At 32.7% G+C, this 72089-nt stretch overlaps 2 protein-coding genes across 4 annotated transcripts; one reads left to right on the forward strand and one right to left on the reverse strand.

Moving 5' to 3' along the window:
• The first annotated feature begins 1711 nt into the window (after positions 1-1711).
• Positions 1712-13489, forward strand: LOC124895727 (putative lipase ROG1). 3 transcript variants are annotated; one of them, XR_007051863.1, is made up of 13 exons: positions 1712-2074; positions 3466-3533; positions 4419-4489; positions 4611-4856; positions 7694-7857; positions 7972-8027; positions 8122-8174; positions 8250-8370; positions 9064-9161; positions 11392-11491; positions 11617-11663; positions 11769-11811; positions 13133-13489. XR_007051863.1 is itself a non-coding variant. In XM_047406158.1 (11 exons), exons 1-10 carry the CDS (start codon positions 1929-1931, stop codon positions 11461-11463), a joined length of 1095 nt encoding a protein of 364 aa, XP_047262114.1. In that variant the 5' UTR covers positions 1722-1928; the 3' UTR covers positions 11464-11491; positions 11617-11934. The 3 variants fall into 3 exon arrangements, 1 of the variants encoding a protein (XP_047262114.1); XR_007051864.1 differs by lacking the exon at positions 13133-13489 and having other exon boundaries at positions 1726-2074; positions 11769-11934; XM_047406158.1 differs by lacking the exon at positions 13133-13489 and having other exon boundaries at positions 1722-2074; positions 11617-11934.
• A 20894-nt stretch (positions 13490-34383) lies between these two features.
• LOC124895728 (ethylene-responsive transcription factor 5-like) lies at positions 34384-35585 on the reverse strand. Its single transcript, XM_047406159.1, has one exon. It carries the CDS (start codon positions 35320-35322, stop codon positions 34492-34494), a length of 831 nt encoding a protein of 276 aa, XP_047262115.1. The 5' UTR covers positions 35323-35585; the 3' UTR covers positions 34384-34491.
• Positions 35586-72089: the final 36504 nt, after the last annotated feature.

A 72089-nucleotide genomic window follows, 5' to 3' on the forward strand; every position in this document is an offset into this window, starting at 1 on the left:
ATCCATCCAGTGACAAGTAACGGTTAAATAATCATTTTTATTTACAGCTCGACCAAGATCAGAAGTTAAGGACAATCTACATTGAATATTTTTTAACAATGTTGATAAATAAAAATAATATTGTGAATGAAATCTAAAAATATCAGACCGACAAGTACTTCTAGGAATACCGTTAAACATAGGATTATAAATTATTTGTATATAATGAATAAAGACATCAGAAGAAGGAAAACTAAAAGGCAAACAACCTACAACCATTTTAGCCATTTCTTTCCGGTTCCTTAATTTATTATACTTCTTCGTTACCTGACCGGTTGCTGGGTCCATTCTAGTTTGTATTGGCCCACCAACATCCCCACCACCTCGTGCAATATTTAACTCTCTTTCGTGAGCTTCACCTAGATGTCTCATTAACGTACCCGTACTCCTTGTTTGCCTCCGCTTTTATGCTTATATATTTGTTGACAAATATTGCATTACACTTCAGTATCTGATATACATTCAAAAAATTGTCATGCAACACTAGTTGTTTTACGAGGCCTTGCGGCACGAGGAGGACGGAGAGGGAGATTAACCGATTCAGATCTAACGTTAGCATTTTCTACTGTGGGTGTCTCACTAATATTTTCATTTCTTCGTCTAAATTAACCGCATCTACTTCATTTTCTTCTTTTATACCATAATTTTCCTGACCTTCTACATAATCCATATCGTGAGCACCTCCACCTATTTCTTCCTCAAAAGGTGTACCAAACGGTACCGGAGGCGAAGGCACACGGGTATATCTACTACTTGAACTACCTCTACCACTAGTAATTCGTTTTTTACTACCACTATCACTTCTAGGACAAAAATGTTTAACACCTTTAGTAGCGATGTTTCTTAATTTATCCATAGTATAAATTAAATTAAACTAAAAAAAATCAAAATACACAAATATAATAAAATTAAATATTAAACAATTAATACAATAAATAAAAATTAAACGTAAGAGATGGAACGACAATATCAAATTTTTGAAGTATCTGAAGGTTGCGACTTTAGAAACTTCCGTTCGTACTTTGTAAACGCAAAATTAAAAAACTAAAGTGCACACTTTAAGAAATTAAATAAATTGAATATTTGAAAATTGAGAATTGAGATTTGAGAGAGAATTAGATTTGAGAGAGTGAAAAATTGTGTGAAAATTGATTTAAAGGTGTAGGGTATTTATAGAATTTTTTTGGGATTAAAAAATAATTTTTAAAAGTAAAAAAAAATTTTTTAAAGAAATGGGCCCAAATTGGGCCAACGGCTAGTTTGATCCAAAACTCAAAAAAAAAAATTGAATCCGGGCCGGATCGGATCGATTAACCGACGAGCTTGGATCGAGCTAGGTCCAAACCGGATTAACTGGACCCAAACTAAAAAAATAATCGACCCGGGATCTGAAATCCTAAAGCCCCAGGGCTTATCTGACCGGGTCAAACCGGGCCGAGTCCTTTAAATGGGCTGAGTAGGGGGGTCAGTCCGACCCACTTGACGGACTTACTCTTTTTATGGGTTAAAAAAGGAATTTATTTTCGAGATAATTGGAGTAAGCTAGTCAATAATCAAAAAAATAAAAAAATCAAATCAAACTGAACCAAACCAATGACTATTTTCTTTTTATAATTTAGTTTGATTTTAAAAATTTAAAAACCAACTAAATTAATTTTGATTATTTTAACAACTAACTAATTCAAACCGACCATGAACACCGTCCGTGAAAGTATGAAAAGGGTGAGTTAAGAAGTTAGCAGTCCCCGCCACGTCGTGTTCTTCCTTAATTCACCACCTCACTCTGACTCTGGCTTTTCCTCCCTCCCTTTCTTTCTTCAAAGCGGTTTACCTAACTCCCCCCTAATTTGATAACCCTGTTGTGTTGTTCGGATCAGCTGAAGAACGGAATGGATGAAGGAGAAGTAGAGAAGAACGGAGGAGGAGTTTGCTCATCGGAAACTGTCAACGGCGGAGAAGATGTTTTCAGTTGCGATGAATCGGATGCTTCGTCAGTTGATCATCTTGTAATTATGGTCCACGGTATTCTCGGAAGGTATGTGTGTGGCTTTCGTGTTTCGTTCATTTTGTGGAATATTGAACTTGAAGTTATGTGTTTTTGTTGATGATGGAATTGAAGTATTATGATGTAATTAGAAGGTGGAAATGGAGAATTTTGATGTTAGTTCATAATGTTTGATAGTGATTTTTTATATTTGTTATTAGTCCCTGATATTTTTAGTTTCTCCGAAGGTTTTTTTTTTGTGTGTGCAAGGTTTATATTCCTATTTCATTCATTTTGCGGGGTATTGAAGTTGAAGTAATATATTTTTTGTTTTTGTTGATGGAATTGAAGTTTTATGATCTAATCAAAAGGGGAGAATGGAGAATTTTGATCTTAGTTACAACTGTTTGATAGTGATTTTTGAGATAGCATAATACATAGAATGACACTTTGACTTGGCCGCAAGCGGTAAGTCGGTAACTCAACACTTCAACTTTGAGTATTGCGTATTTAGACATCTAAACTCACCTTTCATTGTATGAGTTGAACACTCCAGCTTACAAAATGAGCGTCTAGACACATTCAAAATTTATGTGTCACGTCAGTATTGGATGTCTATGAGACATAGTGGAGACGAGTTGGAGTGTTTAGTTGTCGGTTGAGGAGTTGAGGTGTCTAAATCAGCACTCTCAAAGTTGGAGTGCTCACTTGCCAAGTTTGATTTGACAGTGCACATCTAAATACCTCAACTTGATCTCAATTGACAACTAGATGCTCCAACGCTCCAACTCGTCCTCGTTGGCTCTCGTTAACACACGACACTCATGCGACACATAAAATTTGGAGGTGTTTAGATGATCATTTTGTAACCTGGAGTATTCAACCGGAAAATTGAAGACGAGTTGAGTTGTCCATATGTATATATACAAAGTGTGAGTGTTTATTTGCTAGTTGATGACAAGTTTAAATGTTTGTTTATGTATTATGCCTTTTCGTTATTAGTCCCGTGATATTTTAGTTTCTCTAGTCCTTATATAGTTCCTCTGGATATTGAGGATATTTGTTTACATTTGTTATTTTGGATATTTTCCTATACACATTTTGGAGTTGTTTTCATTGCTTCATTATCTAGGAATTTTCAGAACCTTTTATGCATAATTGATTGACTACATAATATGCATCTATGCTATTTTCACGACCATACGGAATGTTTATTTCAGTATGTAGATCACGAAAATTTCCATGCCAATTAAAAAAAAACTGCTTTTAGACTGTGTTCTGTGTTCATTAGTTCTTTTGGGTGGGTTATCTTCATTTTGAATGCTTATGTGCTAGCTGTTTGAATTCATGCTGTGTAGAACAATTTTCTAATGGTTCTCTGGCTCTCCCTGAAAGCAAAGGTACTTGTTATACCTTGATTTATAATCCATATATTTCAACAGCGCCACAGACTGGAAGTTTGGTGCTGAGCAATTTGTTCGGAGGCTTCCTGACAAAGTTTTTGTTCATTGTAAGTGCATCTATCTGGAGTGGCATTTCTAGTTTCACATGCTTGTGTTTCTTTGCAGTTCCTCTACCCTTCATCCCCCCTACACTTACCATTTTGCTGCTTTGTCAATAATACTCTTTTTACTGTTCTCTGCCTTTTACATTGATAGATTTTGATAAAGTAATTGCACTCTGTGTCCTTATGGTATATCATCTGTTACGAGTCCAAGTAAAATGCATGAAAATGAGAACAAGGTTGAATTGTATGAGCTGTTGCACTTTGAAGTATAAGTTATAAGTAGAAACTTCCTTTTGAGTAAAGCAAGTCAATGTGATACCTCAACAAGTCATGCTTAGGGCATACTTTCATTTATATTCTGCATTATGTAGAAACTTCCTTTTGAGTAAAGCAAGTCAATGTGATACCACAATAAATCATGCTTGTTAAAATTTACTAAGTTCGCAGGTGTATAATAGCTGGTAAATGGTGTTTATTTTTGCTCAATATCTGTGCTCTTCCACCGTTCCACGTGATGTTGGATTCAAAAGCCTTTTCACTTCTTCCATACAAGTATATTTTCTTCATGAGATGGAGAAAATCATTGTCTACGAGGATGGGGTGCTTTATTTATTTACACCCCCCTCCCCCTCTCCTTTTTCTTATTAAGAGTGGGAAACTGCGTTCACTGAACTCTTCTAATGAAATTGCCACTCTTTCTCATTTTGCGTAGTTTCATTTGAGCTGACTGCCAGTGAGTGATTCACATGATTGTATGGACATTTGCACTTTTGTAACATATCTTGCTTCAGTTTCCACATGTGTCCAATATCCGATTGGTATTCGGTGTAAGTGCATGAAAAAATGGAATACCAAAAGGAGGACTAAAGAAAATTATTTGCTCTGCAGGTAGCGAACGTAATATGGCAAAACTAACATTGGATGGTGTTGATGTAATGGGTGAGAGATTGTCTGAGGAGGTTAATTTCTTCTAATTCTATTCATTCTTCTCTGATGCTTCATCCATTCTATCTTTTCTAATATATGCTCCAGAGCTTGGTACGTCTACCAAATTGACTAACATTGTGGAGATGAATTTAGGTTCTTGAAGTGATCAAGAGAAAGCCAGGTCTGAAGAAAATTTCTTTTGTGTCACACTCTGTGGGAGGGTTGGTGGCAAGATATGCCATTGGAAGGTTATATAGACCTCCTAGAATGGAAAATATTGAGGATTTATCAGCCAATGCATGTATAGAACGGTTGAAAGGTTGCACGATAGCTGGTTTGGAACCAATAAATTTTATCACCGTCGCCACACCTCATCTTGCTTCTAGGGGTAACAAGCAGGTATCAGTGTAATTATTCAAATCTTATCAAATACTTAAGTGCAATAATTGTAATTGAGGAAAATGGATTCTTATCCTTATTCAATATGTACTTGGTCTCATTATTGGGTAAATGATGCTTAGGAGCAGAAGAAATAGATTCACACCTCCATATTTTGATACTTTGAAACCAGATTTAGTTGGTTTTAAGGCTCATCTGGCATGCCTATGTAACTTATCTGTCAGATTGGATTGGATTGCTATCCATTTCCTCTTGATCAGTATCTTGGATTATTGATGTGTTATCCTCCTATTTATCAGGTCTAGTTAGGAATAGTATTTATCACCCAAATACCCCTGACACAAGTTTAAATTTTTTGTTTTCTTTTGTCATTTTGCCTGTACTGATTTCTGAAAGAAAACAAAGTGTTAGTTTTAATTTCAAAATTATGACAAGCTTTTCTAGACTATCTAATTTCATCTCCGATGCGATTTTCATGCAAGAGCATTGATATCTGGATAAGCTACTGCAAAATATAAGAATTTTGTTTTATAGAAACAAAGACCAGATAAAATACAGCAAAATAGAAAAAATGGACGGGCAAGATGAGCTTCTGATATGTGGAGTTGATGCAAGGTTTAGGGGAGACCCATTTGTGCCTGGTAGAGGGAGTTCCATATTTTTAGGGTGCCCGGGGGGTTTTCCAAGAGAGAGGGTAGGGGAGACCTATTTGTGCCTGGTAGAGGGATTTCCATATTTTTAGGGTGCCCCGGGGGGTTGGGATGTCCAAGAGAGAGGGTAGGGGAGACCCATTTGTGCCTGGTAGAGGGAGTTCCATATTTTTAGGGTGCCCCATGGGGGGCAGAACATATGGACATGAGAGAAGAAAGCAGAAGAGTAGCTATGAATGCTATGAATTAGTAACAGTAACAACAACAAACCCAGTATACTCCCACAAAGTCCGGTACAGGTGGTAAGTGTATGCAGTCCATACCACTACCTCAGAGGAGAGGTGAGATATAGAGGTTGTTTCTAATAGACCTCGGCTCAAGCGAAAACAGTCCTGAAAAGAAATAGTAAAAGAACACAGAACAATTGGTAATAACACATCAGGTAATAACAAAAACAAGACTAGCACCAAGTAATACGACAAATGATGACTTACTTCGAAACAAGACTAGCACTATGACTACTCACTTACTTCGAAACAAGACTAGCACTATGACTACTAGCACGGGTACCATTATCAAGTCCTCCTACCTACTAGCAAGGATGCACTACTCTCTACTATCCTTCTATCCTAATTCGCATCCTCCATACCTTTCTATCTAGGGTCATGTCCTCGGTAAACTGAAGTTGTTTCATGTCATGTCTAATCACCTCCCTTCAATATTTCTTCGGTCTACCTCTACCTCTACCTCTACCTCGCCTGAATCCATCCCTAGACAATCTCTCACACCACCTCACTGGGGCATCTGTGCCCCTCCTCATCACATGCCTGAACCATCTCAACCCGCTTTTGCATCATGACTTCCACAAAAATCACTCTCACCTTATCCTGAATAACCCCAATTCTAATCCTATCTTTCTTAGTAAACCCATACATCCATCGTAACATTCTCATCTCCGCCACCTTCATCGTTTGGATGTGAAAGTTTTTGATTGGCCAACACTCCGCTCCATACAACATAGCTGGTTTAACCACTTCTCCGTAGAACTTGCCTTTGAGTTTAAGAGGCAGCTTCTTATCACAATAGATTTCGGAAGCGAGCCTCCATTTCATCCACCCTTGCCCAATACGGTGAGTGACATCCTCGTCAATCTCTCCAATCCCTTGGATCATAAATCCAAGATACTTGAAACTATCTCGCTTTTGAAAGGCCTGAGTATCAAGCTTTACAACCACATCATCTTCATGTGTCACCTCACTGAACCTGCACTCCAAATATTCCATCTTGAACCTACTCAACCTAAACCTTTTAGACTCTGGTGTTGCCTCTAAACCTCCAACATAACATTAACTCCACCACCGGTCTCGTTAATCAGGACTACATCATCCGCAAATAGCATACACCAAGGCACCTCACCTTGAATTTTTCACGTCAATACATCCATCACTAAGGCAAATAGAAACGGGCTAAGAGTCGTACCTTGATGGTAACCCATCAAGATGTAAGTGTTGCCGTCTTGATTTTCATTAGACCTTTATTTAAACTCCATCGCTGGACAGTTATATTTACTCTCAAGTTAAACTAGTAAAAGTGTGCTAAATGCTACCCCAGTGTGGAAAGCTTTTTAATCCAACCACATTTTATCTCATCATATATCTGCATACTGAAGAACCTCTTAGGTCTCCATAACTGTCTCTCTGTGTATGTCGTGAGCTTGATTTCTGTTTTCTGAGTTTCTAAAAGCATAAAAGATCTGTACTCTTTAACCCTGGAACTTTCTGGTAATTGACATTGTTCTTCTACAGTTCAACTTCCTCAAGAACTGCAAGATGGTGATGGCTCTGCATCTACTTATTCTGTTTGATTTACTTGCCTGTAGCTTAGGATTAGTTATTTGGACATGACAGTGTTTAGCCTTGCATAGATTTTGGTCCCAGATTAATTCTGGATGACCATAAAAACAGGAATGCTCTCTTATCTGACTATTTGGAAGTATCCAGGCGATTGCTAATCTGTAACATATTTTATTTGTTGCTATATCTTGACAAATGTCAAAGTGCATTGTTCCTGTTTTCCCAAGTGTGTTCATGTTTGTAAGATTTTGAGGTTTCTTCCTTGTCTAGAATATAAAATTTGATGTCAGCTGTTGAACCTTTTGGTAATATTAATGTTTTAAGGTATTGTCAGGTGCCATTTCTTTTTGGTTTGACTGCCTTAGAGAAAGCTGCTTTCCATGTAATCCATTGGATATTTAAAAGAACAGGGCGGCACCTTTTTCTTTGTGATAATGATGAAGGGAGGCCTCCATTACTTAAACGCATGGTGGAAGACGATGGTGAACTACACTTCATGTATGTTAGAGAGACTAATAAAGTCCATATACGATTAATTGGTCCATTTATTGGGAGCTGTAGTAAATATTACTGTATATTCATGCTGATTAGTTGAAAAATCCACGTATGTAGGTCTGCATTGCGTTCATTCAAGCGCCGGGTTGCATATTCAAATGTTGGCTATGACCGTATCCTGATTGCATTGTTGAATCGGGCATTCAGCAATTATATGATTCCCTAACTTCTGAAATAGACCATTTTTCCTTCACATTAAATTTTTAGATATTGTTGGTTGGAGAACATCATCTATTAGACGTAATAATGAACTACCCAAGGTACAATCTTTCCGTGGTATGTGTTTAGCTGTGACCTATCATATCTTATGTGAAAAATCTCTTTGGTGTTTATAGTGGGAAGAATCCTTGAATGAAAAGTATCCTCACATTGTCTACGAAGAACATTGCAAGGCATATGACGGTGAGCAGGGTGAGTCTGTTGTGAAGGAAGATGATTCTTTGGACAAGGTGGAAGGTTTGTAGCTCTTTCCTTACAAAAAAAGGTTACCTTTGGATTTTGTGGTCTTAAACTAAAGGTGTGTAAACATACCAAAATTATCCTTTGAATTTTGTGGTTGTAAACATGCCTCCTCACTCCTATAAGGGAGTGTCATTAAGGTAAAATGGGAATGCTAGAACTGTAGACTTACTAAATTTAGACAAGTGGCCTTCGTTCTTAAACAAACTAAATAAATTGAAATGGAGGGAGCATTTAGTTTGTACAACAGAGATGGTAATTGGCCCTCCTCTGTATCACATGGATCCTTCATTTTCCTTTGTCGAAGCTGTGTCGATCAGAAACAGCTGTACAGTGGATATGAGTATTCCATTAAAATTCTTCAAAATACACTCAAAATTATGAAAAAAAAAAACATTATGCATCCATACAGATACTTACATCATGTGTATTTGAACATGTAGACCCTAAACAAATACATGTAACATAGGCCCTTGTCCTTTTTAGACATAGCAAGTTTTTCAAACTTGCCCTACACTCTTAGGTTCGAGAATGTTATATTTGCGAATTGCGATGACATTTTGTTTTGTTCCACTGGAACGCTGATTTTTCCCTCTGTATTGTGTGCATGTGTGTATGTTGTATGTATGTGTATATATGCCTTTCTTGGCTTCTGAATATTGCAGTACTCATGTTTGGACTTTTATGCAGAAGAACTGTTGACTGGTTTAAGTAAAGTATCATGGGATAAAGTGGATGTTAGCTTTCACATGAGCAGGCGTAAATTTGCTGCTCACAGTGTTATTCAGGTCTCTCTCTCTCTCTCTCTCTCCAGTATACTGGTAATTAACAACGCGATTTCCCAGAGCATTTATAGATATTTTATTGGTTATCCTGGAACCACAGTCAAGTCACATTTAAGTACGTTGATGAAAGTATGAACTGTACACAGTTTTGTTTAATACGTAGAAGATAACTTTTGTTCATCTACCTCGCAGATTTAAGACTGTAAAAGTGCTTACGAGACTTTTGTCTTTTTCCTATGTGTTCATGTGTTGTATCCTGGTGCTTGCATGTTTTATAGGCTCAAGAACTTGTAAGCAAAGTATTAACTAGCTATGCAGTTTGAACAAGGTTTAAGGTTGGCGATTAACTGCATTGAACCAGCAATTTGTGTATTTGAAACAGGGTTATTACTATTCCATTTCCTTCTGTCGAAACCCCCTTGCTTACATGTTGTGTATTGCACTATTTGACCTTGCATTACTAGAAAAGATGAGATAGATTTTGGTTTGAACCATGTCTCTTTCTGGACCACTTTGCCACTTTAGACATGTAGTTGGCATAGTGGAGGAGTGCCTGGTGCTAAAAAATGAGAACATCATTACTGCCCAAGTGGTTGTGGTGGTGGTAGTAATGGTGGGAGCTAGTCTAAAATTTAATCACTTTAGATATGTAGATAACATAGTGGAGGAGTGTGTGGTGCTAAAATGAGAACATTATTATAGCCCAAGTGGTGGTGGTGGTGGTAGTAGCAATTAGGGTAAGACATAGACACCCTTGTAGCTGCACCCAAGGGTGTGGCGTAGTGATTCAATGTAGTGGGTTGAGCACCATTAGGTTTTAGGTTAGATTCCCAATTTAGACAAACATTAGGTGATTTATTCCCATCTAGCCTTGGTTTACAAACCCATGGAATTAGTTGAGGTGCCTGCAAGCTGGCCTGGACACCGCGGTTATCCAAAAAAAAAAAAAGAAAAAAAAAGAGTTGACACCCTTGTAGCATGTGATATATTTTATACTACTATGTCGTTCATTTACTCCACTTTGTAAGCCAGCTGGGAGGAGGGCATTGTGTATATTTATAAACTTTTTAACTTTAAACTTATTATTTTTACCTTAATGAGATTGACTTATAGCCATAAAATCTCATAGCCATAAAATTTCGATGACTTCTTTTAGACTAAGTTTCAAAAGCCTTTCTTTCGTTGTTAAACTACACTGTCAAAAACCATCAAATAAAATGGATCTGAGGGAGAGTACAATATCAAGCATTAAATAAAAGTAGTTCTTGTAGGTGTTGAAATGCAATGTGGCATAGGCGGCGACTGGTGATTGGACTTTGAAGCTCTGTATTGTTGGTCTTATGTATTGTTAGAAATATGATGATGGATATGATGGAATAGAGTTTATTTCATGTCCATTTCGGTACGTAAAAGTTAAAAAGATAAAAAAGGTAAAAAGGAGTAGTATACTATCCCCGGGCTTACAATTTGTCTTCCCAAAACAAGGACAAATCTAATGTATCCTTCCGTATTTCCTTTTATCCTGACCAACTGAAATTGCAAACTTTTCTCACTCTCTTCGATTTCCTCTGTATTTTCTCATCCTGAATCTTTCACTCACTTTATACACCTTGTGACTAGATGCAGTCTCTCATTCACTTAATAAACCCTTGTAACTTGATGCAGTTTCTCATTCACTTCATAAACCCTGCAACTACATGTAATTTGTCACACTCAATAAACCTGTATCTAAATTCCATTAAAAGTATATAGAGTAAACGAAGATTTTGCTGCATGACTATGGTGTTGATGGACTGGAAGGGAAGCTCAGTATCTGATATGTCGCTATCACTCAAAATTACAATCTTCAAATTTCCAAGGGGACTGTTGGGTTTTCATATTCCCTTCTTGCAGTTTTTAATATGGAGCTTGTGATTTTTAATTATTGGCACAGTAATCATATTTCCTGAACTTGTTTTAAAGTTGAAATTATGGGTGATCTCACAATTTCACATACTTTAAGGAGCATATTTAGCCCCTTTTTGCTTATTAATCAGCTAATTTGGTTAATCGGGCGCTCCAATTGAATTAAGGATATATTTGGATAAGGACATATCTAAGCTACTAATGAAGGGTGCATATGCTCAATTTCGAATATTTTTTAAACGGCATATTTGAACCTTTTCCGGAGCTTTTTTCACGTATCTTACTTACATGTACTGTGGGCTTAAAACTTCAATACTTCTGTTTACAGGTGAAGGATCCAAATATGGATGCTGAAGGTGCTGATGTTATACAACATATGATTGATAACTTTATTGTGTAGAGGCCAAGTCAAGTCTGAAATTTTCAAGGTGATCAATGATTTGCATCTATAGTATTTTTTATTCCTTGCTTGTCCTAGACTTCTAAAATTTTTTGCATTGGAGGCCTGCTGTAAAATGCTGGAAAAGTAATTTGAGTTTTTCTATGGTTGCAGGGAGGGGCAGAAATCTAGAGGGTTTATTATGAGTTCACACAAACTTAGTAATTTTTGCCCAAACTCTGTATATGTGTATTAAAAAAATGTGTTATCGATAAAATGATTATGAATCCAATTGTTATTATGGTATTAACTTGAGCTTATTATAGGAACTCTTAAATTCAAATCTTGGATCCGCCTCTGGGCTCGCAGGTAAGGTTCTCCTTGTCCTTGTATGACCACTCTATGAATTGTAAAACAATAAGCCATTATGAGGAACATTATTAACTCATTGTGGCCTAGTGTACATGGTCACAGTTCCATTCATCAACGATACATAGTAATCTCTTTCTCTTTCAATTTGCTTGGCTTGATTTGTAGTACGAGGGTCAAACTAACTAATGTTCTGTGTGAATACAGACATACAATCTTCAGTTTTTTTGTGTAGTTAAAGTTTGAGTCTTATCTCTAAATCACTGGTCAGATATCACCCCTCCGCACCATGACAATGACTTGATAAATACTGCTAAAGTGGAAAGACAGGATGAATATCACCATAAGTTTTGGAAATAACATTAGCAATCAGATAGTTTTTTGGAAGTAATAACAGTAGGTAGTTTCTCAGATGGTGTCTTTACGAGCACTTGATTTGTGGGAGGCAGAGCAAAGCGAATTTAGAATCTGCTATGGATTTCCAGCCTATACAAAGTGAATTTAGAAAAGGGAAACGTAACAACTAATTTGGGACGGAGTGAGTATTATACTTCCATTTCTGCGCCTAGGGTTAGGATGCTGTGCATCCATTTCAAATTACAGAGAAGATTCTTCAGATTTAACTTAAAAGAGTCCTGGATCTAAACTGCATGGAGCACTAATACTTGAGAAATTGTTTACTATGAGTTTCCACAATGAAGTTATCAGCAGCACTATAAGCTAAATTCTTGTTTGAACGTGTGCTAGTAATCTGAAAAATTTGGATGCTAATGTATTTGTTTCTTGCAAGATCTTTATATGAATGATTTATTATTTTTCATTAGAAGAAGGCGGAACCGGTGTACAACCCCTTAAAAAGTTGTCATCCATTCTTACTTATACACCTCAAGTAGGTCTGGTTCCTTTTAAACGCCCGAAGTATGGTTATGTTGCGTCACTTTGACACCTTTGTTGGCATGGCATAGTGAGTGTGATACACTCATTGAGGGCACATGAAAGACTTATATTTAACCAATTTTTATTTGGTGCCAACTTTAAGGGCGCATGAAAGTGACAATAGAACCCTTCTTCGGGTGTTTAAAATGTCGGCAAAAAGTGTCCAAGTGAAAGTTGGTGTCAACTTTAAGGGATTGCTGGAGGTTCTGCCTTAGAACAAAGAGACTTGGCATGTGGTATGCTGAGACAAATCTAGAACAAGTTTTGTTGTGGATTCAACTAAACTCATTATTTTCAGTTCTAACCATGTATGCACATATTAAAAAAAAAACAAATGTATACGTCTAAAAAGGTTGTACATTCATTTTTAACGTACTGTTTTCAGATCTCTGTAGCAACCAAATGCGAATTCAGGATTTTCTTCATGGATTCATGATTTTCCGAGCATATGGTTCATTTGATTGTCTGTTCAGAACAGATGGTATATTCAGAATTTTTAATATATGGGTTCGGGATTATAATTATTTTTGTTTACTTGGTTTTGAATAGATTATTCATGCATATTAGATGAAATTCTTTGATACAAGTTTGAGCAAAAGCTATTGAGTTTTGTTGAACCCATAATAGTAATAGCCTTAGTTCAATTTGTACTTATTTAGCGTGTTTTTGACATAATTAATGTTTGAATCAACACTACTGATGAATTCAATTGAACGTACATACATGAACGGTTTTTGTATCATTTGTTGATAGGACTGGGGAGAATTAATTTCGTAGGCCATTTATATATATATATTTTTTTTAGTTTTAGTGGGAAAATTAACTATATAAACTTATTAGATTAGTTATTATAAGTTATAGCCAAACTTTTAAGTTTTCACGTTATAGCAACTTTCATTTAAATTAATATATATAAAAAAGGTTTTTTTGTTTTGTTGAAAATACAAAAAAGTAATTAACGAAAAAGGAAAATTAAGATTTAATATAATTAATATACAATTTATCTTTCTTAAAAATAGTTAACCTTAATTACTGATATTTATCCACCCCAAATCCCTCTAACCGTTTTTCCTCCTATTTTAATGTTTCCATCTTCATACACTACCTTCTTCTTTGTACACGATTTAAACAAAAAACGTCTTTCTAACAAAGTGTTGTTGATTATATTTTGAAAGAAAAGCAAGAACGAGTATTTCTTTAGACAATCAGTGAGATTACGGACAATTTCATTAATAGTAATTCAAAAAATGCTTAAATTGTCATTTCCTACTTTGTTCAAATGTCTGTGATACAGTTACTAATATTTTGTGCCTTTTTTTGGCCTCATTTGTGTTTCTGCCAAAGATGATCTGGTTGATGTTGTTGTTCCTTATATGGGTGAATCCATAAGCGATGGCATAGTGGCTAAATTGCTGAAGAGTATGTCTTTTGTTATTGTGTCCATCATGATTTTTTTTAATACTTGGTTCTTATTATCTCTCATTTGTTTTATTCAGATCCTGGTGATAAAGTAGAAGTTGATGAGCCAATTGCTCAAATTGAAAGAAAAGCAAAAACAAGTATTTCTTTAGATAACAAATATGAATTCAGTTAATTTGCAATCAATCATGATACGTCATGGAGAGAGATGGGATACGTAGGGAGATGGTTCGTCATGGAGAGAGTCATGTTGTTGCAAAGTCATGCATATCTATGTTCCGATGATTCTAATTATGTTTTCTGGTCTAACTTTCTTCTTACAGAAAAAGCATACAGACTTTTAGTTCATCAAATTCTTGTACACCATTTAAGTAGCTTCTTCTAATAAATTCACATATCAACATGCATATCAATGAATTCTTAGTACTTGTTGCCGAATGATTGATCATTTATATGTTATTTTCTCACTTAGTGTTCATGTTTGTCATCCCTGATCTTTATTTCTTTTTATTTTTTCTAGTAAGCGTGTACATGATGCGGTAGTAACAAAGTTGTATTCATGGACTATAACAGTACATACAAACTTGCAAATATTTAAAAAAGTTTCTGTATTAAATTGGTATAAAATTGATATTGAATCATTTTTTCTATTTACTGTTTGTTTTCTAATATAGTTAATAATTTGAATTAACTTTTTGATGCTCGATTATTACTGTTTGTTTTTCTAAGATTGTGGGTATGAACAAAGTTTATTTTTTGTATTTATATAGTATTTATATAATATTATGCTACTTTAACGTTTGTTTTGTATTTTACATCGTTGAATGAAATCGATATGAACTAAGTCGCATCAGATGGTATTAAATTTGATATCAACTATATCAAACTATACATTTTTCGATTTTGCGATTAGTAACATTTGACATGAATATTGTATCTTGATTTTTATTGGTGCACATTACTCTTTTTATAAGATTGTTGGTATGAACAAAATTTAGTTTTTATATTTAACATAGTATTTATATAATGTTCTTCATCTTGCCAGAAAGCAAACACCAATATCAATCATGATTAATACTGATTATTTTTTTATTGCAAAGAAAAATTATTTGACATCAAACAACTATCAGTTAATTTATTTTCAACATTTACGTTGATAATTTTTCATGTAATATCCATTACATACACTAAAAAGGTTATGTAACATAAAACAAAAATTTTCTCATCGATTGTCACATTCATAAAACTCATTCAATACAAATGTGAATGTAACATCCCAAATCGTCCATGCGCTAGTCTCATTTATTTTGACTTCCTAAGTGAGTAAAGTTTAAAACATATAGAATTTCTTTAATTTTGACTCTCTATCAAGTGGAAAATTGAATGAGCTTTCCGTCGATAGAAGATTTGCCCAAATTCGATACCCGGGCAAGAAGTTATAGCTAAATTTAAGTCCTAGTCGTAAAACACCGTCATTTTGGTGCTTGGCACATCGCGGAGGGGGTCTATTTAACAATTGTCAAATTTCAGTAGCCTAGTGCTATTTTGGCACGTCGCACTGAAGTTTCAGGTCCCAACCAGTGGGAAAACGCGATGGCTCCGCGTCGCGGATCCTCAGAATCCCATTCGTCAATTTTCAGTGAGCCACCGCGATTGTGGCGCGTCGCAGTGGCCCATAAAATCGGGCTCCCCATTATATTTTTATTTCGTCTCATTAAGGGTATGTTAGGTATTTTCCACCCTCTTATCAACTTAAACACGGGATTATACTCCCAAGTGACCTCATTATTCATACTTTCTTCAAAAATTCACAAGAACACTCTCTAGGTTTCAAACTAAAGACCCAATTAACTCAAGATTCCACCGTGGATTTTTAAAACTGAGTGAAGATTTGAAATTCCCAAACCGTAGGCTTCAAGAATCATCCATCAAATTTCTAAATTGAGGTACGTGGGGTTTATCCTAAAAACTACATGGGCTTGTAAATGCTAGAACATGATTTAAAGATTATCAAGCATGAATTTTAGAAAGGGGTTTTGGAATATATGATTTTATTATGCATTATGAACGTTTAATTGTATTGTTGATTTGGTCTTTAGGCCTTTTAACTTAAATTGATTTAAACCTATATGAATATGTATGATGTTGAAGATTTGATAGAGAGTATTTTTATTGAAATCCCTCTCTTTGATGATTTAGAGTTGATGAACTTGTTAGGAATGATTTAAGATGCTTGTTTAATGTTTTGAAGAGAATCTTTTCAATATTTAAGTATTTAACATGATTTTGATGATGATGAGAGGGAGTTTCTTGATATGATTTCGTTCTTGTGTTAAAAAGAAAGAGTCGCATGTGATGGATATCTTTGACATGACCACCTTGTGTATTTGAAATGTTGAAAAAGAGAGTTTCTTTCATATGTTACATGAGCTTTAAGAAAGAGTTTCTTTGAAGTGATTTATTGATACGGTGGTGGTCCCAAATTTATGTTTTGAAACAGAGACTATTAATACTAATAATGGCTCAGAGAATGTGACTTTCAAGTCAATGGTATGACGATACCATAAGTATGTATGCCATAACAGAGTATTTTTCAGAGTTTGATTTCAGAGAATGCATATTTTAAAGAGTTAAAATTGGGCTTAAAGAAGGTTAGGTGGTTACCCGAAGAAGGTTTGAGTTCAAGTAACTCTTAACCTAAAACCGTGATTTATCGATCAGGGTTTATTATTTTACGCTGGCGAGGCCGTGTGGCGTAGCAGAGTTAGAGACTCCAACCCTTGCGGCACACTTGGGTTGGGGGCTTTTCCGCCGAGTCAATGGCAGATTCCATATAGCCTGTAGAATTTCAGAGTTGTAGTGTATACCACCTAGCACAGAAGTAAAATAAAGAGTGTCACAGAGTTCAGATGATTTTACAGTCTTTCAGAAATGCCCATGAGATTTCTTACTATATGATATTTTTATGAAATGTTTTAAATTGCTCTCATATATGTTGAATATAAATTATTATTTTGGATTTGCTCTGTGTACCAGTACAATTGTATCGACCCCCTACCTCCCAGGTTCGGAGGCTCAGTCTAGGGGTTCGGCTAATCAGTAGAGTATCCCGGGAGAAGTGATCCATGCAGTGGTGAGCCTTCTTTGTTTCAGAAGGCCTGTCATTTCAGATTATGTTATTCCTTTGTTTTTATCTACTGGGGGTCTTGTCCCAATTTTTCAGACAGTTATCCTTAGATCATGTAGTAGAGATTTCGCAGTCTGTTCCAGAAGTTGTTTAGTTGATTTTAGATTTCATTCTGTATGGTTAAACTAAATCCAAAGTATGACCATATTTTCGTATTAGATTAAAATTTCATATTTTCTTTTATTATATGAATGTTGTGCATGATTGCCAGATCAGATAGAGTAGGACGTCTAGGCCTTCATAGTTCGGGATGTCCGTCACGGCCAGGCCCTTGTTCGGATAGTGACAAACTCGGTGTCAGAGCACGGTTCATGATCCCAGGGTGTCTACAAAATCACGTCGGGTAGAATCTAGCGCGCCACACTTATAAGGAGGAGGCTACTAAGAGTTTAGGAATGTTTCTCTTCTTTGTGGTTTAGTTCGTGCTTAAGAGTCGAAATTGTCCCCTAATTAGTGATCTTTTGTGTTTCAGAAAAACAATCATGCCTCTCCGTCGTACCATCGATCAGAATGCACAGACAAATGAGGTCCGTCCCACTCATGGGATGAGGACCCGAAATAGAGCTCAGACTTCGAATATTGATTCTGCTTCGGGAGTCCCACCTACTCAGACCAGCCCACCTAGGGCATCCAGAGCTTCCCGAACGGGGACTAACCGCACCCAGCCTCGCGAGAGAGAGGTATCTAATGCAGAATTCAGACAGTCCATACATATGCTTGCACATTTGGTAGCCACATAGACTCAATGGTCAGAATATATTAGGTCTGTATCTGTTATGTCTGAGGCTACAAGAGTGTTCCAGTTCATGAGAATGAACCCGCCTAACTTTACTGGTACCGCGGTAGAAGAGGATCCACAGGAGTTTGTGGAGGAGATGGAGAATATCTTTAAGGTGATGCATGTAGGTGAGGTAGAGAGGGTTGAATTAGAAGCTTACCAGCTTAAGGATGTAGCGAACCAATGGTATAACGAGTGGGAAGATTCAAAGGGTAAGAGTGCTGAGCCCATAGTTTGGGCCAAGTTCATGGAAGCCTTCCTCGATCGGTTCTTTTCTCTCGAACTGAGAGAGGCCAAAGCTGAAGAGTTTATGAATCTAAAGCAGTGAAAGATGAGTCTCCAGGAGTACACTCTGAGGTTCAACCAACTAGCCCGTTATGCTCCAGATATGACTAGTAATATGAGAGCCCGAATGAGGAAATTTGCATCCGGCCTTTCGAATGACTTAGTGCTTAAATGTCAGGGAACAATGTTGAATCGGGACATGGATTTTGCCAGACTATCATTCCACATGCAGCAAGTTGAGGAAAAGAAAAAAAATCGCTGAATTTAGAGAGAAGAGCCAGTGCTCCGGTGTCCATACCCCAGCCGGACAACGCCCCCAGTATTTTTAGTCCAGTCAAGGGCCGAGGATACAGGGTTCGCAGTCTCAGGGGAGTGTAGCTCAGACCTCTCAGACATACCCGTGTGTCACACCCCTCCTTTTTCACCGCATCCGACCCCCGCTAGGGAGTTGGTTTTGGAGAAAAATGGGTCTTTCCAATTAAAGTGACGTTTTGAAAAGGGATTATTTTATTTACAGAGTCGCCACTTGGAATTGAGTTTGGGTGTTCCAAGTCACCTTATTGAATCCCTATTCAAAAAGAAAATGACTCTTTAATTTTTATTTTTCGATCTGCGAACTAGAAATCTGGATAAGGAATTCTGTTGACCGAGGGGAAGGTGTTAGGCACCCCTCGAGTCCCGTGGTTCTAGCACGGTCGCTTTAATGACTTACGTCCGGCTTAAATTAAAACCCTTTTTTTTTAGGATTTACAATATTTGTCAACCTAAAAGTTGTTTGCCTCCCGCTTTTAATTTATTTTGAAATTATTTACTGACGTGTGGCTTACCGATAGTAGTACTTTTCGGCCTCACCACAAATTTAGGCACATTTCTCGCGCCTTTACGGCATTTATAAGTCGTCCCTATTTTCCCAATCCAAATACGCACCTAATGGGTTTTAAAACTCCCCAACCCAATTCGATTGGCTTCAAAAGGTAAATTAATTTAATTATAACGAATGGTCGGTAGCAGGGCTTTCCGACTTCATCGTCAATTTTTGCTCTCGTACAAATGATTGTGATGAGTAAACATGTAGACTAGATTGATTCGAACTGGATTCGTAATGACCCCATAATCATATATTCTTATGATAAAGATATAAAAGCTTGAGATGAATTAAAGTAGTAACACATCAATTTCTCAACTTTGACAAACCATGATATTTGAAAACAAAGAAAGTTAATAATTTCGATACATGGTTCAACTTAAAACTTATTTGGCACCAAACCGGACTAAGTAGAACCATAAATCTAGATTATTTTGTGGGATGTGAAACATCTTATTTTAAAGACTCTAACAGACTAATAAGAGCAAAGCTTCAACTCATGAGAAAAAAAAATGAAATTTACATCTAGAAATATTGGCTTGTAGATGTGTTGCAGTGCATGTTGTGGACACAATAAAATTATTTATATATAGAAACTAAACCTAAACCTGAACCTAAACTAATTGATAAAAGGATGAAGCAAAAAAAAAAAAAATCTAAACCCAACGAGCACCGGACTTTTTTTTCTTTTTAATTGATTTTTCTTTTTACTTAACTGGTAATCTTTGTCACGCTAGAGCATGGTAAGTGAGATGACAAGGTAAAACAGAATGACATATTAAGATATGACCTAATCATAATTTCCTTTTTTCTAAAAAAAAAAATCTTAGATCATGCAACCCTTTAGGATATTATCCTGATGAATATACAAATACAGACACAGGAAACACAAACAATCATAGTATACAAGCCTACACGTCACACATTCATGAAGCTTATACCTATTAATAAGAAATATATTTACTTAAACATGCAATAAAATATAGAACGTGATAATAGTTTATGCTAAATCTAGCGATAGTAATTATGACATGCTTTATATATTACCTTAAAACTAATAATAAGTTAGATAGATACGAAAAAAAACTTCATAAAACATTGAAACCGAGTCTTGAATAATTGCAATATAGAATTGTACAAGGATGATTGAGATATACCTTTGAGAAGACCAATTCCCAACGATAAAATTATTACAATCTACGGATTCTAGGAGTCACGAACTTGCAACCGTGGACGATAAACTCGAAGTTTAGCTTGTTTGCCCCCTTTTTTTTTCCGTTGTTTTCCTCCTTAGCCGTGTATGTGTTTGTGTTTTATATGTAGTGGTGTAGTATATATTTTTGTGTGTGTTTTGTGCATAGATATCATATATAATAGTAGTAGTGGTAGTGTGTAGTAATGTAGTAGTAGTGTTTTTGGTTTCCGTGTGTGTGTATATGTAGTATGTTTGTGTAGTATGTAGTGGTGGTGTGTCGTAGTCAGATATATTAGTAGTAGTAGTGTGCATGCCTGTCTATTCTGTAGTAGTAGTGTGCATATGTATATATAGGTAGTAGTAGTGTGGCATGCATATGTAGTAGTAGTGTGGCATGCATATGTAGTAGTAGTGGTGCATATCCGTAGTAGTGGTAGTGTCGTGTGTGGGGGGGATAGTGGGGGAGGTTGATTAGGAGTGGGGGATTGTGGGTGGTTTGGGTAGATTTAGGATTTGACTTTATCTTATTATTATTATTATATTATTATTATTATTATTATTATTATTTTTAAATAAATAAATAAGTAATAAAAATAAATAAATAAATAAAAAACTTATTTTAATATGACTTTATTTTTTGTAGTTTTCCAAACTTTAAAAGTAATCTTGTAAAATAAGATACTAAATAACGTAAAACATTCAGTTTGGTCAAAAATTAGGTGTTTACACCGTGTTGTGAGAGATGTGGGAGGAACCATCTAGGGAGATGTCAGTTTGGCGATATGGTGTGTTATTCGTGCGGCTAGCCAGGCCATATCCAGAGAAACTGTCCAGAAGCAAAGGGTAATATTGGTGGAGCCAAGTCACAGGATAATTCTTCTGCACCACCACTGCCTCAGAAGGGTGCCACTTCAGCCTTCAAAAGCGGTCGCAACCGGCTGTACGCCTTGACCAACCGCCAGGAGGTAGTGGCCTCATCGGATGTAGTTACTGGTACATTGCGAATCTTTTCCTATGATGTATATGTTTTACTTAATCCCGAGTCTATCTTGTCTTACGTGACACCTTATGTGGCTGTTAGTTTTGGGTTTGAGCCCGATGTGGTTACCGAACCTTTTTCTGTTTCTACTTTGGTGGAAGATTCTGTTGTGGTTAGGAGGGTGTGTAGAAATTGTGTGGTGACTGTTTGTGGGTGGGACACTGTGGAAGACCTCGTAGACTTAGACATGGTTGATTTTGATGTTATCCTAGGGATAGACTGGCTCCATTCGTGTTATGCCATGTTAGATTGTAGAACCCGAAAGGTCACTTTTTCCTTCCCGAATGAACCAGTAATAGAATAGGAGGGACATTCCTTAGCACATAGAGGGCACTTTATGTCTTACCTCAGAGCCCGTAAACTCATTTCTAATGGTTGCTTGTATCATCTTATTCGGGTTAAAGATTCGAATACCGAAAGCCTTTCTTTTCAGTCTTTCCCTGTGGTGAATGAGTTCCCAGAAGTTTTTCCTGATGATCTCCCAGGCATACCACCTGATAGAGAGATAGATTTTGGTATTGATTTGTTGCCCGATACCTGTCCCATCTCTATTCCGCCATATAGAATGGCTCATACAGAACTGAAAGAGTTGAAAGAACAACTAGCAGATCTTCTAGACAAAGGTTTTATCCGTCCTAGTGTTTCTCCCTGGGGTGCACGTATACTCTTCGTGCGAAAGAAAGATAGTTCCCTCTGTATGTGTATAGATTATCGCCAATTGAACAAGGTCACTGTTAAAAATAAATATCCTCTTCCTAGAGTTGATGATTTGTTTTACCAGCTTCAGGGTACTAGATATTTTTCAAAGATAGACCTTCATTTGGGATACCATCAGTTGAAAATTAGAGAGTCATAAATCTCCAAAATAGCTTTCCGAACTAGATACGGTCATTATGAATTCTTAGTCATGTCCTTTGGGTTGACTAACGCCCTTGTAACCTTCATGGATCTTATGAACAGGGTGTTCCGTCAGTTTCTGGATTTGTTTGCCATGGTTTTTATTGATGATATCTTGATTTATTCTAAGAATGAAGAGGATCATGCCAATCACCTCCGAATCATCCTTCAGACTCTTAAAGATCATAGGAACTATGCAAAGTTTTCCAAGTGTGAATTCTGGCTTAATGTTATTGCTTTCTTAGGGCATATTGTGTCTAGTGACGGGATTAAGGTTGATCCCCAAAAGGTTGAGGCTGTGAGAAAATGGCCCAGACCCACGACTCCAACCGATATTCGGAGTTTCTTGAGTTTAGAGGGGTATTACAGAAGGTTCGTAGAAAGTTTCTCCTCTATAGTTGCATCTCTCACTAAGTTGACGCAGAAAAAGGTAAAGTTTGTGTGGTCTAACTCCTGTGAGAATAGTTTTGAGAAGTTAAAAGATAAGTTGACAATTGCTCATGTGTTGACTCTTCCAAAAGGGACAGAAGGGTTTGTTCTGTACTGTGATGCATTCCGTGTGGGACTTGTATGTGTACTTATGCAGCACGATAAAGTGGTGGCTTATGCGTCTAGGCAGATAAAAATGCATGAGCGAAATTACCCCACCCATGACTTGGAGTTAGCGGTTGTGGTGTTTGCGCTTAAAATCTAGTGGTATTATCTCTATGGGGTACATATTGATATATTTACTGACTACAAGAGTTTACAGTATATTTTCTCGCAGAAAGAATTAAACCTCAGGCAAAGACGATGGTTAGAGCTTTTGAAGGATTATGACATAAACCTGCACTACCATCCAGGCAAGGCAAATGTAGTAACCGATGCCCTTAGCAGGCTATCTATGGGTAGCCTTTCCCATGTTGAAAAGGGGAAGAGGGAGATGGTGAAGGATATTCACCGATTACAAATCTAGGAGTTTGACTCTTGGATTCCGAAGATGGGAAAGTGGTTGTTCATGAGGTAGCTAAGTCTTCCCTTTGTGCTGAAGTTAAAGAAAAGCAGATTGAAGATCCCATCTTGATGCAGATCAAGAAAGATGTTGGTCAACGGAAGGTGATGTCTTTTGAAATTGGTGGTGATGGAATTTTGAGATATCAGAGTAGACTATGTGTTCCAGATGTAGATGGGTTACGAAAGAGGATCCTTGATAAAACTCACACTTCGAGGTATTTTGTTCACCCAGGCTCTACTAAGATGTATGATGACTTAAAATCTATATATTGGTGGAATAATATGAAGCGTGATGTGGCTAACTATGTTTCTAAGTGTTTGAATGGTCAAAAAGTGAAAGTAGAGCATATGAGGCCGATGGTACGTCCCAAGAGATAGGTTTGCCCTTGTGGAAATGGGAGATGATCAATATGGACTTCGTCACGGGACTTCCGAGGTCCCGAAACTAGTATGACTCTATTTGGGTAATTGTAGACCGGCTGACCAAGTCAGCTCACTTTTTGCCTATGAGAACCAACTATTCAGGAGATGACTATGCCAAGTTATACATCGAGAAAATAGTCTGTTTGTATGGAGCACCTATATCCATCATATCAGACCGAGGTACGCAATTCTCTTCACAGTTTTGGAGATCTTTTCATAGGGGTTTAGGTACCCAAGTGAACCTGAGTACGGCTTTCCACCCTCAGACGGATGGGCAAGCCAAACGTACTATTCAGACCCTTGAAGATATGTTGAGAGCTTGTGTGATTGACTTCAAAGGTAGTTGGGTAAATCACTTGCCATTGATAGAGTTCGCTTATAATAACAGCTACCGGCTCTATTTGAAGCTTTGTATGGGATAAGATATAGATCACCAATAGAGTGGTATGAAGCGGGTGAGACTCAATTGTTTTGGCCTGATCTTGTTCATCAGGCGATGGAGGACATGAAAATTATTAGAGAATGACTTAAAATAGCCCAGAGTAGACAAAAATCCTATGCTGATGTTTGGAGAAAGGAGATAGAATTAGAAGTTGGTGATTGGGTATTTCTCAAAGTCTCCCCTATGAAGGGAGTTATGCGATTCGGGAAGAAAGGTAAGCTAAGTCCTCGCTATATAGGGACATACCAGATTTTGAGAAGGATAGGTGGGGTTGCATATGAGTTAGAGTTGCCTACAACTTTGGGTTCTGTTCATCCGGTATTTCACATATCCATGTTAAAGAAATGTATTGGATACCATTCATTAGTGTTGCTTGTAGAGAAGGTCAAAGTGATAGACTCCCTATCCTATGAAGAGGAACCTATTGCAATATTAGATCGTCAAGTTAGAAAGTTTAGGAACAAAGAGATAACTTCGGTTAAAGTGTTGTGGAAAAATCAGGAGGTTGAGAAAGCAACTTGGGAATCATAAGATGACATGAGAGATAGATACCCAGACTTATTTGATCCGGTGAATGACGAAATGAAAGGTACAATCCTTATCTTATTCTTTCATGGCCTTAGTATGTTTGAAATCGTGCTTGTCTGTGTTCCGCGTCATCATTCGGGGATGAATGATCCCAAGGGGGGATAATGTAACACCCTAAATTGTCCATGCATTAGTCTCATTTATTTTGACTTTCTAAGTGAGTAAAGTTTAAACCATATAGAATTTCCTTAATTTTGACTCTCTATCAATTGGGAAATTGAATGAGCTTTCCGTCGATAGAAGATTTGCCCAAACCCAATATCCGGGCAAGAAGTTATGGCTAAATTTAAGCCCTAGTCGTAAAACACCGTTATTTTGGTGCTTGGCACATCGCGGAGGGAGTCTATTTAATAATTTTCAAATTCTAGTAGCCTAGCGCGATTTTAGCGCGTTGCGCTACAGTTCCAGGTCCAAACCAGTGGGACAACACGATGGCTTCGCATCGCGGTGACCCTAAGAATCCCATTTGTTAATTTTCAGTGAGCCACCGCGATTGTGGCACGTCGCGGTGGCCCATAAAATTGGGCTCCCCGTTATATTTTTATTCCTTCTCATTAAGGGTATATTAGGTATTTTTCACCACCTTATCAGCTTAAATACGGGATTATACTCCCAAGTGACCTCATTATTCATACTTTCTTCAAAAATTCACAAGAACACTCTTTAGGGTTTCAAACTAAAGATCCAATTAACTCAAGATTCCACCGTGGATTTTTAAAACTGAGTGAAGATTTGGAATCCCCAAACCGTAGGCTTCAAGAATCATCCATCAAATTTCTAAATTGAGGTACGTGGGGTTTATCCTAAAAACTACATGGGTTTGTAAACGCTAGAACATGATTTAAAGATTATCAAGCATGAATTTTAGAAAGAGGTTTTGGAATATATGATTTTATTATGCATTATGAACGTTTAATTGTATTGTTGATTTGGTCTTTAGGCCTTTTCCCCTTAAATTGATTTAAGCCTATATGGATATGTATGATGTTGAAGATTTGATAGAGAGCATTTTTATTGAAATCCCTCTCTTTGATGATTTAGAGTTGATGAACTTGTTGGAAATGATTTAAGATACTTGTTTAATGTTTTGAAGGGGATCTTTTCAATATTTAAGTATTTAACATGATTTTAATGATGATGAGAGAGAGTTTCTTGATATGATTTCATTCTTGTGTTAAAAAGAAAGAATTGCATGTGATGGATATCTTTGACATGACCACCTTGTGTATTTGAAATGTTGAAAAAGAGAGTTTCTTGCATATGTTACATGAGCTTTAAGAAAGATTTTCTTTGAAGTGATTTATTGATACGGTGGTCCCAAATTTATGTTTTGAAATAGAGACTATTATATGCTAATAATGGCTCAGTGAATGTGACTTGCAAGTCAATGGTATGACAATACGATAAGTATGTATGCCATAACAGAGTATGTTTTTCAGAGTTTGATTTCAGAGAATGCATGTTTTAAAAAGTTAAAACTGGGCTTAAATAGGGAGTGCATATTCTAAAGAGTTAAAACTGGGCTTAAATAGGGTTAGGTTGTTACCCGAAGAAGGTTTGAGTTTAATTACCGATCCGGGTATATTATTTTATGCTGGCGACGGCCGTGTGGCGTAGCAGAGTCAGAGACTCCAACCCTTGCGGCACACTTGGGTTGGGGGCTTTCCCGTCGAGTCAATAGCGGATTCCATATAGCCCGTGGAATTTCAGAGTTGTAGGGTATACCACCTAGTACAGAAGTAAAACAAAGAGTGTCACAGAGTTCAGATGATTTTACAGTCTTTCAGAAATGCCCATGAAATTTCTTACTATATGATATTTTTATGAAATGTTTTAAATTGCTCTCATATATGTTGAATATAAATTATTATTTTGGATTTGCTCTGCGTGCCAGTACAATTGTATCGACCCCCTACCTCCCAGGTTTGGAGGCTCAGTCTAGGGGTTCGGCTAATCAGTAGAGTATCCCGGGAGAAGTGATCCGTGCAGTGGTGAGCCTTCTTTGTTCCAGAAGTCCTGTCATTTCAGATTATGTTATTCCTTTGTTTTGGTCTACTGGGGGTCTTGTCCCAGTTTTTCAGACAGTTATCTTAAGATCATGTAGAAGATATTTCGCAGACTGTTCTAGAAGTTGTTTAGTTGATTTTGGATTTCATTCCATATGGCTAAACTGAATCCATAGTATGACCATGTTCCCTTATTAGATTAAAATTCCATATTTTCTTTTATTATATGAATGTTGTGCATGATTACCAGATCAGATAGAGTACGACGTCCAGGTCTTCATGGTTCGGAATGTCCGTCACGGCCAGGCCCTAGTTCGGGTCGTGACAGTGATATATGCGAAATTTCATCGATATCAATTTAATACATTGAAAACTCAAAATAAAAATATTACTTAAGTATGAAATGAGTATATAAATTGATTTCAATGTATTAAAAGTAGGATTATCCTAGGAAAATGTGTTCATCAAAACTTAGCCAACATCATTACACTAATTGGCAAAACATCATTACACTAATTGGAATCATCCCTCGACCGATAAACTGACGGTACAACAATCTTGCAGACTAATCAATACATCTACTAAAGGTCTGACACGAAAAAAAAAACTCAATAAAAGGCATCCTTGTTTGGCTAATGTATCTTAAAAATGAATCTCTTCTTGTTCATTCATCTTCCTCGATTAGATTGACATTACAGGTAAAACAATGAAATGTGCTCTGGCTAACCATTTTTCAAATGTTAGCAACGAGCCAAACACGAGTTTGAAGTTCTGGATGAGTGTAAGAACAAATTTTTTTTTCAAGGTATACATGTGAAATAAAATTGTGTTGGTGTATATTTTGATCTCAGTTTTACATATACTACAATAGCAAAGATATTGAAGTTAATTATGGTATGCATTATATAGACGCGGGGAAACGATGAATAATTAAAATCCAAAATAGAACTAAATATATGTTATCATCACTTAGCGATTTGACTAAATTGAATTGGCAAGACTGCCTTTCGACTGTAAAAAGGATTTATTTTCTTGAAAGTAGTTACTTTTTTGAGAATGAAATAACTACTAATAATTAAGCACTACCTAAGCATGAAAACAAACTAAAAGCAACAATAATTCAAATGTTAACATTTACTATTTGTTCTTAATTTAATATAAAATTGATCTAAACAATTGTCCAATTGAACTATTTGCAACAAAAGCTACTAAACTACTCAATAGAGGAGCAACTAATTAATAAGAAAAGAGGGGTCAAAAAAGTGAAGGAAAAATGAGATGAAAAGTATCAATAATTACATTATGAACTAAAATATTTTTGTTCCTATTAGTTAGTGATTGAGAAGAGTCACTATTTAGAAGAAATTTAATGAATGAAAATTAAAGAGACAAGACTTCTATTGGTAATTAAAAAAGATAAAGTGATAAGACTTCTATTGATAATTAAAGACTGAAAAATATGAAAAAGTGTATAATCAAGTTAATAAAAAGGTATAGAATCAAATCTTAAGTTTAAAAAATATATTTACCATATATAACTCCTTAAATTGTGGACAAACTTTGATATTTAATTATTAAAAAAAATATTGATACCTTAACTTTTCATAATTATCCAAAATCTTTATTTAATAGTGATAAATGTTAAGTGGTAAATATAAGAAAATAATACAAATAATAAATATTACAAAATTAATTTTCAAAAATTTAATTAAAATATATTTTTCTTAAAAGTTGCTATATCTTGTAATTATTTCTTAAGTCTAGTAATTAATGAAAAGTTATGCTATAACTTATAATTAACAATCTAAAAAGTATATTTGGGATAATTTTCACTTAGTTTTATGTTCTTTTTATAGGAGTTGTGAAAAAATCATTTCCTTCTATTTATTTTGTAAATGACTAAGTAGGGTTACATATCAATCGGTTCGATTTGATTTTGAAAGTTAGCTTTTCAATTTATCTGTCACTGATTTTTAGTCAAAGTTAGCTGTTCAATTTATCTGTCATTGATTTTTAGACACACTAAACTGTTAAGATATTGATTAATTGATAATCGATTAATTGGTTACTGATTGTTATCAATTCAGATACTGGGATAACTGTTAAAGATCTTAAAAAATCTAGAAGTCATAAGTTTGCTTAGCTAGAGAAAAATGGGTGAAAAGAGAAAAAGCAGATGTAACTAGTCTAGCTAAAGCCACCCACATTAACTTGGATTTGAAAATAATGTTTAGCTAAAAAAAAAAAATGGGTGAAAAGAGAAAAAACAGATATAACTAGTCTAGCTAAAGCTACCCACATTAAATTGGATATGAAAACTAGGGGTGTACATCGGTCGGGTTGGTTTGATTTTCTATTGAAAAAAAAAAACAAATTAATAATGTCGGTTTATTAAAATTATAAATCAAATCAAACCAACATAAAATTGGTTTTTTCAGTTTAGGTTTTAATCGGTTCTTTCGATTTTTTCATTTTTTTTTATAATATTTATTTTTGAGAATTATATTGTGATTGAAGTTTAGATCAAGTATGTTTTCACTCATGCGCTAATGAAAAACCACAATTATGAAAAATTGAGGAGCGAAAAACTCTCTTGAAACTAAAAAATAAGAAGAAGAGTGAAAAGTTTAGGTTTTAAGTTTGTATTGGATTTTTTATCATTTTATCAGCAATTAATGGATAAATATTACAACTTAAACGCCTAAATATGAATATATATATATATATATATATATATATATATATACATACATACATATCTACTTTCTAAATATTGAAAATTAATAAGACTAATTGAAAAGTATTTAAAAAAAAATTATAATTAATATTTTATCTATAAAAAGTTAAATTATATACATGCATATATATATATATATATATATATGTCTAATATATTAAAAGTGGGAATATCCTTAGAAAAGTGAATTGAACTTATCACGGTACTATTTATTAGTCTCAGGATAAGTTATTTCAAATATTGGCAACCAAACAATGCATTAGAAAATTTATTTTGAGACTATTATTTTATCTCGAGATTATATGTTTTAGTACTTCACACCAAACGACCTCTAATAATTTATAAACTGTGTAATTATTTTATCCCATATTTGGTTGATGGGATAAGTTAGTCAAGAGATTACTTATCTCACCATTTATGTCTTAGTGATGAATAAATTATCCCATACATATGATGGGTCAGTGAAATAACTAATTTTAAAATAATTAATTTTAAAATAACTTGTTTCTAACCGAACGATTCATAAAAGATAAAATTATATTGAATAAATTATTATCGAGTTATTGGTTCACTCTTACAAAAAGTAGTCAAATCGAGAACCTAATTAATAAGCCAATAACTTGTGACGGTAAAATAATAATTAAATTATTAAACTGAATTATCAGTTTAACTATTAATTTGTACCGCCCTAGTTGGGCCAGAATATCTTAATTCCTCACATGGGATGATGTTATATTCTGCAATACCTTTAGGGATCATTTGCTAGAGTGTATTACAATATTAATAAATATATTAATTTAATGTGTATTAGTAATACCTTATTAAGTATATTTTTTTATCCTATATATAACTAATGTAAGATTAGTTATACACTCTATTATGTATTGAGGTGTGTATTATCAATACTTTAAAATCTATGGCATTAGTAATGCAATGGATATAATACATGCATTAACATGCTTAAAGATCCTATTACCCCTCAAAAAAAATTTTATATCCTTTCCAACATATATATTGAGGATATTATGTGGGGAAATTTTTTTTTTTTTTAGAAATTATATAATTCATATTTTTTTTAGTACATCGAACCAAACACCGCATAAGAAAAATACAATTATAACTAATGCAAGCATAACTAACATAAATATTATTAATACAAGCATTACCAATACACCATATTTTACATTATTCTTATGCACTCTACCAAACGACCCCTTAGTAACAATATCAAAGTCACCAGTATGTACAAGACTTTGGGAAGTAGTTCTATATAATAAATATTATTCCCTCCGTTTAAAAAAGAATGACCTACTTTTCTTTTTAGTTCGTTTCAAAAAAGAATGATTCCTTTTCCTTTTTGGTAATACTTTAATTTCAATTTTTTATGTGACATATTTAGGATTACAAGATTAAAGGGTATTTTGATACATTTGATACAATTTTAATTTAAGATTACAAGATTTAAAAAAAAAGTATATTTTTTTAAACTTTATGCTAAGTTAAATAGGTTATTTTTTTTTTAAAGAAAGGGAGTAATTTATAGGATAGGATATATCGTGACTTATTAAAAGTTTCTGGATATGTCAGACACATGTTGGTCTCCTTGGCCCTAGTATGAAAGTTATGGGCATTTTGGATTTTTGCGGCTGCGTCCACTTGGTACATGTCCAATAAATACTTGAAAAATATCTAAAAATTCTATCTGAATGTGTTTATTTCATGGTTTGATTCATGGAATAAGATAGATATTTTAAGTTTAAAATTTTTATATATTCTTACAAAACAGGATATGAAGGGTAGAAAGTATGCAATTTATAATACTATCTTATAAGTGATAGTATTAATGTATGATTTATTCAGAATATATTTAATATCTTCAATCAAATAAAATAGAAATTTAATCTCAAATTTAATGATGTATATCCCATCTAACTTCGTATTATTTTATTTCACCACCCAAATGAGATGAATTAATTTAAATATTATAATCTCAAAATAATTTAATCCGCATTCATGATAACCTATTTGGTTCAAGTGGGAGGTATGCTCAATGTTGCGAAGGCACAAGTCCATTGATAGTGACATTGATGATTTTACCAAGAAGTAATTGTATGTGGTCCATGTTAGGGATGTTGAGACAAAAGCTTAGCAACTAGCTAGTTATTTAAATGGGGGTCGGGAAGAGGGGCCACTTAGCTAGTAGCTAGAATCAAGTACTAGTTAATTTCCCTTCGTAGATTTTTGTGATATTTTTTTCCCTTAGTTTTCATAGATTTGTCAAATTTGTCTATATTCATTGCTATAATATATATTGTACTAAACACGCGCTTTATGTGTGTATCTTATTTTAATGAGTTCAGGCGTTACACTAAATAGGATATTTATTTAAATAATAAAAAAGTATACAATAATTAAATTCATCTTTTAAACATGTAAAGATAGAGAATTTATTTAATTAAATCTAACATTTACAAAAAAAAATTCTCAAAGCGAATTAAAATTTATCTACCACCTGTAAATTACAACAAAATAATACGATGATAAAGATATCAAACCAATACAATTAAACCTAACCTTTACAAAAAAAATTTTCCAAAGTCGATCGACATTTATCTACTACCTGTCAACTACAACAACATAATACGATAATAGAGATATCAAAACAATACAATTAAACCTACCTTATCTAAAAAGAAAAAAATTCAAACCAGATCGACATTTATCTATCACCTGTAAACTACAAAAGTAATATGATAATAAAGATATTAGAACAATATAATTAAACCTAACATTTACACAAAAAATCATAAACTTATTATTTGAGAAGAAACAACAAAGCTATTCAATAATGAAAGTTTGTTAATTCTGATCAATAAACCCGACGTAATAGAAAAGAAAACTTAAAATCTAAAAACAACAAAGTCATGTAGTAGAATCAATAATGAAAGTTATATATATACAAAAATGAAAAGATGTTTCAGTATTCTTGATCAATAAAACAACGTAATAGAAAACAAAATTCAAAATCTAAAAATTAATTCAATGTGTTATATTAGAGATCCAATAACAAAACTATCTACAACTATAAAAGGATGACTCTAAATCTATTTTAGGTAAAAAAAAAATTACCTTATATAGAATTTTTTTTATATAATAATTTCTTTGAAGTTGAATTTTCTTTAACAAAATATTGTCATACATTTAGAAATTCAACTAAAAGTAGAAAATTTTCTTCATTTAATTTTGTATATATATTTATTATAGTCAATATTTAATATTATAAATTAAAGAAAAAATATGAAAAGACGATTTTATTTATTACAGAGTCTTTTAGTGGAGGATAAAAAATTTAAATCACTTTTTTTAAGTAATTTCATAATTTTAATATATTATAGATATAGAATAGATTATAGATATAAATTATTGATGTGGTGATCTATAAATGTGTCATTTTCTGCCTGCGACATACTGTTGTCGACATATAAGTAATAATAGTAATGCATGAACCGAATTTTGGGGTCCAATTAGTCCTTTTAACTTCAAGCATCTGGAAAATGGTCCTCTATTTGGTTCTCACAAATGTGAAGTTATTCTTTCTTTCTGTGTGGCTAGCCTTTATCTACTTCCCTGACCTCGGAGCGAATACATGATTTGAAGTTAATAAATTTTAATAACAATCTAATTTACCTACAATAATATAATTGAGTATAGACTCAAATATTTATAAATATTTCATAAATTTCTATTAGTATATACAACATGATTTGATTAAAATCTATCGAATTTTTCTGAGTCTAATAATAATAGTGATTTAGCTGTAAAGGATTCACCATAACGGCTTTAACATCAGATTTCGTACAAAGAGTCCAAGGTGGCAGGGTCGCAAAGTTTCATCACTTGTGGTAACGAATTACTTATAAAACATAGTAATGTATTTATATGTAACATCATTAATTGTTAGGCTTTTTGTTCATTAATTTTTTGAATAAAACGATACCTAATGTGTTAATGTCTACTACATTCATTCTAGTTTTGTAAATTTTCAAGAAAAAAGAATTATTTTGGTGAATTGATTTAAATAATAGCGTACTTCAATTAAAAATTCTGTAAAAAGATTAAGTACACTAATTAACATACTTTCCACCTTGTTATCTCTTCTGTTTCCGGCCAATATTTGCCGGAGCACCAGATTTACCGACATTCAACAAAAAATTAAGTGAAGTTTTTCTACCCCTCATCTTAAATGCTGCACAATCAAAATAGAAATACGAATGATACTACCTATTATGATGTACAATTAATAATTCATTTTATTATGAAACGGAGGAACTACTAAATATGATGTACAAGAAACATTAATAAAATTAAATAGTATTAATATTTTTCTCTAATATCGCCCGTATCAATATTATTTTCTCTAATACCTCCCGTCAAATAATTTGTAAAAGGATTAAGTAATCAACAAACTTCACCCATTTTGTTTCTCCCAAGACAAGATACCTTAAACAACTTTAAAAATTTCAGTATCTCCATCAAATTCATCTTGTTATCTCTTCTCCTTTTCCAGCCAATATTCGTCGGAGCACTAGATATTTCGGCATCCAACAAAAAATTAAGTACAACTTACTTTCCTCTCATCTTAAATGCTGCACAATTAAAATAAGGTGTATCAAAATAGAAATATTACTTGGTATTAATAATGTCATAATTTACTGGATATAAGAATAGTTCTAAATATAATGTACAATTAAAATATGAAATACTACTAAAATGGAATAAATATCCAAGCTAATATCAATATTATTTTCTCTAATACCTCCCAATTAAGTAATTAAGTAATTAACATCACACATTTTGTTTCTCCTGAAAGTAAAAACACCTTAAATAACGTTAAAAATTCAGCACCTCCATCAGCTCCATCTTGCTATCTCTTCTCCTTCTCCGGCCAATATTTGCCGGAGCACCGGATTTTCCGGCATCCAACGGGAAATTAAGTACAGCTTTTCTTCCTCTCATCTTAAAGGCTGCACAATCATAAGCTCTTGCAGCATCCACATCCGTATCAAATGTACCTAACCATATCCTTGATCCTTTTCTACTTGGATCTCTTATCTCTGCCGCGTATTTCCCCCATGGCCTTCTCCTCACTCCTCTGTAATTCTTCTTAGTTTCGGTACTTTTGTTTTCCTTAATGCTGCTTGAAATAGCACAGTTGTTGTCGTGTGTTGGATTGAGGATGTTGTCTGCATCGGTTTGGAATGCGTTCTTGTGTTCGTTATTTTTGTTTTTGTTAGTACTGCTGGAAACGGCAGAGCTGTTGTATGTTGGACTGAGGATGTTGTCTGAATCTGTTTTGAATGCGGTCTTGAGTTCGTTATTTTTGTTTTCCTTAGTACTGCTGGAAACGGCAGAGCTGTATGTTGGGCTGAGGATGATGTCTGAATCGATTTTGAATTCGGGGAAATCGGAGTGGAGATTGAAGTAACGGGAAATTGGAGAGTTGGGTTCGTTTAGGTATGAGGAATTGGGAGAATCTGATAGTGATGTGGAAGTAGATGGCTCAGTTTTTACTATCGAAGTAATGAAAACAGGAGACATATGATCGGAAAAGCAGGAATTGAGACTGTTGATGAATGATTCTGTATTTGTGAAATCTTCGAGGAGATGTCGTCTTATGAGTTCTAACGTTAATCCTTCGTCTTGTGTCGTCATCATTTGCATTATTATTTGGTTTTTCCTTGGTGAAGTTTGGAAAGTTTTTTGTGTTTATGTTTATGAGGGGGTTTCTGGATAAGGAAAATATTTGTAAGTTTTGTTGTAAAGGTTTTAATGTGAGTCTCTATATATGTGTAGTAGTATCATTATATATATAAATATTGACACACATGTATATATTTGTGCAAGAGGGGGAAAGGGAGGGGCTGGGGGTATGGCATTGGGGATACGGTTTGGACACTTTTTTTTTATTTGTGATAGTGAGTTTGTGATTAGCTGGAAAAAGATAAAGTTAGCTCGTTGTTTGTGTTAACGTAGAAAGAGTTATCCAATGTGTGTTGCATATCCTGTCATTCATTAATTTAGTGCTGTTATTTAATATGAAATTTTTTTAAAAAATAGGGTTGCTCTGAGATTTTGTTTTCAAGCTTTAAGAACACTTTCTTGTTTAATGAACTCTTAACGCTCACATGTGAATCTACATGAGCCATACTTACGGAATTTACATGAACCTAATAGCTTTACTTAAATTACTACTATCTATTAAAAATATATGCAAAATATCTAAACATATTTAACAGTAAACCTTGTAATTATTAAATATTACAATACAAGAAAATGGCTAAATTGTGACAGAGATTTTAGTCACAAATCTGTCACAAATTATTGATTGTGATGAATTTGTGACGGAAAAATATGCGTCTCAGAACCTTTGGTCATAAAATTATTGTGACGGATTTAATTTTCATCACAAAATTATTGTGACGGAACTGAGACAGATCGTCCGTCACAATATAAATTCTTAAATTTGACTTAAATTCCGTCACAAATTTATAACAAATTTGTGACAAAATAATCCGTCATAAAATAGTGACAGAATAATTTTCGTAGTAAATTTTCAAACCTAGTCACCACAATTGTGACAATATATTTCGTTATAAATAATTTGTGACAGACTAATTCAGTCACAATATGACTCTCTTGTCTATATTAGTAACAAATTTAGGATAGATTGTGACAAACTAAATCTGTCATAAAGTTTATTTGAATTTTTAATTTAATAAATAATAATAACGAAATACTAAGCTCTCTCTCTCACACTATATATATAAAAAATATAATACAAGATTTATAATTAAAAAAAGTCTGAAGTTAATTAAAACATGCAAAATCACAACTTCAATAAGCAAAAGTCTACCAATGTTTAAAATTTAAAGCATATAACTATCCAAAAAAGTGTGACAATGTTCAAGTCGACACTTGAAGCAACTAAAGTCCAAAATATTAAAGACTTAAGCATTAGATGAGTCCCTATTAGGGAGAGTAGGATTACTAAATGAGCGAGAAAATAATGGCATATCGCTCATCATGCGAGACCATTGCTCCTCCATAGATTTGAATCGATCATCAGTTTGTTGCCTCAAACGGAAAACCTCTTGCTCTACTCGTTGTTGCACCTCCAACTCTACACGCTCTTGAAAAACTCTCTCTTGATTTTCTCTCATATATGACACCTTTTTCTCAAGTATTTTGATGCGCTCTTCGGCAACATGATCGAACACTACAGCAGGAAAATTGCATGTCATATCTTTATACAAGGTTGAAGTTTGAGAGGCCAATTCATACACACATTATTTTTTTGTTCCACTCACAATACCAAAGTATATGCGATTTATATCGTGTTCTTAATCTTCTGATGAATCATCTGTTAATCCCGAAAGAGCAGTATATATGACAACCTCTATTTTATCCTAAAAAATATAAATAATCAACCAACAAAAACAGTATGAAAACAACCAGCCTATATAATACCACTAGCTAAAACAAGAAGATAAATCACTTTTGCATGTCAGCTCTTTGTAGGTGCAATATGGGAACTACATAACACATTAAATTTCTCTTACAATTGTTGGAAGCCCAGCGTTAGACTTCGCACTTCTTTCTAGCATGACGCAACATGATTCTTCACACTTGGAAGTGCATTCAGTTCATTTATATCACATTAATAGCCATCAATAGTGCTACATTCTGATCCAAATAGTTCATATATTAAAATCCACTTATACACAAACTAATCCATAAAAATTATAATTGGTCAGCAAGGACGGTTGTGCATAATGAAAAAAAAAAAACAGAAAAAGGAGAAAGCTGAAAACACCAGATGATTAAGAAAACAATCAACCCATTGCAGGTGCAATATTAAACTACATCACACAACACTAAATATTCTTGCAAATTTAGAAAACCAGCTGTCAGACTTGGACTCCTTACTGTTCTAACACTATGTCACAAAATTGACCAGAATGAGAAAAACACTCAGTTCAATAAAGGTACACTAACTATCAGTGGCACCGCATTATTTGTATTTTTAGAATACTCAGCCAACAGTATAAAAATTGACCAGAGTTGATGTGCCTGCCTGGTCTGAAATTTCAGTGGAAAAAGATACCCAGAATTTGCTACAGAAATCGAAAATCAAGTTCTTGAATGAGATTTAAGGCCCAAAAAGTATTACATTTGATCCCAAAGGGAGGGGACGTTACACAGGTATAGCTGATAGGAGAATTATATCGGGGATGGTCAGAAATGGAATGATTTCGCTTATACCTCTGCTAATAGGTGAGTTGTATTTTACTTGCCTACAGAGGTAAATTTTCTAAGACCTGAGTCCTGATCACTTTTCCATATTAATCTAATAGTGGAATCAGTTATTGATACTTGTGTCAAGGTAAACTGTCTACATAACACTCTATCAGCTTGCGGCCCTTCCCCGAATCCTGAGAGGATGGATGTCCTTTTAATAGTGTAAGGTCGTATGTACCAGTATTCTTTAGCTGACGTTAATTTGGGGTTGTTCTTAAATTGCAGCTAAAAGGACTAAAATAGAAGCTAGGAGAGGAAACAATATCCCCTGCATTCAAGCATTACTAGTATTTTAATGATAGAAAAGTTATAAAATGCTTAGTGATTATGTGTGGCGTTATCAAATCTTGATTTTGTTTAGACTGTAAAACTAAAAAACAAATGAGCATCAATAGATATTGTTTCTTCGATAATTAACAATAGATCTTGTATCAATTTGTTTGCATGAAGATACAAGTGTTGGACAAGTTTTTCCTGTTATTTTTTGCAATCTTATCGCGCTAGTGCACAATGCTAGATGGTGGTAGTTTTATACTTTCACATCATAAAGGCTGCATGTAAAGATGTCTCTCTCTTGGCTTTTTCCCTCTAGAGCTAACTCAGCAAACCTTATACTTTTTATCAAGCAGCAAAGAGAAAAAACATTTTGCTACCAGAAGAAATCCTAAGAAAAATGTTCTTCCTCAGTAAAATAGAGCCCAAGTTAAAAGAATTACAAACTCTTTTATATTTGCAGATACAAGTGAATCTGGTTTCACTCACGCAGAAAGACTAGGACAAGATAAAAGCACTTCAGCAATTTTCAATAATGTAACCTATTACCGCCAAGAATCCTAAGCTGAGATGGAAAATCATATTGCAAAATGTCTCTTCATCTAGTGCCACGAGAAGCAACAAAGAGAGTAAATCAAACAAAAGCACCACTCATACTGCAAAGCCAACAGTCAAGAACAAGACCCTTGTCAAGAAGAAAGCAAAATCGAAAGCAACAGTGACATCCGACACTTCTAATCTGACCTCTGAACAATTTATCTATCAGTAATGTCAGTGTGCTCTCAAGAATGTAAGAAACGAGTCTGGTAAGGGAACTACGATTCAAGGTTCTGGATGTACAACCACTGAATCAAGTGAAAATAGCAATCGCTGTCATGCTACTAAACCAGGCTTTGCAAATAATAGCCATGATGACAGGGTTACCCCTGTCTTGAAACCCAACAAGGCATCAAAATCTAGAGAGCAAGGGGACATTTCACAAAGCTCAAAGAACAATATTGGTGATTACAGTTGTAGCACAACCATCAGCGACAAGAGCAATCTAAGTGCAGTAAAACTAATATTTTGCACTAGAATGACTGTAAAGGATAGTAGATGCACTTAAAACCAACAAAAGCCTGGCGGAAATCATAAAACAAATGACAACATAATGATTGTAAATCCGGGAATATGCTCCTAACAAAGTAGCGACATAAACGTGGTGTTTCAGAGCCTTACCTAGCTGAGGCACCTCTCTGTTCATGGAAGGCATACATAAATATTAATACAAGATCAAGTTCAAACACAAGAAGCAAACCACAACAAGAACAACAAGATGTCAACGACAATACTAGTGAATCGAAATAGGCTACACCCGACTTCACTAGACTTCAAGATTTCAACAAAAACCAGATTTTTAAGAGTACAAGATTGCAACAAGTGTAGTGAATCAAAATTGGCCCCACAAGGCTTCACTACTTCAAGATACAAATAAAAAGTCACTCGACTTGCAAGATCTATATTGATCTCATGCTTTCAAGATCTAAAGAATGAGAAGCTTATTAGCAAACTTACATTAATGTTCTTCGACTTGGCATCAACAAAACTTCCATCCTTTTTTTGGTGTAACTTCTTAAATATCTCCCATGAATTTGGTTCATGGCCCATTTCGGTTGCCTGAAAAAAAGTTCAACATTAAAATCGGAGATAAAGTCAAAGAATTAATCTATTAAAGTACGAAATTTATCAATTTTATGATATGCTCTACTGTTGACCTGGAACCGCTGATATGCTTGCTTGGACCAATGCCCGGACCACTAGTTTCACTACATCGATTTTAAGTTGCAATATGAGGTTTGTTCTTAAATTCATCAGAAGCTCAATATGTCTTCCAGCTTTGCCAATCATCATCCGACACAAAATTTGATTTGTTTATTTCTCTTCTCCAATGATACGTTACTTTGGTATATAAGTTGGAGGCCACCTTCTTCCAAGTACGTTCGATTATGGAATTCTCTGTAGAATTCCACTGATATGATTTCTAGAAAAAAAAATAGTTAGAGACATAAACACAACAATAACATTATAAATTTTTAATATAAAGTAATATTTATCATGAATTCATGCCAATAGAATTTACGAATGGATTCAGTAACACTCCTCTATGTGTATCCAGTAGCATCTTGTCGTTCCTTAAAATTTTCTGTGATGGTCTTTGAGATAGAATGACCATTAGGGACAAACCTGAAATATAATTATAAATAGTAAACTATACATTTTATGAAATTTATTTTTTAAAAAAGTTGAATAACTTTTGTAAAAATATCTTCTCTTACTTTTTTCCGACAACTGATATGACCAACCTCCTAATTGTTGATGAGCTGCTACTAGACTCAAGAGGGATATCTATGGAACCGGGAGTATCAGAAGAACCAGCAATCAATGATGGTGTATCACTCATATTCTAAAATGACAATTATTCTATAACTGCAAAACAAAGTTCATGAAAAATGAATCATGTGAAATAAATTGTTTAGAAAGACAAAGAAAGAAGAAAAAAATTATCACTTTTACCCATTCTATTCCACTTTAAGAAGAAGAGCATCAGTGCTATTTTTTTACCAATATATGGTACTATGGTTGATTTCCATGTGGACACTGTTAAAACTGTTTCTAGCAAGCAGAATACCAATCGCAACTGTTATATCCGTATCATTTTGCAATGCCCCTGGTACCCCTTTTACACCTATCGATACAAATGCTGCTAAGAATCATAGTTCTATTTATTTGAAGGAAGTTTCATTTCGTTCTAAGGATCCAAGGCACATAAGTGAAGTTGTTCAGCTGATTAAAACTCTTATACGAAATGTTATGGCCAGGGAGTCAGAGAATGCCGAAAGGGCGACTTTGGTGAACAGATGAAAATATGTCTATAGGAGAAATACCAATTACTCCATGGCATTTGGCAGCGGCTACATAGTTTTATATAAGACAAGCCACTCAATGGACGAGTTGGATTTACACAATTAACTCTACTAAAAACATCGGAAGAGCAACTGAGATGACATTAAACTCTATTCAAACAAGCGACTCGGGTAGTTTGACGTATGATAAGAAAGTGCTTGCGCTGAGGAACTCAATAATTTGATCCCAAAGAATGGAATTGGCTCAAAGACCAATGATATTTAACATGAAAAATTACCTAGTGATACTAATAAAGAGCAGAGGAAGCTAAAGTTTATATGTTAATCCGATTCCAAACCCATCTAAAAGTCTAGCTATAAGCAGGACATAGACATTAGGCGGCCACAACATTTTTAAGTCACTAAAAAAATATAGCATGGATGACATAATAAGCATAGGGCGATGACCAACGCTGTCAGCTATGGATACAAAACAAATTGTGACAAGGAACAACCCTATCAGTGCCTTCTGACCCCAGAAACAACCCCATGAGTTCCAAGAAACAACAAAAACTCATGCTATATCGCTAGTTAAGGGCAATTCTGTTGGAATCAATCTATTCCATACCTTAACAAGCAAAAAAAGGACCTAATCCATACCTCAATAAGCTGAAAAATATAGAAATTGAGATAAACTACCTCAATAAGTTGAAGAAGAATCGAAATTGAGATGAACTAAGTGCTTGCAGAAGAAATTGAATGTGGATTCTCTCAGTGAATGCGACTGCTTTGTGGTAGAAATTGAATACCTATGAAGAAATTAAGAAGATGAAAAATTAAGGATTTTGAGTGTAATTGATGGAAAAAGACGACATAAAAAAAGAGAGAGAAAACAAAAAATATTTTAGAGGGAACCAAATTCTGCTTTTGGCGGAAATATATCCGTCACAAATAAATTTTTTTTAAATTTTTGTTGTAATGGAATAAATTGTCCTAAATTTTTATTACATTAATTACTTTTTAAAAAAATTGTGATGGAATGCTCAATCTGTCACAAATTTAGTAATGGATTTGTGACAGAAAGTTATTATTTTTTCTCATCAGCTTTAATTTATGATAAAAATATTTCTGTCATAAAAATTATATTTAAATCTGTCACAAATCTGTTATTCTTTCAATACTTATGTGAAAATAAAAAAATTAATTTTTTTATATTTATGCAAAAATAATTCATCATAAATTCATCAAAATTCTGTCACAAATTGTGACAGAAGTATTTCGTCTCAAATATTCCGTCACAATTTAATCATTTTCTTGTAGTGTTAACTTGACATATAAATATTTAATTACAAAGTTATCAGCTTAAATTATACTTATAAGGTAGCTTTTGCATCTCATTTTATGTGGCACCCCTGATTTGACACCGTATTTAAAAAAAATTTGAAACATGCGGTAAGATAATTCTTGAATATTTATGTGAGATAAAAAAAAATTAAAGTTTAATTATTTCTAATTATAATAAGATGATATTCTTTTTTAAACGAGTTAAAAAAATTGTATCATATAAATTTGGATGAAAGGAGTAGTATATTATTCCTTTCATCTCATATTATGTGACACACTTTCTTTTTCAGTCCGTCACAAAAATAATACTTCATCTTACTATAATTAGAATAATTTAGTTTTAAAAGTGTCATTTTATTCTTAACGAAATAATTTATTGTGACATAAATGTTTAAGGATAATTTTAAACTACAAAATTTAAAATTTTCTTTTTATCATTATGTTAAGTTAAAAAATGTCAAATAGAATGAGATAAAAAAATAATAAATTTAATCTTTATTAAATTTAGTAAGAGTTATCCATAACTTAAAAGGGATGGATGTGAGGTGTAGCTTGTGGGGTGCAAGGGATAGATGCAAATTGTGTCCCATGGATGTTGGAGAGGGGAAATTGATTTGTTGGTAATGTTTACAGGTTTAATAATTACCCAAGTTGGAAGATGACCAAATACACTCTCTGTCTAATGTCTTCTTCATCACAAGTTGGGAGGCTGTAGGGTCACGTGTCATAAAATCCTATAGCATCTCCATCAAGTGGAGGATTTTTAGCAACTTTTTAACCGATAAATAAGCAGGTTTTACGTATATGCTAGAGAATAATAAATTTTGATAGTTCTCACAAGGCTGCTTCATTAATTTTAATTAATTTATTAATTTAATAAAATTATGATATGTAGTTGATATTGAGATATAGATAAAATTATTTTATTTTCTTACTTGTCAAATGAGACTTTGTATGTGGTGTGTCATGATTTGAGAAATTATTATTGAGTTTTTTCTTAAATTTTTAATTGTTCAACTATTTTAAAAAAAAAATAGAGAGAAAAGTCTCAACTGAATTATTTAGAGTCCCCTGTTGTTAAATAATCAGTAAATGTCTTAACTAATTTTATAAGGTTATATTTATTTATGATGAACGGAATATTGTTCTCAATATTTGCTAATTACTTTTTATGTATTGAATTAAATTTTTGCATGAACAATTTTATCTTACTTTTGAAATTATCAATAAAATCGTTTAAATATTGAAAGCTAAAATTATTGATAAAATTAAAAATGAAGGTAGCGGTATCAATTAAGATCAGATTATTTTTAAAATACTTTTTAATTGGTTGAGAATTAATATTCTTAGGTATAAATTAAATAAAAAGAATTAATATATTCTCGAGGTTCATTTTGATGAATTTAATTTTTTACCCCTTAATTTAAAGTAAAACTGAGCTTAAATTATCACATTAACAAATTTAAATTCTTGCCACATGAAATTATGAATAAAATTAAGACTTAATAAATATCTGAAGAAATATATTTTTATTTATAGCTATAGAATATATGTTCATAAAACTATTAATATTTTTCAATTTATGATCTTTGTGAGTTATAATTTTTTTCTATATTAAATCATATTATTATATAAAATATTAACTTACTTGAATTTGAGTCTGAGCTTAGCACGGATCTTATAAAACTAGTTTTAGTGATATATTTTAAAATTGTGCACGTCTATAGATTCAGAGCAGATAAAATTACTAACAAATTGGATCATTATTTATGATATTAGAGTCACTCATATGTTAGCATTGTTGATTGTGAGTCAGAATTTGAGCAGATAAAATTACTAACAAATTGGATCGTTATTTATGATATTACAGTCACTCATGTGTTAGCTTTATTGATTGTGAGTCGAAATTTAATTGAATTTAGGCAAATATCAGGAAGGCCTAGCAAATTTAAATGTTGAGTTTAGGCAAAGTTCATGTGACACCATATCTTGAGATACGAATTCCACATAGGCAAAAATACATAAGAAATGCTGAGTATATATTTAAGTAGGTCTTACATTTTAGTGACGTATTCTAGCTAAAGTCGGATGAATCTAAAATCAGAGTAGATAATATCTATTGAGCGCATGTGCTATTACGTACAGGTTATATATACATTAAAAACTCTATGAAATAAGATGTTAAATACTAATACATAAATGAGAGAGTTCGACCCTCTTCAATGCTTTCTGAATTGAGCCTGTCACACAGGGTTCATCTAGTGCGGTTTACATTCCTGTGTAATTTGCAGGCTAGCTATTACACGGTGGAGATCTACCCACTGCGCACTCATCCAACAGGCAGGCTGTGACAGAGATTATAGCGGCTGAAGGTTATTCTGAGATTTCAAAAATATAATCATTTTTTTAATACATCCTACTAATTAAACGTCCCCTAATGCTGTAGAAATCATAAGTCAATGATTGCTTTGGACTTTACCTAGAATGATTTTCAAAATCCTGGTCCTTTAGGAGTTTAGGGTTCTAAATGGAGTCTTGAGGCCAATTGAATCAAAATCTAAAAGAATCCATGGCCCTAGGTTGGGTTTCCGCTTCAAATCTCTCAATGACGTTGCAAAAAACAACTAAGGTCTCTCTGATGGACAGTTTTGAGTATTTTAAGTTACCCTATCGCTTTAATAAAAGTGTAAACAACATAAATTCCCTACACAATGAAAATAATTACACAAAATCCCTTCTTATTTTCTCTCTCCCTTTTTTTACAAACATACTCATACATTCGGTCACATATTATACATTGGTCAAATGTATGATGTAACGGCTAATCCTAAATTTAAGGTAATTGAAATAATACTTATTTTAAAGTTCCTTAATTGAAGGCAATAATTGGGCAACTTTAACTCTTTTCTGTATAAAAGTAGTATCTTGATATTGAATTTCAAAAGTTTTCTGAAAGTTTTTTTTTTTTTTTAATCTTTGATTCAAGATTTGGAAAGGAAAAGCAATAAATTTCTTCTACATACATTTTTCAGTACTACTTAAATCAATATGAATATCCCCATATTGCTGCGATATGCTGGAATTTGGGAGTCAAAAATAAGTTATAAGTCATACAAAAGTGACACAATAATTGTTTCGGAAGGTATTACTTTCTTGAAATTGGTTTCTACGATCGCCATGAAATTGGATATCCACGAAGTATGAATAAAAATAGAAGTTAAATATGTGGTTGAAGGAAATTCTTCTCCAATTGTCATAAGAAACAACAATGGAGTGAGGGTTTACGTTGAGTTGAAGAAACAATTTTGTGGATTGATTAATTTTTCGCTTTATATTTTTTGATATTATAGATCTAGGAAATTATGCCAAATTCTTGAATTTTTGTGAAAAATAAATTGTACAGTATTTTTGTTGAGCTTCAAAAAAAGTAGGATGCCTAAGAAAATCTTACTCTTTCTCATTTGTGCACATTTATGCTTCTTTTGATGATTGGTGTGTTCTTGCAGATTTAATTGAACTCCATTTATTTATTATTTTATGTTATTTCAGTTCTGAAAATGTTTAGTTAGATTTACTTGTTTACCTATTTGCAGGTTCATGTAATTGGATAGATTTCAATAGATTCTGCTTTGAATATTGGAAGAAGATAGAATAATCTGTGGATTTTGGAATGAAACTGTACCATTTCAGTTAACTTACAAATGTATGATATGTTGTTATACATTCAAATCATTGTATGATGAAAACTGTGCTAATCCGGTAAACATTTGAATGTATAATATTTGACTATACATTCGTCTATGTGTATAATGAAAACTGCCGCAATGACAGAAATTGTATTTTGCTCTGGTTTTATTATTTTTAAAATGTTTGTTTAATCCATTGACTCAATTTTAAAAATTTTATGCAGTTATGTACTGATTTGTCATAACAAAGACTGCAAGTGGGTACACGAGTGATAATGAGGATCCTCATCGGCCGTGGAATAGTTTTCTCCAAACAATTGATGAAAGTGCACTTGTTATTTTAGAGTAGCATTTTTTTTTATAATAGTCGGCATTGAAAAAACTAATTCTTGATTTTGTAGTTAATGTTAAATGGTTACAATGTTACTTTTTGGATGTTAATTCACTTTTTATGGATGTTCTTATTCTTATTATACATATATAAAGTCTGAAGAAATATTGTGCAATTACTTACACTATATTGTAATGTTAGTAATATAGTTTGGTAGTTATTGAGTTTGTCTTACATTTTATTATATATTACATATAAAACTAAATTACAAAATAATGTGTTACTGTATATATCAACATATTGAATTTTTAACAGTAGATAAATTATGTTATAAGTTAATAATACATTGAACAAGTGTCTCATACGTTAAACATATGTATTACATAACATCATACACGTTGTTAAGAGTTCACGACTTAATAGAAAATAAAGAAAATATTTAATGTCATACATATTTATAAACTATAACACTATATCATACATTATTAACATACTTTTAATGTATTTTTTACATTAAATACATTGTGAACGTATCATACATTTACTCGAAAGTATAATCTATAATCATACACATAAAACAAAATGGAAAAGCAACTTAAAATTATCACGAATTATCTTATATAAGTCTGTCATTTCTTATGTTGTTTAAACAAAAAATAATACATGTAGTCGATTAAATGTCACTGTTGTCAGTAAAACATCATGCATGTTAATAAAGTATAATAGTATATCATACATTATATATATATATATATATATATATATATGAAAGTTTAATGTATAATTGTGTAATACACATTACGTTTCAACAACTATTTACTATAATAGTTGCCAAATTACACACCCACAATAAATGTATAAGGAGTATGAATAAGGATAAGATCCCTTCAACACCCACTTCTCATATAAGCATCAATTTTCGATTCATTCATAGAAGACACCTTCAACACCCACTTGCAGTCTTTGTTACGACAAATCAGTACATAGCTGCATAATTTTTTTTAAACTGAGTCAATGAATTAAACAAACATGTTAAAAATAATAAAAGCAGAACAAAATACAATTTCTGTCATTGCGACAGTTTTCATTATACACATAGACGAATGTATAATCAAATATTATACATTCTAATGTTTATTGGATTGACACAATTTTTATTATACAATGATTTGAATGTATGGCAACATATTATACATTCGTAAGTTAACTGGAATCAAATCAAAGAACATTATACACTGACAGACATGTATAATAAAACATTATACATTCGTATATTTAGCAAGAATAACAACAAACGAATCAACTTTAGGACAAACACTTCTTCAAAACGTCAAAGAACAAATTACCATAGAATATAAGCTCAGCAAATAGAATTGATCAAGAACATCAAAGTTAGGCTCATCAACATCAATCTCCTTATCACTATAATCATCATCCACCACAAAATTGGACTCAATCTGATTCTGTGGGACAACCACTTCCAATTTCACTTCCACTTTCTTTAGCGGAGCAGGGAAGAAATCAAGATCGCCACATAACCCCATTTTCTCAAATATCATCATCTTGAAAGCAAGTCAATCACACCAAAAAATGAAGCAAGACTAAGCAGCTAATACACAAAATTTACAGATTATTCTATCTTCTTCCAATATTCAGAGCAGAATCTATTGAAATCTATCCAATTACATGAGCCTGCAAATATGTAAACAAGTAAATCTAACTAAATATTTTCAGAACTGAAATAACACAAAATAATAAAAATGTGAAGTTCAATCAAATCTGCAAGAACACACCAATCATCAAAAGAAGATCCAAGAATTTGGCATACTTTCCTAGATCTAAAATATCAAATTAATTTAACTTACCTAACTATATGACTAATTCAACAGAAGTGAAAAAAACAAAAATCATATTCAACAAAATCAAGAACAAAAAAAACACATAAAAATTCAATCTTGAAGCAAAAGCTCAAATATTTACATCAAATCTAAAGATCAAACACAATTATTTTAATAACAGAATAAACCCCATATGAAAAAATCAACACCAAATTCCAATAAAGATCTTAACTTTGCCACATAAAAATAAATATTTTTAAGAAATAGTTGTACAGAGGACGAAGAAGAATGCCTAAAAAATATTGTACTTTTTTTTTTTGCAAAAAACTAGTGTTTCACATGCGTAATAATTAAAAGAGAGAAAGTTAAAAGTAAAGGAATTTATGTGGGAGTATATAGGGGAGTAAATTACGAAAGATATATTGAAATTGTGAGATGTATAATGTTTACGAGAGAGAAAATTGAAAGCAAAGGGATTTATGTAAATAATTTGGGATATGTGTAAATATTTTAGCAAATTGGTATATAATGTAATTAGGTAATTTTAGCTAGTGTATACATGTAAATTTTAATTAATAAAATCTTATAGCATATGATATGTTCCTTAACATGTCCCTAACACATACACTGTTATCCTCTTGAGTGAATCCTGAGTACCAGCTTTAAAAAAAGAAATTGGGGGTTGGGGAAGGGGGAAATTGGAGAGGTATCACAATATGGAGAATCGAATCCTCACCGATAAGGTGAAAGTTCAGATAGCCAACCAACTGAACTACTAAGATTTTCGAATCATGAGTACAAATTACCTCGATCTCGTGATAGTTACAATCATATATAAGCCCCTTTGGCTAGTCCAAACTTAGTTATAAAATATTTTAGGGCTTTATAACTAAATAGTTGACTTCCCAATATAATAATAAGTATAAATAACATAAATACCAATCATTTTGAAAGTAATTACACTCTCTCCCACTTTTTTAATTACTTTACTCTCTCTCCCTATTAATATACATAACATAGCCGACATATATATAGCATTCTATGTATATGTTGAGATTTTTGTAATGTATTTAGAGAGTTGAAATTTTTTGTAATATTAGAAATATAAGTTGTGTATTTGTGTAATTTTTAGAAGACTTTATTCATGACAAAATCTCCTTCGAGTGTGACCAAAAGTTAAGTGATCAAAACGTTCAACACAAAATCATGAGAAAGCAAGAAAGGCAAAATACTTACGATGATATATGATGGACTTCCACATAAATAAATTAGTTCGAAAAAAAGTCGCGGGCCATTTTACTTTACAATAACTTAACTATGCTTTTATTCACACTAGTTTAACCGCACGCATCTCGCATCTGTAACGTTTGATTAGTTAAAACTAAAAGACTTTGTCTATTGCGGAGATTTTTAATAAAATGTAAAAGTTTAAATCACTTTTCAAAAATCTTGCACACTTTAATATAATAATGTAAATATAAAGATATACACATATATGTTTTAGCACTAGAAATTTCAAGTGGTTGATGGATCATTACTTTTGCGTTTGTCATATAGTACCTCTTTTCCTTGTTGTCACATGCTAAGAGAGACGCATCAATTTGAACATTATTTGTGTTACGATTATTTTTCTTTGTGTGTGTATATATATATATATATATATATTTAAAAAATTTCTTTATATTTAAAATGATTTTTTTTATAAAATCATTGAGTACATTCTTATTATGTACTTAAAACTTTTAAAAATCTGGTATTTCTTAAATTTTTCTTATTCGAGTAGTTTTATATTTTATTTCTAATTTTTTCAAATCTTCTTAAAAATAAAATTTTGTTGATTTAAAATTCTAGTGAAAAATGTATCTGTTGTCATTAATTTTGATGACTTCTAATAAAAAAAAGTTTTATCATAAATATATTTAATTAATTTTCAACTCTTTAATTAGGAAAAATTATTGAAACTTCAATGACTTCTAATAAGAAAAAACTTTACCATAAATATATTTAATTAATTTTTAACTTTTAAATATTAGAAAAAAAAAAAGTTAAAAGACGATTTTGTCTAAAGTAAGAACTTTTAATGAAAGATAAAAAGTTCAAACAATATTTTTAAGGTCTTTCACACTTTTAATATATTATAGGTATAAATATAGATATACATATAGATATAGATATAAATTATAGATTAATCACTCTTACACTCTTTTAACACGCATATATACCGGACAACAAATACCAAGTCAAGTGTATGCATGATACTCTCACCGTTTCAAAATATTGTCACCATTTTTTCTTTGAAAGTCAAATGATATGAACTTTCATCAGTATTTTAAGTTATATATTTTTATTAATCTGTATAGATTTTTGAATATATAGATAGTTTAAATTTTAAAAATTAAATTAATTTAATCTAATTTAACTCTGAAAATTAATTAAATTAATTCTAAAAAAAAAACATGACAATTATTTTAAAAAGAAAAAGTATTTATTTGATGAGAAAAGAGAGAGATTTTGTTTATTTGCTGAAGGATAGAGTTGTGTGTACCATATGTCACTAGGAAATAGTACGTACCCGAGGAAATAGTCACCTTACGTATAAGCTGACCAGTTTGTCATCGTTATAAACAAAAGAAAAGAAAACAGTCTTGGTTATAAAAATCAGTACGGAAAAAACAGGTTTATAATAGTTGATAATCACGTGGGTAAATAGCTGTTGATTTTTATTTTTAAATATCAATTTATTATTTTCAAGTTCATCTGATACACTGAGAAGTTAATTATTCACGAGATTTTTTTTTTTGTGAGGAGTGAATTTTAAAATAAAAGCTCTTTCTCTTTATTTTCCAATTTATGAGACAAAAATAAGCTCCACATAATTAGTAGGATGTATCAGTTATATGAGACATAAAATAAAATTGTAGATCTATTACCAATCATAAGAACATAAAATTGTGATCTAGAAGGGTAAGAAAATGAGGGCCGGGGAGGGTCGACCCAGAATTAAGTGGGGTGACTTGACGCCAGTTAGTGCACTGGAGATAGGGGAGAAGGTGACGGGAATTGGGGTGTGGGAGTGTAGGAGGATGTGGATGGTATGTGGGATAGGGCTGCCAGTTGCATCAAGGAGACTGTTAGAGAGATGTTGGGTGTTTCGAGGAGTTGGACAGGACAACATCGGAGGGACTGGTGGTGGAATGAAGAAGTTAAGAAGAAAGTGGAGATTAAGAAGGGGGCGTATGTGAAGTTAACTGAGAGTAAAGATGAAGAGGAGAAACAGGTGAATAGGAGGAATACAAATTAGCTATGAAGAAGGTTAAGTTAGCAGTTACGACTGCTAAGACAGCAGCGTTTGAGAGCTTGTAGAGGAGAGAGACGAGGAAAAGAGGTTGTATAGGTTTGCTAAGGCTAGAGACGGAAGAGTCGTGACCTCGATCAAGTGAAGTGCATTAAGGGAAGATGGTAGAGTACTAGTGGAGGATGTTCACATTAAGAGAAGATGATAAACGTATTTTCACAGATTCTTGAACGATGAGAGGGACAGGTACATTGAGTTAGAGGGCTGCAGCACTCAGGGAAGTGTCGTGATTTCAGTTACTGTATACGTTTTATGGTTGAAGAGGTCAGAGAGGCTATTCGCAGGATGTGGAGAGGTAGGGCGACGGGGCCTGACGAGATCCTGGTGGATTTTTTAAAGTATACCGGCAGGGCAGGTTTAAGGTGGCTGACTGATTTGTTTAATGACATTTTCAAAACAACAAAAATGTCTGAGGCTTGAAGATGGAGTACGATGATTTCTTTATATAAGAATAAAGGTGACATTCAGAGTTTCAACTACTACCGGGGTATTAAGTTGTTGAGTCATACTATGAAGATTTGGGAGAGGATGATCGAGCGGAGGTTGAGGAGGATCGGGTCTATTTCGGAGAATCGGTTTGGATTTATGCCCGATCATTAAACTACAGAGGAAATTCACCTGGTGAAGCAGTATAGGGAAAGAAAGAGGGACTTACACATGGTGTTTATAGACCTGGAGAATGCGTATGACAAAGTCTTTGGAGATGCTTGGATGTGAGAGGGGTCCCGGTAGCGTACATCAGATCTATTAAGAACATGTATGATGGAACGAAGACTCAGGTGAGGACGGCGGGAGGAGACTTAGAGCATTTTTCTATCTTTATAGGATTGCATCAGGGATCAACTCTTAGTCCGTTCTTATTTGCGTTGGTGATGGATATATTGACGCGGGGTATCCAGTGAGAGGTGACTTAGTGTATATTATTTGTGGATGACGTAGTTCTGATTGATGAGACGCGGGAAGGTGTGAATGATAAATTGGAGGTTTGGAGACAAAGCCTTGAATCTCAAGGATTCAGGTTGAGTAGGACCAAGACGGGGTATATGGAATGCAAGTTTAATGACTTAAAGAAAGAGAACGAAGTGGTAACGAGGCTGGATTCCCAGGTTGTTTGTAAGAGGGATAGTTTTAAGTATCTTGGGTCTATAATTCAGGGGAATGAACAGATTGACAATGATGTAGCTAACCGTATTGGGGCAGGTTGGATAAAGTAGAGGCTCATCTCGGGAGTGTTGTGTGATAAGAAGGTGTCCCCTAAGCTTAAAGACAAATTTTACAGAGTGACAGTCCGTCCGGCCATACTGTATGGAGTGGAGCATTGGCCAATGAAGAACTCCCACATTCAAAAAGTGAAGGTGGCAAAAATAAGAATATTGTGTTGGATGTGTGGTCTTACTAGAGGGGATAGAGTTACGAATGAGACTACCCGAGAGAAAGTGGGAGTGACTTCGATAGAGGACAAGATACGGAAAGTGACGTTAAGATGGTTTGGGTATGTGATGAGGAAGGGCACAAATGTCCCAATTCTTAGGTGAGAGAGGCTAGCTTTGGATGGTTTCATGGGGGGTAAAGGTAGGCTGAAGAAATACTGAAGGGAGGTGATTAGACGTGACATGGAGCATTTACAGCTTACTGAGGATATGACCCTAGATAGGAAAGTATGGAGGTCGCGGATTAGGTTAGAAGGCTAGTGTATATGGGTGAGTCATAGCAAGTTGTTAGGAGAGCTTTGGTGTAGCCGGGCAAGCAATCTTAGGACTGTGTCCATAGGTAGGAGATGCTAGTTAGGAGAGTTTGAGTGTGGTTGGTGTCTTTGGTTGGTGAGTGTATGGTATTACTATGTGGGTGTCTTATTTCTTATTTCAGTTATTCCATCCACCCTGTTTCATGTTTCATTACGACTTTGTTTACTGTTCATTATCTTGAGCCGGGGGTCTATCGAAAATAACCTCTCTACTTCTTTGGAGGTAGTAGTATAGACTGCGTACATTTTACCCTCTCCAAATCCCACTCTGTGGGAATACACTGAGTTTGTTGTTGGTGAAGAACATAATAGATCAAAAAGGGAAAAAGAAAAAGAAGAAACTTTTAGGGTTCGTTTGACCATAAAAAGATTTTACATTCTTTTGGAGTTAAATTTAAAAAATATGTTTGAACATAAAATTCTAAAAAATTCTATTTTATTTTTTTACCCTTTCTTTTAAGTATTTTGGGTCTGTGATTCAGGGCAATGGTGAGATTGACAAGGATGTAACGCATCGTATTGGGGCAGGATGGTTGAAATGGAGGCTCACTTCGAGAGTTCTATGTGATAAGAAGGTTCCCCCAAAGCTTAAAGGTAAGTTCTATAGAGTGATAGTCCGGCCGGCTATGTTGTATGGCCAGTTAAGAACTCCCACATCCAAAAGTTGATGGTGGCGGAGATGAGAATGTTGAGATCGATGTGTGGATACACCAGGAAAGATAGGGGGAGGAATGGGATTATTCGGGAGAAGGTAGGAGTAGCCTCTGTGAAGGATAAGATGCGATAAGTGAGGTCACGTTGGTTCAGGCAAGTGATGAGGAGAAGCTCTGATGCTCCAGTGCGGAGGTGTGAGACACTGGCTATAGATGGTTTTAGGCGGGGTAGAGGTAGACCAAAGAAATATTGGAGGGAGGTGATTAGGCATGATGGAGCAGTTACAGCTTACGGAGGACATGACCCTCGATAGGAAGGTGCGAAGGACGCTGATTAAGGTAGAGTGTTAAGGGGTGGGAGTGCGTCGATAATAGTATGGGAGCGTTCTTTTGTGTCTGGAGTTTTTTGTTTGGGGTGTTGAGGCTGTTGTATTATCGTGTGGCTATTTTTGTATACCGTACTAGTTTATATGCACGTATTTTTTTGTTTGTTACACTGTTAGTTTATTTTGCGTATCGTACTAGTTTATATACACTTATCTTTTGTGTTTGTAATACTGTTATCGATCCTAAGCCGGGATTCTATCGAAAATAGTCTCTCTACTTCACCTGAGGTAGTAGTATGATTTTCGTACACTCTACCCTCCCCATACCCTACTATGTGGGAATATACTGGGTATGTTGTTGTTGTTGTTTTAAGAATTTTTAAAAATTTCAAAAATAACATAAATTGGAGTTCACTTTTTCCACTTTAAACTATCCATAAAAATCAAAAAACAACTCTAATTTATTTTATGGTCAAACAAAACTCTAATTTTTAAATATTAATTTTTATTTTCAAAATAAAAACTACTCCCTCCGTTTTATAATAAATGAATTGTTGAATTTTGACACACAGATTAAGAAAAAAGCATTAAAGACATAAATTTAACACAACTTTCCATTTTTACCCCAAAAGAAAAAAAAACTAACCTTGTAATATCTTTTCAAAAGTTAATTGGTTGTCAAATCATAAGGGTAAATTTGAAAAAAAAAAAATCAATGATTCACTTATTTTGAAACACTAATAAATACCCCAACAATTCACTTATTTCGAAATGGAAGGAGTATTTTTTAACGCATACTTTTCTATATTACAGAAGAGCTGGTTTCGACCAGCTCTTTATTGTTTATCATTTTATCCTTAATTGCTCTATGATTTACTATATTACCCCTAATTAATTATTATAAATTATTTATATATTAGAATTAATAATATTTTTTTTATTATATTACACCTAATAAATTATTATAAGTCATTTATATATTAGAATTAATAATATTTAATTAAAAAAGTAGATATTTATGATGTTTGTTTCAATTGCACTAATCGTGATTTTACTATATCATCCCTAATTAATCATTATAAGTCATTTATGTATTAAAAAATTAATAATATTTAATTAAAAAAATAGATGACATGTCTGCCTATATTAACCCTAACTGTTCAGTAAATTATAGAAGAGCTGGTTTCGACCAGCTTTTTATTATTTATCATTTTATCCTTAATTGCTCCGTAATTTACTATATTACCCCTAATTAATTATTATAAGTCATTTATATATTAGAATTAATAATATTTTTTTATTATATTACACCTAATTAATTATTATAAGTCATTTATATATTAGAATTAATAATATTTAATTAAAAAAGTAGATATTTATGACGTTTGTTTCAGTTGCTTTAACTGTGATTTTACTGTATCATCCCTAATTAATTATATTAAGAAATTAATAATATTTAATTAAAAAAGTAGATGACATGTCTGCTTATATTAACCCTAATTGTTCAGTGATTTATTATATTATCCCTAATTAACTATTATAAGTCATTTATATATTAGAATTAATTAAATATTAGAAGTCATTTATATATTAGAATTAATAATATTTAATTAAAAATAGGTATTTATGACATTTGTTTCAGCTGCTTTAACCGTGATTTTACTACATCATTCCTAATTAATTATTATAAGTCATTTATGTATTAAAAATTAATAATATTTAACTAAAAACTAGCTGCTTCGTCATTTACTATATTATCTCTGATTGCTCCATGATTTACTATATTACCCCTAATTAATTATTGTAAGTCATTTATATATTAGAATTAATACTATTTTTTTATTATACTATCCCTAATTAATTATTATAAGTCATTTATATATTAGAATTCATAATATTTAATTTAAAAAATAGATATTTATGAAGTTTGTTTTAGATGCTTTAATCGTGATTTTACTATATCATCCCTAATTAATTATTATAAATCATTTATATATTAAAAAATTAATAATATTTAATTGAAAAAAATAGATGACATGTCTGCCTATGGTTTCGACCAACGCTTCATCAATTACTATATTACCCCTAATTTCTTCGTGAATTACTATATTACCCCTAATTAATTATTATAAGTCATTAATATATTAGAATTAATAATATTTTTTTTATTATATTACCCCTAATTAATTATTATAAGTCATTTTACTATATTACCTCTAATTGCTTCATGATTTATTATATTACCCCTAATTAATTATTATATGTCACTTATATATTATAATTAATAATATTTTTTTATTAGTCATTTATGTATTAAAAAATTCATAATATTTAATTAAAATATTGATTTCGACTTGACTGTTTCAAAAGCTGCACCGTAATTTTACTATATTACCTCTAATTAATTACTATAAGTCATTTGTGTATTAGAGAATTAATAGTATTTAATTAAAACAAAAAAAAATATGTGTTTTTGACATATTTGTTGCAGTTGCTTCAACCATAATCATCTTTGATAAGACGATCCAAGACTTTATTGTTAATTGAAATATATTTTGTTCCAATTTTTGTATGAAATAATCCTATAAATATTAGTTCTATATTTTTTTAATATTTTGTAGCACGTCTTAATCTTATCATCAAACAATTAAAATAACTCGACTACACGACACATCATACTTTCTTATCACGTGGGAAAAAACTAACTTATAAAATTTCACTTCTTAGCGAGTTCTATCAAGTAACTATTATTTAAAAAATTATCATTTTAAATCAATATACATTTATATTTATATTTTATCAATATCAAATATTAATGCTAAAAGATATTTATAATATTAGACTGTGCGGACACAGGCTATGCATATGTAGTAGAAATAGAAAAAGTAGGACGACACCTCCCAAGTCAACAACAATGTCAATAGTAGCTACTTTTTTCTTTGGGCAAAGTCAATGGTACTTTGTACCGTGATGCAGTTCAGTCTTATCCAAAGATAGGAAGATATAGGAGTATTTATTTAGAAGAAATGCCACGTAGATGATATCAAATACGCTAGGAGCAGGTGGAGCCCGTAGATGATGGATGAGTTCCTATGGAAGATTACACTAAGGGTTAATATATAAAAATAATCTTAAATTTGATATCAAATTATAACTTTAATCTTAAATTTTGATAGTAAACAAATAGGATCTTTAACTATTCAAAACCTGAATAAATACAACCTTCAATTTTACAACCTCATGCATGAGTCTCACTCGCGCTTACGTGGAAAGGTAATTCAATCATACGGTGCCACATCGTTAAAAAGACTGACTTGGAGAGATCATATTTGTATAGTTTTAAATAGTTAAAGGTCATATTTATACACTGTCAAAATTTTGCTTTTTGTATTAAAACGACGTCATTTTTTTTATTATTATTATTATTATTATTATTTTATTTCTATTATAGCAGTATCTATTTATTTTTAATTTAAAAAAACTATTATTATTATTATTATTTTATTTATTTCTATAGCAGCAACACCTAAATTTTTTTTAATTAAAAAAAACAGCCACTAGCAGGGATCGAACCTGCACAGTAGGCTGAAGGAAGCGCCCAAAAAGAGCAAATAACATCACCGGGCTATCTAAGTGTCTTGTTTCATGTGATTCAACATTAATATATGTACATAAATATACATTTTCTATCTTATATGTATACAACGTAATTATTTTTATCGAGGGGGTTCGGGTGAACCCCATGGCAACCACGTAGGTCCACCCCTCGTTAATTTAATAACATTTTAATTACGTTAATTTGATAACGTTAGTTTAATATACTACTACTACTATCCTTAATAACATTAATTTAATAACGTTTTATTAAAACTATAATTTTTGTATTATTAGTATAGTTTCATCTTTAATTTAATATTTAAATAAATAATATTTAGATATATTATATAGCTTAAATTCGTTCCTTGCTTTATAATATATATAAATACCCGCTCGAATTTTTCATATAAGGCTGATCCGCCTAATTAATAAATTTTCAATATTGTTCTTTTTCCACAATGACAAAAGAAATTATATGTCATTTTCATCGTTGAGTCGAGAAAATAATGAAAAAATAATAGTGAAGAGTCATATTTATGCAGTTTTGAATAGTTAAAGGTCATATTTGTGCACTGTCAAAGTTTAAGGTCATATTTATGTATTATGCCCTTAGATTTTAAGTTGGAAGCGCCCAGTTTTGCGTGTTGAACACGCGTTTTGCCACGTAGGATTGGAGGTCATATTTGTGCAGTTTTGAATAGTAAAAGGTCATATTTGTGCACTGTCAAAGTTTAAGGTCACAGTTATAATTTGGTGTCAAGTTTAGGATCATTTTTATATATTAACTCTTACACTAATATAGGAGTCGAAAATTTAACAAAAAATATGTAAAAAAAATTTTAGTTGCGTCTAAAAAATTAAATACACACTTATAATAGTAAAGATTTAGGTTATATTCACAATATGATTTTCCGACGAAGGATATGCACCTGATCATCTTTTAATATAGGTGTCTCAGTCCATGCTAATATATACTTACTCCGTCTCAATTTATTTGGGATACTTTTCTTTTAGTCTGTATTAAAAAGGATATTACGTTTCTATGTTTAAAAAGAATTTAACTTTATGAGTTGATTTACAACCACATAAATATCTTGACAGTTGTTTTGGACAATACATTTCAAAAGTATTCATTTCTTTCTTAAATTTTGTGTCAAATTAAATGGTGCCACATAAAGTGAAACTAGTAAAACGAAGGGAATACTATATAGTTGAATCTAGCAACTAAAGAAAGTTGTTGGGACTAAGAAATTAAATTTGGAATAATTTGAATCATTTGATGAAGCAAACACATTGATGAAATTTCTTCACAATAAATTATGATGATCAGCAGGTGTTTGCTGAAGTTTCTTCACAACAAATCATGCTAATCGTCAAATTTTCTGGCTGAATTCTGACTAAAGGTGTGTTTGGTGCTAAGAAAAGTGTTATCACGAAAAATAACTTTTTAGAAAATACTTTTGTGGATAAGTGGATCGATCTCTTATTTATTTTTTAATATTTGGTAAGTAAGAAAAAAAAATATTAATATCTCAAAAGTATTTGTACTATCAAACAAAATACTGTGGAGGCGGGATGGGATGGGGAGTGGGGGTGACGGGGTGGAATGGTCGAGGGGTGGAGATTGGGAGTGTAGATGGGTGAGAAGGAGACAATATAAATTTAAAATGTGTTTAATTTTCTTACTTCATAAGGGAAGTAAATTTCCTTATTCCTCAGAAACTTTTTTTCTAAAAGAAAAATGTTTTTTCAAACATGAAAAATTGAAAATTATTTTCTTCCATATCAAACACATCCTAACTCACTAGGATTTTTAGCCACCAATGTTGAAAGATCCTTGCGATTTGTCTAACATTTATGATCGAAATCCTGACGATTATCATAACCTGGGAGTCTTTTCCCAAAATCAAATAAAAAATCTTAGCCACCCCTTGAATTTTGTTCTCGAATCTAGCAAAACAATTTATTTTTTGCATTATTTTTCTTAATGAGGTTAAATAACAGATAGTGGCAAAAGAAAGATCTCATTTACACACGTCACCCAAAAGAAAATTGTAGTATTTTTTTATTTTATTTTTTGTAGTATCAGAACAATTTTTTTCAGAAGTCAAAATAATAGCTTTTTTGTTGATATTGGCCAAAGCCAAATTGATGTTCTAATGAAAAAATTACTTTTCAAATTAATTATTTAAACACAAATTGTTAACCAGTAAAAAGAATTGATAAATACTCTTATCAAAAAGAACTTTTCAAAATAAATAAATTTAAAAAATTAGCTAAAGAAGTCGTAAAATGAAAGTATAAAACAAAAGATTTAATTAGAAATATCGAGAAGTATAATACCAAAAATTGCACTGCATGCTAAAAATAGAAAATAGCGGAAATACAGATATTGTAACTCATCAAATACTAGTAAATATACCAAAAATAGAAGAAACTACAAAAATTGTACCCCCGAATACTTACAAATGCAAGTGGGAGGGAATTAGTACAATTACAAATGCAAGTTGTGGGTACCGGTTCATAAAGTTCGAAATCAAAATATGTCATGAAACTAAAAAGAATATCAAAATATGTCATGTTTTTTAAAGTGGTACCATAATATGCTTAAAAGAGAGTTATATGCATTATTTTTAACGGAAATAAGCAAACGGAGTTAAGTTTCAGAAAATGTACATAACTCACTTAATATGTATTTTTTTTTAACATAACTCTCTTATGTAAGAAAAGTTATATAACTCTATTAAAAATAGAGTTGTGCATATCTTTTTACATAACTCATTTAAATAGAAGTCACACAACTCTCTTGAAAAGATCGAGTTATGCATTTTTTCTACATGACTTATTCGAAAAATGAGTTATATAATAAAAGTTACATAACTTATTTTTTTTCTTCTACGTAAATATAATAAAAATTATATAACTCACTTTACAAAAACTTACATATTATGTAAACAATTAATTTATCTTTTTAAGTTTTATTTTTTTAGAAAGAAGACTAACTATTATGAAACAGAGACAGCAAAACTCATTATTTATGTGAGTTATTCAAATATAAAATAAGTTAAAAAAATGAGTTATCCATTGAATATAACTCTTAAAATATGTGTGATAAGTGCATAATTTTATTAGTGATATGAAATATGAATATGGTGCGAAAAATATATGAGTTATGCAAAAAGTTGACATGTTCATAAAAAATATTTGTCAGTCGTAAAAAGTACCATTAGAAAAAATGTAAAATTCACAAAAAATGAGTTATCCTTCTTATCTCTCTCTCTCTCTTTTTAAGTGAGTTATGTAAAAAAAAATGCATAACTCTCTTTTTAATAGAGTTATGTAACTTCTCTTATATAACTCTCTTAAAAAAATGCATAACTCACATATTAAGTGAGTTATGTACATTTTCTGAAACTTAACTCGGTTTGCTTATTTCCGTTAAAAATAATACATATAACTCTCTTAAAAAGAGAATTAAGCATATTATGATATCACTTTAAAAATATGATATATTTTGATATTTTTTTTTAAGTTAATGACATATTTTGGTTCCGAACTCCGGTTCGTACCATGGGTGAGGGGACCTGCAAAAGGACTTGATTATAACTTGTATCAGTGTATGTACACTACTGATTTCTTTTATTTTGTTGTTTCCATTGGCCTCTCTACATTGTTTTTGAGCAGCAAGAGGATAAGAATTTGCCTCCACTTGCTCTGCATCTTTGTCCTGATAGTTAATAAGTTAGTCACAATACATAAATATATTTTTTAATATGGCCTCAGATTATATCAAGTAAGCATTTAGGATTCGTTTGGTAGATTGTATAAGAATAATGTAAAATATGGTGTATTAGTTATGCTTACATTAATTATACTTATATTTTTCTTGTGTAGTGTTTGGTTTGATGTATTAAAAATAATATGAAATATATAATTTCAAAAAAAATAAAAATTACACAATACCCACCATATATATGTTGGAAAGGATGCAAATTTTTTCTTAAAGAATAATAGTGTCTTTAATAAGGTTAATGCATGCATTGGATTCATTGCATTGCTAATACCATGAATTTTGAGGCATTAATAATACACACCTCATTACACAAGAGAGGATAACTAATGCAAGCATTAGTTATACATAAGGTAAAAAAATATACCAAACAAGGTATTAGTAATCCTCATTAAACTAATACATGCATTAACTTTCCAATACACTACCAAACGACCCCTTAAACTTGTATAAAGTTGAATAAGTAAACACATGTGTCCTATGTGACGTCCTACATGATCAATTCTTGTCCTACATTGCGTTTTTCATGTATTATGTAACATAGGACGTGTATCTAATTTTTCAACTTTATACAAATTTAAGTGTCTACTTGTGCACACCCAAATTTGGAGGCTATATATAAATGTGATTTGAGACCAAGTTAAAGGATATGTTTATGTATTATGTCTAAAAGTTATCGACATGAGCATAGTAGGTGTCTCTCTCGAAATAATTTGATTAATTTAAATTTATATCGATAAATTAGATAGGATTAATAGCTTTACTATTTGTGCAGAAAGATTTTATTTTCAAGTTTGAGATTTCTAGTTTTTTTGCTTAGGAAGTCCAACTATCTCAATAACTACTACAATAATTAATATAACTCACATTCATGGTCAACTAGTATTGTCTCAGGTCCATGTTATATGATGCTTTTAACTTTTTTATTTAGTTCAAAGTAACTAAGGGCTCATTTGTTTGCACTTAATAGAAGTCTAATCTGAATGGTTCAGATTTCAGACCATTAAGTGCATTTATTTTTTATTAAGATTTTAGCTCTTAATAGGTCTGAATAGGTCTTAATCATTCAGATTTAGAATCAAGTCTTAATAGGTTTGAAGAGGTATTTTAGTGTTGGATAATATTCACTGGCCACCGCCATGTAATTCATAATCATCAGTCACCATCTCTGCCACCACCATCATTGTCAACCACCAATCACCAACAACAATCATCTCCACCATCACAGCCACTACCAGCCAATTCCTATTATCGATCAACTCATCTATAACAACTAGCACCACCGCTAACTACCACTAAAACATCACAACCTCCACATATTCTTCGGCGGCCAGCACAATTGTCACTAGTAACGCCACCTCTACCATCACTTCAATCACTATCATCACTACAATTTATCTCTACTAACAACCATCTCCACCATCACAGCTAATAAGATCTCTAACTAGCACCAACACATCGTCAACTATCATGCATTCATTTTTCAGCCATCACAATCAACACCTCTAATTACTAACATCAAGCAACGTCACATCACAACCACTACTACTATCAACCGCCACCATCATAACAGTCAGTGCAATCAACTATCACAACTATCACCACTAACATTACTAATCACCAACATCAATTATTGTCACCGCAACCACCATTATAAAATATCTCTACTATCACTAACGGACATAAATATTTTTTTATCAATCAAATAATAATTTTTTCGACTAATAAATATTAAATTACATACTTTTCTGATATATAATTAGTTTTTTATTTGAATTGTATTTTTTATTTTATTATAAGTATAAATAAATTCTTTTTGAACATTCAGATACTGAAAAATAAATAGTCTTAATCATTCAGTTTTCAGAGCTAGAGACAACATCTTAATCATTCAGATGTGCATTCAGATTCAGACGTCTGAATCTTAAAAAAAACAAATGCAGCCTAAGTTATTTACATAACCAAGAGGTGTTCATTTCATTTTTCCTAATCCCTATTTAGATAAATGAATCTTTATATAATCCTTATTTGGGTATCCTTTCCTGCACTGTCCCCAAATCTTTTAAGAAAAGAAGCGGTGTTTTTTTTTAGCATCAACAGTAGAAAAGTCACGACAGGTGGATCTTGCAACTCAAAACAAACAAGACTTAGTTGTCCTAGGGTAAAAGTGAAAGTTTATTTGCTGGGAGATTTCCTAAAAAGGATTAATGTGGGGATACGAATGAGGAATGGAAAGATTAAAGAGAAATGACTAAACATCAGATATGATTATGCACCCAAGTATTGCAAGATATGCAAGCTGCAAAGTCATAGTGAGAAGGAATGTTTTATCCTTCACCCATAACTATATTCAAAGAAAAGGGAAGGTGAAGAAGATAAAAATAATAACAAGGACCAACAAACAACAAAGTGACAAAAGAAGAAGAGTGAAGAACAAAAGAAAGAAGATAAAGAAAAAGTTCCTCAGAATATAGAGGACGAATTTAAGTTTCAAAAGAGAATGGGTAATTATAGAACAAATAATTAACAAGGCAGAAGAAGGTATGAACGAAATCAAAGCCTCTAGTGAAGAAAAAGAAATAACCATGGGGAATAAATATAAGGCAACAAAAGAAAATCATGGAGAAGAAGCTAATGCCAACAAGAAAGAGCAGACATATAAAAAAACTGAAGAACTTACTAAAAAACAGACAAATGAGCAAGTTGATGACATTAGTAAAAAAAAAGCAATGACAGAGGGTCAGATAGAGCATACAAGAGAATCTAGTAGTCCCGGAAAGCAACAGAATGCCCATAGTACAGTTAAAGATTTAGAATTTTGGGAGGAGTCAATAGAGAAGGCAACAAAGATGAATAAACCATCAGAGAGTGTTAGATAAAGCAACAATAAATGAGAAAAATATGGAGTCTGTGCCCATTGAAGATAATGCGCAGGGTATACATTTAAGTGAGAAGGGTCATGCGAAAGAGTTAGATGGTCAAAGTGAAGTAGCAGCACCTGTAGCACCTAAGATCATGACTACGTCAGACAAAGAAAAAATGGATAAATAATCTGCTACGAAGGATGAGAGCATAGATCTTAATATAGAACAGGCCAGTAGAGAGGGAGATCTGTCACCTAGATAGATAGGAAACTTAAAAGGAAAATAAAACAAGAGGCAAAGGCTAATTTGCCTCAATTAGAGATGAATACAAGGAGAAATAAAGGGTCCTTTTATATTGTTCATCAATTATTAACAAAATCATGTTCTGAAATATCAGATTTGTTAAAATTCAAAAGTCTTCTGACAGTTTAGTAAATTTGCATAAGAGGTATCATTATTCTTACATTAATTTACTTGAACTTTTTCAAAACCCAGTTAAATTAGAGTGTTATAGGATGAAATTGGACATGCCACATGCTAAAGTAAATACTTCAGCTAAAATCTAAATTTTTTTAGAAGAGGATTGGAAGGAAATAGGTTCAACAAGTCGTATTCAAGAGATTATCATGCAGTATCAACTGAAAGAAATAAATGAATTCTTTTATATTACAACAGTTTATGCCAAATCTAGTGCATTAGAAAGGCTGAAAATTTGGGAGGATTTGGAGAATATGTATGAACAAATTCATGTTTATTGCCTTGTAGAAGGTGATTTTAATGTAATACTAGATGAATCAGAAAAGCTTGGGCATCTGTCAGTTACACAACAAGAGATCAGAGGATTTTGCAGGATGTGTGTCTACATGTGCATTACATGAATTAAAATTTACAGAGAGTAATTATACATGATGGAATGAAAGAAATAAAGATAATTACATTTTCAAAAGGCTAGACAAAGTTTAGGAAATAATGAATATATGTATGTGTTGCCTAATAGTTAAGTGCATCGTCAGATTAGACAAGGGCCGGATCATACACCTCTAAATGTGGTATGTGATGTATCTCAAGAATATGTGGTGAAAACTTTTAGGTTTTTAAATTTTTGAACAAAGCATGAAGATAATAAAATAGTGGGGGAATTTTGGTTGGGAGCAGATGAAGGATCACATTTCATTGTTGTACATGTAAAGATAAAAAGGGTAAAACAGGCTCTAGCTCAATGGAGTTAGAATATATTTAGTAATATTTGTTAGAAAATTGCCACTTTGAAAGATATAATAAAGGCCAAGGATATTCAGTTGGAAATCTCTTTTACTGAACACAACAGAACACAATAGAGCCTTCTTGCATAAAACAGGGGCTGATCTAAAAAGATATTTACATATAAAAAAAGAGTTCTGGAGGTACAAAACTGAAATGAAATGATTTTCTAATGGAGAGAGAAACAAAAAGTTCTTTCATGCATATATGAAGCGGAGAAGGAAAAAGTTACAAGTGATAGAGATACAATCAAGGCAAGGAGATATGATCAGTACTACCCAAAACATTGGGGAGAAAGCTGTGAATGTGTTGAAATAATAATTTCAGGAGACACAGAATGATTTGGGTGGGGCACTGCTGAATAACTTTCCACAATTTATCAACCAGGAGCAAAATGAATAGATGAATTTAAGGGAGAAAATGAAGCAGATAGTATTGGCTCTGAATGTGGACAATGCTTGTAGACTAAATGGCTTTACTGCTATTTTTTTAAAGCAAGCTAGGATATTATTGGAGAGGACATTACTAATATGGTTAAAGCATTTTTTTTGTGGCCAACAGCTTCCTAGTGTGACCCACACCAACCTAGTTTTGCTCCCTAAGAAGGAGGTTCTCAAGAATTTTGATGATCTGAGATCCATTTGTCTTAGTAATTTAATGAACAAGATCATATCTAGGCTGGTCCATGAAAAAATTATGCGTTATTTTCCTAGAATCACATCTACTAAGTAGACAAATTTTGTGAAAGGAAGAAGCATCACTAAAAATATTTTGTTGGCTCAAGAAATTGTAAGAGACATAAACCTGAGGAATAAGCATCATAATGTAGTGGTGAAGTTGGATAAGGCAAGGCATATGATAGGCTATTATGAAAATTCTTTATAAATGTGTTAGGGGGTTTTGAATTTTCTGAAAGGATTATAGATATGATTGTGAGATTGATAAGCAACTATTGGTATTCTATTCTAATAAATGGACTATCTTTTGGCTTCTTTCAATCATCTAGAGGACTAAAACAGGGAGATTGACTTTCTCCTACTTTTTTTATTATTGCATTAGAGGTGTTAGCGATAAATTTGAATAAACTTTTTGAAGATTCTAAATTCATAGGTTATGAGATGAATAAGTGGAGTCCAAAGATAAAACATTTGTAATATGCAGATGACACTATTCTATTCTGTTTAGGACACTCAGGATCTATGAAGAAAATAATAAGGGGCTTCGGAGAATATGAAAATGCTTCAGGGTAGATGGTTAATTTGGACAAGAGACTTTTATATTTGCATGATAAGACTCAAGTGAGGACAACGTATCTTATTAGAAGAATTATAGGCATAAGCTAATTTACATTTTCATTCACATATCTTGTGTGTCCAGTTTTCTATGACAGGAAAAGAAAGTCCATTATAAGGACTTACTCAAGAAGGTAATGAAAGGCCGAGTCTTTATCAACATAAACTTCTTTTTTTGGAGATAGATATGATCGTATCACTCATATTTTGTAGTCTATGCCTATATATCTTCTATTAGCTATGATCCTACCGAAGGGTGTCATTAATCAGTTTCATAAGATTTTTGCAAAGTTATTTTGTAAAAACATTATTGGAGTAAAGAACAAACACTGAATTTCATAGGACAATATGTGTTATCCTAAAGAGGAGGAGGGTCTTGATTTTAGATCCCTACACAGTGGCTAAAGCTCTTTGTGCTAAGTCATGGTAGAATTTTAGAACCTCAACATCCTTTTTACGAGGTGAATTTATGTGGAATAAATATTACAAGAAACTTCATCCTATTATATCAAGATGATATGGGACAATCATATGTATAAAGGAGTCTGGCAGCAATAAGGAAAGAGATGGAATATAACATTTGATGACAAGTGAAGGCTAGTAATTCAAGTGTCTGGTTTCATAATTGGATAGGGCAGGAAGCATTGTACTATGTTGAGATTGAGAAGGTAAAGGATAAACATTAGAGGTTATGGATTTTGTGGAGAATGGAGAATGAAATAGGTGGAAATTGATAGGAAAAATGTCAGAGAAAATGGTGGAATTCATTATACAAAATATAAAAATACCAACTCCATTCATGGTAACGACATACCTTGGTGGACTAAGAATACTCGAGGAAAAACTGTCAATCAGCTTTGGAGATTCTAAGAAGCAAAAAGAAAAGAAAGAAGTATAAGCAAATATAGGCAAAAATGCTTCTTCTTAAGGTGAATTTCTTTAAGTAGAGAGTTTGGAGGAGGAAAATTGCTCAATAACCTTAAGAGGATGAGAATAAATGTCGTTTTTAGGTGTTGGTGTTGTGACACAGAGAAGAAGGGAACAATAAAGCATTTTTTTCTAACAGGCCCATAGCTGAAAGGCTATGGAGGCAATTTACTATTTTTACAGGTATAGATATTGAAGATATGAAATTGAAGCAGACTATTCACACATGACGGATAATTAAATTAGCTCCAAAAATAGATACTTCATGTAGAGATATACCAACAGTTATTATGTTGTTCTTATGAAAAAAAAGGAATGTCATTAAACTTGGACGGATGGTGAGCTTTAAAGAACTAACATAACAGGTGCAAGAGTTAGTTAGAAAATTAACCAATTTTTTATATCCATGGTTGAGAATTGAAAAGGAGAGCTTGCCAAACATAGTCAATATTCTGAGGTCCTACAAATCAAGGTTATACTATCACAGTGTAACATGAAACTTTTCAGGAAGAAACAAAATGAAATGTAACACAAATAAGGCATGCAAAGGTAACCCTGGTCTAGGGGTTTTAACCTTTTGTATTAGAGATTAAAAAGAAGATTTGGTTTTTGCTAAAGTCATAGATTTAAGGAGACCACAAATATAGAAGCTGAGGCAATAATGACGATCAGAGAGGCAGTAAAAATTTTTCATGTACATAATATATGGAAATAACTATTGAAATAGATTCTCTTACTATAATAAAGATGATTAACAAACAGTGAAAAATACCCTGGGTGCTAGTAGATAAAAGAAATATAGTGCAAGCTTCATGTTGTGCAAGGTCAGGTCATACACATATTTTGAAAAGGTAATGCAGTGGCAGATGCCATAGCTAATGACGTGGTGGAACTACAACAGACCAAGGATTACCACCAATTCAGGGACCTACCAGCTAACATCATGAGATATATAAACATGAATAAAACACAGATTTCTAATCTTAGAATTAGGACACACAAAATAAATAAGTAGCAATGAAGAACAACAACAACTGGCATACAAGAAAGGAGTAAATTTATATCATAAAAGGAAGCACAAAGGGCCTAAATAATTATATTCCCATGGGGTGCAAGACAGTACCAAGCACAATAAGATAAAGTTTTGTTAATACATAGACAAAGGAGATGTGTTAAACCTAGCTAGATGCCTTAGCTATCAAAAACTTCACTGCAAAAAGAGGTAGAGGAAGCTTCCTGCTGCAAGACACCAGATCTTCTTTGGAATTTTAAGTGCATGTCGATACAAAATCGACGGTTGAAAAAAAATGTGGATGTTAGAGACAGTGGAGGTAAGGTGTTAGTTTGTAGAATAGGAATGAAAGAGAGGAACTTATATTGGGTTACAAATCGATGTGTTGGCACCTTGAATCTTCAATTCTGTGGAGTTAAACCCCGACCACTTGTAAATTTCTTGAGGTCAGTTGAAGGGAGACGGTTAGAAGAACAAAAGAAGGGAGAGAACTTTCAAGGGGTAAAGACAATAAATAGAGCTAGAAGAAACAACGATAAAGAAGGATCAAGCCTCTAAATCACCCAGAGAAGAAAGAAGAGGAAACGACAGAACCAACTTAGGCAGAACATTGTTCAGGTACGACAGTGGGTAGAGAAGAAGAGTAGAGTGTGTGTACTCTTGTTCAAAAGATGAAGTTTTATATATTTTAGGGATAAAAATGAGCCAGAAGGGCCTTCCAATTTCCAATTAAAAAAGGGGATAAGTGGGTCCTACAAACTTGTCCCTTAAAAAAATTGAGTCCCTTGAACAACTGAGATAGTTGTTGGACAACTACATTATTTGCCTGAACAATTTCGCGTAGTTGTTGAACAACTTCTCTCAGTTGTCGAACAACTGCGCTTAGTTGTTGAACAACTTTGGTAGTTGTTCGACAACTTGGTAGTTGTTCGACAACTGCGCCTAGTTGTCAAACAACTACCAAATTTGTTCTACAACTGGAACAAGTTGTTGGAACGGAAAAACTTAAAAAAAAAACTCAAAAAAGTTTTATCCCTCCTACCTAATTTAAAAAACTTGGAGGACTTTCACTTAATTGGACAACTTGTTTGTCATTTTTAATTCAAAGTCCCTATTTTTGGGAAGCCTTTCATATTCCTAGGTTTGGATCGGGTCTTGCTATGGACCATGGGTCAACAATGTAAATTTTGGGCTTTCTTTCTTGGGGGTTGGGCCACATGTGACAAAAGAGTTTTAAAATAAAGTGTGGGTGACACAAGTCTTAATAATTGAGTGGAGGTGACAATTACTTTATTAAGGATTAAGAAAGTAAGAAAAGTTTGAAAATAACGCACAAGTTTTTTAATTTACACTTTGATCCAATGTAAAATCTAATATAACTAGAAATTGAGGGGAAAAAAGGCACATTTCTCTCTCTTCTCATTTATTGGAGTTTCCTCTCTCTTCGTGATTTTTGTTGTTCATTGTTGTTGTTGCTTTATTCATCATCATCTTCTTCATTATCATCATCTTGTTCTTCATTATCATCTCTTCTTATTCATCATCATCTTCTTGTGCTTGAACATTGTTGTTACCGCTACTATTGCTACTTGATCAAATTTTTTAGGTCAAATTTTATTCGTATATCACTTGGAAATTACTTATAGGTGAGTTTAGTAAGTAAAATTATAATTTTTAGTTGAATTTCTCATCTGGGTGTAACTGCTACTGTGATTTTTTTAACAGCAGATAAAACATGTAACGTGAATCCAACAGATGAGTAATCTGTTGCAACACATTGACTAATCTGTTGCAACATATGTGTAATTTGTTCAACATATATGACTAATCTGTTGCAACAGATTACTCATCTGTTGGATTTGTATTATAGTGTTGTAACATGAATCCAACATATGGGTCATCTGTTGCAACAGATTATTCATATGTTGCAATAGATTACTCACTTGTTGCAATAAATGACTCATATATTGGATTCATGTTGCTGGTTTTATCCATTGTAGCAGTAACAAATATACCAAATAAAAAATTCAACAAAAATCATAATTATACTTACAAAATCACCTATGAAGTAATATCCAAGTGATATACGAACAAAATTTGACCTAAAAATTTCTAAAAATTTCAACAAGGGCACAACGAATAAGCGAAATACACGAAAAATTTTATGAAACAGGTAAAGAAGATAAAAATAGTGTATCATACATCAAATGCAAAAGGATCGAGGGGACAAACGTTTGAGTTCTCCTAAAAACATTTAGGTTCCCTCGTATTTTAATTGCTTTCTAATGGATAACCCATCTATTATAACAAATTTTCTATCTGTTTGATAATTTCCAATAGATGAATCATCTGTTGCAACATGTTAGTCATCTGTTGATTCAAATTAAACAATTATTAGTAATAACTAAATTGATTTAGCTAAAATTAAAGACAAGTCTTTAAGACAATGGGACAAACATTTGAGTTCTCCTAAAAATGTTTGAGTTCCCTAGTATTTTAATTATTTTCCAATAAATTACCTATTTGTTGCAACAAGTTAGTCATCTAAGAAATTCTTACGTTTTAGTAAAAGTCAACTCCGTTAGTTGACCGTTAAGAAAAAATTAAAAAACGTAATAAATTATTACGTTTAGCCTATTTTGGTAATTTTTTAAATAGGTGGCCTATTTTGGTCACTTTTCCAATTTTGTGGCTCATTTTGTTCCCGAGTTCGATATATGTTGAAAAACAATTTAAAATACTAAAGCTCAAATGTTTTTAGGAGAACTCAAACATTTGCCCCCTTGTCTAAGGTCTTGTATTAAAGACTTGTCTTCAATTTTAATTAAATTAATTTAGTTATTATTAATAATTGCTTAATTTAAATAAACAAATGGCTAACCTATTATAAACATCTGTTGCAATAGATGACTAACTTGTTGCAACAAATAGATAATCTATTGGAAAATAATTAAAA

Source organism: Capsicum annuum, unplaced genomic scaffold (genome assembly GCF_002878395.1).
Source record: "Capsicum annuum cultivar UCD-10X-F1 unplaced genomic scaffold, UCD10Xv1.1 ctg995, whole genome shotgun sequence".
NCBI lineage: Eukaryota > Viridiplantae > Streptophyta > Magnoliopsida > Solanales > Solanaceae > Capsicum > Capsicum annuum.

Excerpts from the sequence above, each read along its gene's own strand:
- LOC124895727 (XM_047406158.1), top strand. The coding sequence starts at position 1,929 with ATGGATGAAGGAGAAGTAGAGAAGAACGGAGGAGGAGTTTGCTCATCG. Across the intron at positions 7,858-7,971 it reads GATGGTGAACTACACTTCAT|GTCTGCATTGCGTTCATTCA; the intron begins GTATGTTAGAGA and ends CCACGTATGTAG. Across the intron at positions 8,371-9,063 it reads TTCTTTGGACAAGGTGGAAG|AAGAACTGTTGACTGGTTTA; the intron begins GTTTGTAGCTCT and ends ACTTTTATGCAG.
- LOC124895728 (XM_047406159.1), bottom strand. The coding sequence starts at position 35,322 with ATGCAAATGATGACGACACAAGACGAAGGATTAACGTTAGAACTCATA.